The following is a 71355-nucleotide window of genomic DNA, read 5'->3' as shown; positions in this document are numbered from 1 at the left end:
CCCTGGGCCGACAGTGTTCTGCTTTCCCCTGACTTCTCTGTTAAACCACCTGTCTCTGTTGGCATCACACCCAGCCGTTAGGCTCCACTGACTGCGCTATTGGTTGCAACCATGCCTGGGGGTATAACAGTGCCTCATGGTCTGATCCAGTTACCTCTAGGCCTCTTCCCAGGAGTGGTTTTTGAAGTAGGACTTTGATGTTTGTCCTGGATGTAAGACTCCTGGAGGAGTCTTAGCTGCCTCTGTCTCTCTGTTTTCTCTGACAAATTAGCTGACCTGCAGTTTAGCTCATTGCTCTTATGGGGCTGCCCCTGTTCCCTTCACTGTTTACCACCAAAATCCCCATTGTTTTTGAGAGCGCCCTTATGCCAGAACTTCCCCCACATCTTGTTCTGAATAAAGACATCGTTCTTTGTTTCTTGCTTCCTTCCTTCTTTCCTTTCTCTCTTTGGTGTCATCGCTCTCTCGTCTTATGGCCTTCTCGCTCTATGGCACGACTGGAGTCACTGCTTCTCTGCTGGGGGCAGCAACAGTGGCTTCCTGCCTTGAGTGACACTCTGCACAGCAGGGCTTTGTGGGGGAGCAGTAGCCTCTGGTCTTCTCAGCTTGCTGCTCCCAGCATGGAGCTTCTGACCTACAAGCAAACTGAGGCAAGAGGAGCTAGGGGCTCGGTAATTTTGTCTTCCCCTGCCTGGGGTAGCGCCTCCCCCTATGAGTGGAAGACGGAAGCCACCATTCTCTCAGCTGCACTCACCAGCAATTTAGTCTGTGTGATATGGGGGCTGAGGAATGCGGGTGGCCCACCCCACCTGGGGATCCACTGTCTTCTTCGACTGGGACCTGGGGGCGGCGGGAGCCCCGTTTTCTTGGCCACATCCACCCAGAGTGGAGCATCTGTTAAGGTGAGCAGCAAAGAGGGATTGGGTCATTGTTCAAGTGCCATGGACTCTCACCTTTCTTATCAAGGACAATTTCTAGAGAGTTTAAATGCTCAAAAATACAATTAAAAAAATTTTTTTTGACCAGTTATGAGTGTTTTGCTGGGGAGGAAGTTTGCAGTTCCTCATGCCACCATTTTGAAAGTGGATCTCTTCTTTTTTCCTTCCTTTCCCCTTCCTTCCTCCCTCTTTTATTCCCTCCCTCCATCTTTCTTTGGGTTTTGTTAACTTATGGGTTAATAATAGAATGTGTCAGGTGTTAGGGATGATGTTGAGATGTGGAGTGCTATTAATGTTGAAGACACTCCTCTTAACTCAAGGAAACTATGATCAGAGGTTAAAAAAAGTTTTTTTCTTTTTTTTTTAAGTATCATAAACTGCTTCTTCAGGAATTTTGAAGGTTAAAAGTAGAGTTTCAAAGCAAATACATTTCCTGGCTCCTCTTTATAAGAAGTTATTTTCTACTGAACTGTAACCCTTTATGTTTAAGAAGATTGGATTTTCCCCTAATGCTAAAAGATTTGCTATTTTCCTTTTCTTCTTATAGACATTCATAATCCATTGTATTTTAGTAGTTTCAAAGCTTTGAAAGAATGTTCAGATGACCTCGAAAATTAAAAAACAATAGAGAGGATAAAAATGGTTGATGTTTGAAATATTGTATCAGTTGTTATAAAACCGCTTTGTCCAAATTTTATAACAAACTTATCCTAATGGTGTTAAGATGAAAGATTTAAGAGTTACCTTCTTACTGATGGAAAAATAAAAGTTATTAAGACAGGTTTCTGGAATAGTAAGGGCTTCCCAGGCGGGACAGTGGTGGTAAAGAATTTGCCTGCCAGTGCAAGAGACTCAGGAGACAAGGGTTTGATCCCTGGGTCGGGAAGATCCGCTGGAGAAGGAAATGGCAATCCACTCCAGTATTCTTGCCTGAGAAATCCCATGGACAGAGGAGTTTGGCAGGCTACAGTCTGTGGGGTTGCAAAGCGTGGGCATTACTGAGCCTGTAGGCACGCTGGAATATTAACTGCAAGGCAGTACTCTATTTGCTTAATTCACATCCCTTGGACACCAGGGAACTTCTGCCCCACTGGCGTCCTGCGGGACGGGATGGGCAAGCAGGAGCAACAGCAAAGTTGAGCAAGGTCACACGACTTGTTACCTGGGGGTCCCGACGCTTTCACGGGAGACTAGAGCAGAGACGGAGGGCTCCTCTGTGAGCCTGTGTTCTGTGAGTCCCCTAACCACAGATGGTCTCAGATTCTCCCACCAGCTGGGTGTGGTGTGGGAAGGAGAAGAGAATAATGATGACAGGTGTGCTCTGCACCACCCCCCCCCCCGATTTTGATAGATGATCAGGAAGAACAGGAATGGGCAGGGTGGGGCCATCTCCCAGGTGGGCCTGGCACTAGCTTTTTCATTCTGAGGCACAGTGGGGAGGGCAGGGAGAGCCAGCTACACCCACAGGCTGGTTATTTTTTCCCCCACGTCTTCTCAGAATGGAGTTGAAAGCTGGGGATGGTTGTGGTCCCGGAGGAAGCAGGCTTCTCCTCTAACCTTCATCCTCCATGCTTTCTTGTCCCTTGTTAACCTACAAGTTTGACGGTGAAGTCTGGTCAGCCAGGAGCCTGGCTGATCCTCTTGGAAGGCGGCCAAAGAGTGGAGCCTGTCACTGCTCAAAGCCACTTTCGCCCTCCCTGCCTGCCCCTGGTTATCCTCCCCGGACAGGGAGATGGGTGCCTGGGGTAGCAAGATTCCAGAATTAGTTCACAGCCAGACACATACAGGCAGCCCTGCTTGCTGGTCACACGTTCTCCCCTCATACTGAGCCTAGTTGGAGACAGCTCTGTGACTTCAATGACAGACAAGACTCATCTACAGAATTAAGATCACTCTCTCATTCAATAAATTGGTGCTTCTTTCCTTGAATGTGAGAGGGGTGTGGTACTTTTTGGTGGGTGCTTTTTCTGGCAAACGTGTTGCTTGCTCAGAATTGAGCCACCAGGGGACCCGAGACAACCCAGGAGGTTTGGGAACAGGAGCTGAAGGCACATTCTTAGAGGATAAAACTAGAAGAAAACAACAGACGGGGAAAGACTAGATGTCTCTTCAGGAAAATTGGAGATATCAAGGAAAGATTTTACCCAAAGATGGGCACAATAAAAGACATAAATGGTAGAGACCTAGTAGACGCTGAAGAGATCAAGAAGAGACGGAAACAATACATGGAAGAACTGTATAAAAAAGATTCAAATGAACTGGATTGGTATGATCCAGTGTGGTCAGCCACCCAGAGCCAAACATTCTGAAGAGTGAAGTCAAGTGGGCCTTAGGAAGCACTGCTATCAATAAAGCTAGCGGATGTGAAAGAATTCTAGTAGAATTATTCAAAATCCTAAAGGATGATGCCATCAAGATGTTGCATGCAATATATCAGCAAATCTGGAAGACCCAGCAGGGGCCACAGGACTCGGAAAGGTCAATCCTCATCCCAGTTCCCCGAAGGGTAGTGCTACAGAATGTGCTAACCATTGGACAATTGCACTCATCTCCCATGCTAGTAAGGTCACGCTTAAAATCTTGCTAGGCTTCAGCATTATGCGAACCAAGAACTTCCAAATGTTCAAGCTGGGTTTAGAAAAGGAAGAGGAAACAGATCAAATTCTCTGGATCACAGAGAAAGCTAGGGAATTCCAGAGAGACATCTACTCTTGTTTCATTGACTACACCAAAGCCTTTGACTGTGTGGATCATAATGAACTGTGGAAAGCTCTTAAAGAGATGGGAATACCAGACCACCTTACCTGTCTCCTGAGAAACTTGTATGTGGGTCAAGAAGAAACTGTCAGAATGCTGTAGGAACAACTGATTGGTTTAAGATTGAGAAAGGAGTATGACAGGGGTGTCTGCTGTCACCCTGTTTGTTTAATCTATATGCTGAGCACATCATGAGAAATGCCAGGCTGGATGAGTTACAAGCTGGAATCAAGATAGGTGGGAGAAACATCAACAGCCTCAGATATGCGGATGATACCACTCTAATGGCAGAAAACAAAGAGGAACTAAGGAGCCTCTTGATGAGGGTGAAGGAGGAGAGTGAAAGAGCCGGCTTAAAACTAAATATTAAAAAAAGTAAGATCATGGAATCCAGCCCCATTACTTCATGACAAATAGAGGGGGACAAGGTGGAAGTAGTGACAGATTTCCTCTTCTTGGGCTCTAAAATAACTGCGGATGGTGACTGCAGCCATGAAATCAGAAGACTTTTGCTTCTTTGCAGGAAAGCTATGACAAACCTAGACAGTGTGCTGAAAAGCAGAGACATTACTCTGCAGACAAAGGTCCATTTAGTCAAGGCTATAGTCTTCCCAGTGGTCATATAAGGTTGTGAGAGCTGGACCGTAAAGAAGGCAGAGCGCTGAATAATTGATGCCTTTGAACTGTGGTGCTGGAGAAAATTCCTGAGAGCCCCTTGGACTGCAAGGAGATCAAAGCAGTCAATCTTAAGGGAAATCAGCCCTGAATATTCGTTGGAAGGACTGATGCTGAAGTTGAAGCTCCAGTATTTTGGTCATCTGATGCAAACAACTGATTCATTGGAAAAGTCCCTGATGCTGGGAAACATTGAGCTCAGGAAAAGAGGGTGTCAGAGGATGAGATGGCTGGATGGCATCACTGATGCAATGGACATGAATTTGGGCAAACTTTGGGAGATGGTGAGGGACAGAGAGGCCTGGTGGCCGCAGTCCATGGGATGGCAGAGAATCAGACACGACTGGGCGACTGAACGACTTTCTGACAAACGTGTTGCTTGCTCCACCCATTCGGAATTGAGCCGCCAGGGGACCCGAGACAACTCAGGAAGTTTGGGAACAGGAGCTGAAGGCACATTCTTAAAGGTCCTGGAGGAGGAGAAATGGACCCCCAGGGGCGTCAGTAAGAAATCAGAGAAGTGAACAGTATGGAATAAGACGAGCGTGCTGGGCTTAGGAGAGGACACTCCCTACAGGAAGGTAGGCATCTGGCCCTCTGTCTTTAGCCTTGCATCCCTCCCAGTCCTCCCCAGGTGCACCCGTCTGGACGCTGAGTTTGGGCCCAGTGCTGCATGCAGGACGGTGGAGGCGCCCCGGTTCCGGCGGGGACCTCGGGCGCTGGGCGCGCAGAAGCGCAGCGGCGCCACCTAGCGCCCAGCCGGCGGCGGCGCCGGGCAAGCTCCTCGCTTTCTCCAAAAAGGAGCAAAGACGTGGAGCCCAGAAATAACCCATCTTCGGCGCCCGGGAAGCCTCGGCGGTGAAAAGAGGAAAGAGGGCGTGAAGATGGGACCAAAAGAAGCGCAGGAACAGCCCGAGCCCCCCTTCTATTTCAGGTTGACACATACCCTTGCTTTCGTAGGTATTCTTATAAAATACGGTTATTCGGCGCCACAGATTTCAAAATAATGATTTTTCTCTCCTTCCTCTGGCCCGGTCTTTGTTATTTTTTTAGGAAAACAGTAATTTCTGAATGACTTTGATGCAGTGTTTTGTTCTCTTGACCCAGCTCTTGAATGTAGGAGGTTTAGACTTGGTGAAATATTCCTGTTACATATTTGTTCATGCCATATCCTTTATTTTCTATTTGAAAATTTCACTCATTTTATGAGATACAATTGCCATATAACGTTGTATTAGTTTTAATGTACAACATAATGATTTGATATATGGATGTATTGCAAAATGATCACCACAACAAACCCAGTTAACATACATCACCTCATATATTTATAAACTTTTTTTTTTTTGCAATGAGCACTTTTAAGAATTCCCCTCCTAGCAACTTTCAAATAGAGTCTAGAGGTTTATACATAAGTTTGAACTTATTAAATATATTATTCAGATAATCTATATCTCTGCTTATTTTTCTTCTGCTTGATCTACCAGTTTCTGAGAGTTAGGTACTGTTTCCTTCTTGTACCTGAGACGATCTTGGAAGGTGCATATATGTTGTATCTTCTTCATCTATTGCTTCTTTTCTCAAGATGTATCATCCTCTTTCACGCATATACAGAAGTAGAGAAAAGAATAAAACCAACCCTCCTGCGTCTGTCATCTAGCTTCAACAACTCATGGTTTAATCTCATTTCATTTCTACCCCACAAAGTCTTCCACACCTCTTCTGCTGAATTATTTTGAAGTAAATGACAAACATTCATATCATTTTATCAGTAAATACGTTAGTGTCTATCTACAAAAGGTAAGGAATTCTTAACTATAAATTTTTTTTTGGTCACATCGCACGGCATGCACGATCTTCAGTTCCCTGACCAGGGATCGAGCCCGTACCCCCAGTGGAAGCAGAGTCTTAACCACGGGACCTCCAGGGAAGTCCCAGTGAAATGGAGCAGGACCATATATATGGTTCTTGCCCCCCACCCCCCACCCCCCATGTCCTTTGCCTGCCTTTTGTCTGTGGAAAACTTTAGTCAAAGAATAAGTTTAATCAGAGAAGTGAGAAATGCTGAAACAAAGGTAAACAGTCTAAGGAGACTGAATAATAATGATGTAGTCACTAAGCTTGGTCAAGGACCTTTAGTTCTTTCTCAAGGATTGTAGCTAATATTCTGAGCCATATCCTGTGAGCTGTCTTATAGATACCAAAACACCAGGTGGAGAAGTTAACTACACGATGATCAGACTATACCCAGGGCTTGAGCTGCCACAAGTCTGAGAATTGACTGCAAAGAAATGGGAACAAGTGCACCCCGGAACTGAAGATTAACTGTACCTAAAACAACCAAGATGTTGCTAATCAACTGATGACCAATTTGAAGATGACTGTTAGAGATGACTGTGCTGTTTCTACATGTACCCCCTCCCCCCGACTCTGTCTATAAAAGCTCTCACCCCCTGCTTGTTGGAGTGGGGGAGTTGGCCTTTGGATAGATGTCCACCAGCCCCCCCCCAGTTGCTGACATCTGAAATAAACCAACTTTCCTTTCCACCAACTTGGCCTGCTTATTGGTTTTTGAGTGGCGAGCAGCCGGACCCCCCCAAGCATACCTCTTGGTAACAGATTTTGGTAGCCAGCGTGGGGCTGGCTACGGCTGGCTCCTGTGCTTTCATGATGCCTGGCTCTCCTGGGTCTTCGAGGGGAGAACTGTGGCTATGATACTGTATTAGCCTGCTGCTTGAAGCTAGCTAGCCTCAGGTAGGGGATTTGGGGGATGTTCCTAGCAGCTGCTGAAATTATTTGTTTTGAGGATCCTCCCTGTTTCTCCCCTGCTCGGCACTGGCTGCCAACTTAACGCTTTTCTTGGTGGAATGGAAACTTGCATTCGGGATGAGCTGCCAATTTCCATGACCGGGTAAGTCCACAGGTGTGCACACGGGCAGCCTTCCCATTTGTGAGTGCTAGTGCTATTTGGGCATTCTTGCCAGTTGGTTCTGACCTGTGCTTGATGTTGAGGGTCATTTGTGAGCGCTGATTGCTATTTGGGCACTTTTGCCAGTGGTTCTGATGTCTGTCTGCCATTGAGGACCGTGTGTGATCATGGAGTGCTTTTGGGCATTCTTGTCAATGAGTTCTGACATCTGACTACTGTTGAGGACCATTTGTGAGCACCGGGTGTCATCTGGGTATTTTGCCAATTGGTTCTGATATTTGACTACTGCTGAGGACCATTTGTGTTGGGAAGTGTTTGGAACTCCGTACTGGTCACCTTTGGAAAGGGTTTATGATAGATCTGTCGTTTGGTATGTGAGTGTATTTCCATTTGTATAATTGGTACTCTTGTTGCCTTATGTAAAATGGGAAATTCAGGTTCAACTCATTAAGAAAAATTTTAGCTGTGAATTTATGACTAAAAAACAAATAATTTCTTAGGATAATGTGTGGCTGCAGTATTCTTCAGACTCCAGAGAAGATTGCTTAAGATGAAAGTCTTAAAATTAAAAAAACTGGTTCTTTTTGCATATGTGGTTAGGGAAATTTAACTTGGAAAAACACTTTTTTCAGACCTTGAGAAACCAAAAATATGCCTAGGAGAAAACTTGAAGTTAACACTTATCGTGTCCTTGAAATACAAACACAGTCCACATTGCCTGGAACTCTAGCCTTTGGTTAATTGTAAAACTTCAAGCTGAGGAAAAAGAAAAAAAAAAAAAAAAAAGGAAAGCCTTTTAAAATTGAGTGTGTAATTTGGCTATTCTGATTATTATCCATAAACTGATGAGCTTAATTGCAATGCCTAATTCATGAAATGTAAAAAGATGAAATGAGATCTCTGTTTGTCTGATGTTATATGTCTCAATATGTATTTTTGTATTTGGATAATATCTCTGAGGTTAATTTGTAAAGGAACTCTATTTGATTAGCCTTAAAAAAAATATAAGTACTTGTTACTGAAATGTGTGCATTGGGGGTCCAGCTACTCGCCACTCAAAAGCCAGTAAACAGGCCAAGTTGGTGGAAAGGAAAGTTTGCTTTATTTTGGATGCTGGCAACTTGGGCAGAGGGTGGCAGACATCTGTCTAAAGGCAGACACGCCCTCTCTCCAACAAGCAGGGGATCAGTCCGGTTCAGTTGCTCAGTCGTGTCCAATTCTTTTTGACCCCATGGACTGCAGCATGCCAGGCTTCCCTGTCTATCACCAACTCCTGAAGCTTGCTCAAACTCATGTCCATTGAGTCGGTGATACCATCCAATCATCTCATCCTCTGTCATACCCTTCTCCGCCTGCCTTCAGTCTTTCCCAGCATCAGGGTCTTTTCCAGTGAGTCAGTTCTTTGCTTCAGGTGGCCAAAGCATTGGAGTTTCAGCTTCAGCATCAGTCCTTCCAATGAATATTCAGGACTGATTTCCTTTAGGATGGACTGGTTTGATCTCTTTGCAGTCCAAGGGACTCTCAAGAGTCTTCTCCAACACCACAGTTCAAAAGCACCAATTCTTTGGTGGTCAGTTTTCTTTATAGTGCAACTCTCACATCCATACATGACTACTGAAAAAATCATAGCTTTGACTAGACGAACCTTTATCAACAAAGTAATGTCTCTGTTTTTAATATTCTGCTTAGGTTAGTCATAGCTTTTCTTCCAAGGAGCAAGCATCTTTTAATTTCATGGCCACAGTCACCATCTGCCATGATTTTGGAGCCCCCCAAAGTAAAGTCTCCCACTGTTTCCATTGTTCCCCCATCTATTTGCAATGAAGTGATGGGACTGGATGCCATGATCTTAGTTTTCTGAATGTTTGAGTTTTAAGCCAGCTTTTTCACTCTCCTTTTTCACTTTCATCAAAAGGCTCTTTAGTTCTTTGCCTTCTCCAATAAGGGTGGTGTCATCTGCATACTGAGGTTATTGATGTTTCTCCTGGCAATCTTGATTCCAGCTTGTGCTTTATCCAGCCTGGTGTTTCACATGATGTACTCTGCATATAAGTTAAATAAGTAGGGTGACAGTATATGGTGATGGAATTCCAGTTGAGCTATTTCAAATCCTAAAATATGATGCTATTAAAGTGCTGCACTCAATATGCCAGCACATTTGTAAAACTCAGCGGTGGCCACAGGACTGGGAAGGGTCAGTTTTCATTCCAAAGAAAGGCAGTGCCAAAGAATGTTCAAACTACCGCACAATTGCACTCATCTCACACACTAGCGAAATAATGCTCAAAATTCTCCAAGCCAGGCTTTAACAGTATGTGAACCATGAACTTCCAGATGTTCAAGCTGGATTTCAAAAAGGCAGAGGAACCAGAGATCACATTTGCCAACATCTGTTGGATCATCAAAAAGGCAAAAGCAAGAGAGTTCCAGAAAAACATCTACTTCTGCTTTATTGACTTTGCCAAAGCCTTTGATTGTGTGCATCAAAACAAACTGTGGAAAATTCTTCAAGAGATGGGAATACCACATCACCTTACCTGCCTCCTGAGAAATCTGTATGCAGGTCAAGAAGTGACAGTTAGAACTGGACAAGGAAGAGCAAACTGGTTCCAAATTGGGAATGGGGTATATCAAGGCCATATATTGTCACTCTGCTTTTTTAACTTATAAGCAGTGGGTGAGAGCATTTATAGGGAGTTGAGGGGGGCAACATCCAGAAACAGCACAGTCACGTGTAACAGTCATTTTCAGATTGGTCATCAGTGGTCTGACTAGCATCATCTTGGTTGTTTTAGGACAGTTAGTTCATCTTCAGTTCCGCAGTGCACTTGTTCCCATTTCTTTAGGATCAGTTCTTGGAATTGTGGCATCTCAATCCTGTAGTTAACTTCTCCACCTGGGGTTTTAGTATTTATAAGACAGCTCACAGGATATGGCTCAGAATATTATCTATAGCTCTTGAGAAAGAACTAAATGTCCTTGACCATACTTAGTGACTACATCATTATTATTCAGTCTCCTTTGACTGTTTTCCTTTGTTTCAGCATTTCTCACTTCTCTGATTAAACTTATTCTTTGACTAAAGTTTTCCAAGGGCAAAAGGCAGGCAGAGGACACAGTGGGGTGGGGGGGGTGCGTGGTGGGGCAAGGACCATATGGTCCTGCTCCGTTTCATACTTACAGATCGAACAAATCTAAATTTACCTACTTTTGTCTCATTGTAAGACCAAGAGGGAAACTAAAGATGTTTGGGTTTATGAAGCATATATATGTACCACTGAAGAAAAATTGTGCTATAAAAAGTGCATATTTTTTGAGGTTATGAAATACGTTCTTAAGTTTGCCAATCAGAAAATGCTGGTGTAACATTTTAATTACTTGTTTCTTGGTTTTGTTAAAACTTTCAAGGGTTAAAAACTGTGATATGTAAAAATGATAAGTGAAGCATTTTGGTATGTAAAGCAAAAGATACCAAAACCCCAGGTGGAGAAGTTAACTACATGATCATCAGACTGTACCCAGGACTTGAGCTGCCACAATTCCTAGAACTGACCACAAAGAAATGGGAACAAGTGCACCCTGGAACTGAAGATTCACTCTCTCTATCGCTCAGTCGTGTCCGACTCTTGCGACCCCATGGATTGCAGCCCACCACGCTCCTCTGTCCTTGGGATTCTCCAGGCAAGAATACTGGAGTGGGTTGCCATTTCCTTCTCCAGAAGATTAACTGTCTTAAAACAACCAAGGTGATGCTAGTCAGACCACCGATGACCAATCTGAAGATGACTGTTAGAGATGACTGTGCTGTTTTTAGATGTTGCCCGCCCCCGACTCTGCCTGTAAACTCTCTCACCCCTTGCTTTTTGGCGGGGATGGGGGGCGGGTGGGGAGTCAGCCTTTGGACAGATGTCCACCACCTTCCCCTGCAGTTGCCAGCATCTGAAATAAAGCAAACTTTCCTTTCCACCAACCTGGCCTGCTTATTGGCTTTTGAGTGGCAAGCAGCTGGACTCCCCACGAATACCTTTCAGTAACACCAAGATAGGGAATTCTTACTGAAACATAACCACACTACTGTTATCACTCCTTAAAAATTTATAATGATTTCTTTGTTGCTGTTGTTCAGTTGCTCAGCCATGTCTGACTCTTTGCGACCCCATGGACTGCAGCACGTCAGGCTTCCCTGTCCTTCACTGTTTCCCAGAGTTTGCTCAGATTCATATCCATTGAGTCGATGATGCCATCCAACCACTTTATCCTCCTTCTCCTCCTGCCCTCAATCTTTCCTAGCATCAGGCTCTTGTCCAGTGAGTTGGCTGTTTGCATCAAGTGGCCAATGATAACTTCTTAATATCATTAAATATCCAGAGGGTCCAAATTTCCTAATTGTCTCATAAACATTTTTATTTTCTTTGCTCAAATTAGGATCCTAATAAGATTCATATATTATGATTACTTGATATGCTTTCAGTGTCCTTTAAAATATTTTTAGTTCCCTGACCAGGGATTGAACCCAGGTCCTTCAGAGTGAATGAAGTGCCTCCCACCTGGAGAAGACCTGCAAATGAGGGCAGTGGCCCTGAGTATGTACATGGTGTTCGAGGAGAATTCATCTGTCAGGGTGGGGCTGGCCTTCCTGGCCCAAGGATGCTGTGCACTTGAGAATCGGGGTCATACAATGAACTGTTGACAACAGTGTTCACAAAGGTCATGCGAGGACGATACTTTAGGGGGTCATTTGCGGCTCTAGGTTCAGAGCAGACTTCCAGTCTTTATAAAACAAGAAGATGCCCTTCGGAGAGAAGCCCAGCTCTCATCACAGCACGTGACAGCACCCTGCAGGCTGCACGTCTCTCTGGCCTGTCTGCCCAGCACAGCCATGGATGGATGTCTCGAGGGTTTGCACCCCTGGCCTGTCACATCTGGAGTTTGCATCATGCTTGGAACAAGGAGGGGCAAGCAGAGACATGCTGAAACGGGATGAGAAGGGAAGGAGGTTGGAGAGTGGCTGCCTGTGGGGACCACCAGGGAGCTGGGAGCTGCAAGAATGGGAAGTGACGATGGCTCTGGGGAGGCTGGGGCTATTTTCAGGGCGTGAGACTCAGGTTTTCTTGCCGTCTCATCAGGTGGAGGAGTTGGTGCTGTTATAGCCAGGGGGATGGCCAAGATTATCATTAGGGCCAAGGGATAAAAACTTGACAGGGTTGGGGAAAGGAGGATGTGAGGAGTAGGCATCATCTGGAATGTGCATTTCTGGGCTATTGGTCACTTAGTCACTCAACAAGCACTGAAGGTCCACCGAATGCACAGCAAGATCAGACCTGCTGTGAAGACACAGAGGAGGGACGGGCTTTGGTCTTCAGGCAGCCCCCAGTGTGGGTGGGGAGACAGCAGTCCCCCCCACACAACGAAAGGCCTGTAAAGGAGCCCCCTGTCCTCTGGTTTCTAACCTGCTCTCACCTGAGCCCCTTAAACCAGTTCTGATCTTCTGTTTGGGGGGAAAGGTGGGAATCTGTGTTACTAACATCTAGTCAAAAGAAAGTAAAAAAACCAGCACTTGCTGCCAAGTGTTCCATCTTATGAGCTGTGAAACCTTGGGGTGATGAGACGGGTACAGCAAATCTCGAGGAGTGCGTCAGAAACATTCGAGCTGACGCCTTGGCCTGGGGCTCTTCTCAACCAGTTCCGGTGGGGGGTGGAACTGAAAAACTTCACACACAGTGTGTAGTTGAGGACGATAACGTTGGAACAGGTATGGTGGAGGAGCAGACCACTGCTTTTAACAACTGTGTGCCATCTGTGGATGTTCAACAAGGTCTAAAACTCACGGTGGATTGGTGACCTTGAATAAAAGCTTGCAAGACAAAGAAAAAACCTGACACACCCCTCTAGTTTTGCCCTTTCTGTCTCACCATTATCCCAAGGTTCCATGTCTGATAAGATGGAACACTTAGCAGCAAATGCTGTTTTTTTGGCTTTTTTTTTTTTTTAAACAATTCACAAAGTGGAGGCAGTGTGAGGATTACAGAAAACAAATCGTCTACAGTTCCACCACCCAAATAACTATTGTTGTTCAGTCGCTTAGTCGTGTCCGACTCTTTGCGACCCCAGGGACTGCAGCACGCTAGGCTTCCCTGTCCTTCACTATCTCCTGGAGTTTGCTCAAGTTCAAGTCCATGGAGTCAGTTCAGTTCCGTTCAGCTCAGTCGCTCAGTCGTGTCCGACTCTTTGCGACCCCATGGACTGCAGCACTTTCCCTATCCATCACCGACTCCTGGAGTTTACCCAAACTCATGCCCATGGAGTCTGTGATGCCATCCAACCATCTCATCCTCTTACTAACGTGGGATAATGAACAGAGAAAACAGCTTTTGTAGCTGAGGTAGGACGAGTCAAAGACCCAGCACTCGGTCCTGGTTCCCTGTGGGCAGATCCTGGAACTGGGCTGGCCCGAGTGACTGAACTCAGCAGAGGTCAGGGACACAAAGCTAGGGTGGGGCGCAGAGGAGGATCCACTTGTTCTGCTTCCTGCAGTCCACAGTCCCCAGATGGAACTCCACACCCATTGTATGAGTTCCTATTGCTGCTATAAATAAACCACAAGCTTAGTGACTTCAAACAACATGTTTATTCTCTTACAGTCTAGATTCTACACAGCTGTGTTGCTAATGGCGGCTCTCAGAGATAATCCATCTCCTTGCCTTTTCCACCAACATCCCCAGCTTGCTGTTCCTCCTCTGACTTTAGAGCCAGCCTCCTGTCTGACCCCTGCCTCTCTCGTTAAGGAAAAAATCCAGCCTGCAATTCAACAGCAATATAGGTTTATGTAGAGAAATCCTTGTGATTATATTGAACCCACTCGGATAACCTAAGAGAATTTGCTATCTCAGGATCCTTACCTTAATCACATCTGCCGAACGCCTTCATTTTGCTGGGTAAAGTGACCATATTTACAGGTCACCAGGAGGTTAGGATGTGGGGGCGGGGTGAATCTGGCGCCTCTGTTCATCCTGGCCAGCTGCTGTATCCCAGTAATCAGCAATAAGAGTTGCTTCCTTCCTCCTCTTTTCCTTCTAAAATTTAGCTTTTATTAAGTAGGGGCTTCCCAGGTGGCTCAGTGATAAAGAATCTGCCTGCCAGTTCAGGAGATGCAGAGGTGGGTTCGATCTCTGGGTCGGGAAGATCCCCTGGAGAAGGAAATGATAACCCACTCCAGTATTCTTGCCTGGAGAATCCCAGGGACAGAGGAGCCTGGGTGGGTTTACAGTCCGTGAGATAGCAAAGAGTGGGACATGACTGAGTGACCGAGCACCATACATTCTTATGATTAAAAAAGAGAAACAACATAGCACTGGGGTGGGAGGCCAGGGCATCTGGGAACCCTTATGATTAAAAAAGAGAAACAACATAGCACTGGGGTGGGAGGCCAGGGCATCTGGGAACCCACTGGTCTGGGTCTGCACTGTGGCCAGGACACTCAGAGGCTCCCTCAACCCCCAGAGGGAGGGAGGAGACCCTGCTGCCCCCCATCACTCTGCCCTCTCCCCCACGTCACTCCACCCTCTCCACCCTGGATCCCCTCAAGCTTTCTTCATCCGAAAAGGAAGAAGCTCTCAAAGACACCCACCCTCAATATAGACAGGTTTCCCTGAGCAATCCTGCTCCATCCCATCTCTTTCACCCCTTTTCTCCCCACCTCTTTAAGTGTTGTGGTTTGGACGTCTGTGTCCTGCCTGATGCCCAGTGTGATGGTGTTGGGAGGTGGGCCTTTGGGGGGTGCTTTAAGTCATGAGGGTGGAGCCTCATGAATGGATTAGTGTTCTTATAAAAGAGACCCCAGGGAGACCTGTTACCCCTCTGCCATGGGGGTATGCAGCGAGAAGTCAGAAGTCTTTGACCCAGAAGAGGGCTCTCACTTGACCTTGCTGACACCCTGATCTTGGACTTCCATCCTCCAGAACTGGAAGCAATAAACTTTTGTTGTTGATAAGCCACCCAGACTGTGGTACTGTACGATGTTATGGAAGAACTCGAACGAAACTTTTTGGGCAACCCAATATTTTGTTACAGCAGCTCAAATGGATGAAGACAACGGGTAATCACTTTTATTAGAATCATGTGTTATCTTTCAAGAGTATTTATGAGTATGTATATTTCTCTCTTTTCTTATACACAGATTAGCATGCCGTCTATTGTTCTATACCTGTTTTCTGAGTACATCCTGAAGCTCTTCCCAACAGGACAGTGAATATCCCTGCACATATCCCTTTCACAGTCACCTACAATCACATGGTGTGGGCATTCTAAGGTTTACTAAGATCTACAGACTCTCTCTTGTAGATCTCCATCTCCTGTAGATGGAGGTTTGGGGTTTTTTCCCAGACTTTGCCGGTACAAACAGTCCTTCAGTAAATTGCTATGTACATCTATTTTTCCTGTGTTTGTAAGTAGATCTCCACAATAACTCCAAGAAGTTGGATCAGTAAGTCAAAGGGAAGAGGAGGTGGCAGTTTCGCTAGATTTTTCCAGTGTCTTCCTGTGCTTGCACTACTTGGCATGCTCATCAGTGACCCCTAGTCTCCCAGGAGGGAGCCATCAGCCTCAGATTCCCTACACTGACCTCACAGGCCAACCTGGTATTCAGTGACTGTCATTTGCCATAGCCATGGAAGTCTTCTCTGGGGTGGAGACCAAGGCCTTGGGTTTCTCATCCGTGTGTGTCCTACATGCCCGGCCTGGGGTGTGGCTTCACCCACTGTGCCTCCCCCAGGAAGCCGCCCCAGAGGGGTTTATCATCTGTCCCTGGAGGAGGGGGGTGCTTGGGCTTCAGGTGGAACTCAGTGTGGGGCAGGGGCCTTCACACAAGCCTGTAGGTTCCATTGTAGCTGAAAGGGGGCGGCTTCAAGCAGTCCCCCTCTTCCTCAGGCATCCAGTTCTGGGTGTAGGTGGAGCCATTTTCCAGAGGTCGCACGATTATGAGGTCTCTGGATGCCAGGGACGGGTCCTCTGGGAAGAAGTTGAAGGGTCGGAGTAGGAAGCCCACGGAGTTCCCGGGCGTGGCTGTGTTGGGGATGTCCTCTGCGTGGGGGATGTGCAGGAAGCCCACCGTGACCCAGGCCACAAGGTCCTGCGGGACAGAGGGGCGGGCCGTGCTGAGGAGGCTCAGAGGGGAAGGGGTGGCCGGCACCCAAGCCCCAGGTTTAAGGAAGGGGCAAATCTGGTGAACCCGGAGCTGGCTTCTCCACCCAGTAAGCTGGTCCTTGCCCTCCTGGGACTCGGCAGGGATCCTGGGACTGGGCAGGGATCCTGGGACCGGGCAGGGGTCCTGGAACCAGACAGGGATCCTGGGACCCAACAGGGATCTTGGGACTGGACAGGGATCCTGGGACTGGACAGGGATCCTGGGACCGGGCAGGGATCCTAGGACTGGACAGGGGTCTTGGGACTGAGCAGGGATCCTGGGACCCAACAGGGATTCTGGGACCCAATAGGGATCCTGGGGCCTGGCAGGGATCCTGGGACTGGACGGGGATCTTGGGACTGGGCAGGGATCCTGGGACCCAACAGGGATCCTAGGACCCTGCAGGGATCCTGGGACCCAACAGGGATCCTAGGACCCTACAGGGATCCTGGGACAGGGCAGGGATCCTGGGACCGGACGGGGATCCTGGGACCTGGCAGGAATCCTGGAACTGGACAGGGATCCTGGGACCGGGCAGAGATCCTGGGACTGGACGGGGATCTTGGGACTGGGCAGGGATCCTGGGACCCAACAGGGATCCTGCGACCCAGTAGGGATCCTGGGACCGGACGGGGATCCTGGGACTGGACAGGGATCTGGTCTCAGGGTGGGGCTGGAAAAAGGCAGAGCTGGTACCTCGTCTTCAATGTTCTCATTGTTGTGAAGAAACTCCTCAAAGACGACAGGTGGGTCCCAGGGGTCGTTCTGGTTGTAGATGCTGCTGCTGTGCCTCTCTGACTCCCGGTATTTGGTCACTGCCAGGGGGTACCTGTCCAGGCAGAGAAGCCGCGTGACTCTGGGTGCCGGGGACCTCCCAGCCCCTCCCAGGGAACATCGTCAGGGTCAACGAAGGGGGAAAGTTACTGCCTTCCCCTAAATGTGGGATCATCCCCTGGGAGTTAGCCAGACTCACTGTCAGTGGAGGCTCCGGGGCTCTGAAAGGGCTCTGCACCCTCCATACCCAAACACAGAGCCACACACCCAGGAACATGCATGCACACACACACACACACGTGCACACCCCCAGATATAGCACTGGATAGATTCAGAATCTCATGGACAGAAACACAGACTCACACGGACACAGGGAGACACAGAGACACAGAGAGGAGCCTCCAGTCCCCACCAGCCTCCTGGGCCTCCCTCACCTGGCCCAGGTGACGGCCTGCTCCTCTTGCCAGCCTGGGGGCAGCACTTGCTCGGCCATGGAGTGGATCTGCACTCGGTAGCTGCGCTGGTGGCCCCAGGGGTTCTGCTTGGGGCTAGTAAAAAGCAGGTATTTGGGCAGAGAATGTCCGAAGCGGAAGGCCGCCTGGCGCTCCTGAGAATACCGCATCTGCTGGAGAGCCGGCTGGACCACGCGGTGTCCTGGGCTCCAGGGGTTGGTGATGTTTTCCAGCTTCATCTGCAGGGTCTGGAAGCTATTCTTGGTGCCTGCGGGTGTACAGGGAAGGAGTTGGGGTCAAGCACCTGGAACTGAAGCCTCCTCATTCCACCTTGGGCCCTCCGTCCGGGACCACTCCCAACAGCAGACCGTGGACTGAAGGGGATGTCGGGGACAGGTGCTGAGCCAGATGGCAGTGGAGGGAAGGGGCTGAGGAACTAGAAGACAGCTCAGAGGTGGCACGGCAGTGGCAATGACTCCACCGTGACCCTGGGGAGTTCCTCTTGAGAGTGGCATCCGAGCCTGTTTGCTGCAGCTGTGGTCCCAGAAAGAGGCAGCTGGCCTTTCCCCAGGGGGAGAGGGCATGTCAATGCCCTCTGGGTCAGGAGCAGACAGGGTGCAGCAGGAGAAGCTGCCCAGCTGGTCCTGGGGGCCTGTTCTAACATGGGACTTGATATCAGGCCAAATCCTGTCAATACACCCATGCTGTCTTTTAAGGCACGCATGCTCAGTCACTGCCATGTCTGACTCTTTGTGACCCCGTGGGCTGTAGCCTGCCAGGCTTCTCTATCCATGGGATTCTCCAGGCAAGAGTACTGGAGTGGGTTGCCATTCCCACTCCGTTGGAGAAAAGAGTCTCCAATCTTTTGTGGTGACACCACTAGTTCAAGAGACACAAGGACTATTCCCAGTGACGCTGCATCCACTCAAAGCTCCAGGCCGGGACGTGTCTTTCACCTAGGCAATATCCCCTCCGCTGCCCTGTGCACACCTTTGCACAGGGTCCATCCTCCACAGGGGTCAGTGCAGGGGCAGCCCCTGGCACTGTTCACGTCACCATTTTGCAGGGACACACAGGTTTCCACAGGCCCCATACCTGCAGGCTGGGCAAACCTTCCTGACATTATGTCTCCAGGGGAGACTTGGCACCATCATCTCCCAGGAGTGTGTTATTGCTGGGGTGCAGACATTTGGCCAGGTGGGCGGTCCCAAGCCCGGGTCCTACCTGCCACATCCAGGTCGACGCGGTAATGTATGAGGTGGGTGTGCATGTTGCCCATGAGGTGCGTGTGCAGCCGGGTCCCGTGGCGCAGCCCCTCGGGGGTGTAGAAGGTGGCATGGATGTAGCCGGTGGCATGCATCTTGGCCTCCATCACCCCGTTGGGGTAGAAGATGAAGTCCCAGATGTAGTCATAGTTGTAGACAGTCGACGTGGTCCTTAGCACCAGCGCCTGACCCTTGAGCCCCGCATAGAAATTGAAGCCACCGTTGAAGTTGGAGTCGAAGTGCCGCCGGATGGGCACCCCCGTGGGCATCTCGAAGAGACAGAGGGCCCGGGGGTAGAGGACGGGGCCGTCGTCGTCGTAGTAGTGGAGGGCGTCCAGGAAGGTGGCCGTCTCCGGGCAATCGATGCCAGGGGCCAGCTCATGAGTGACGCTGCCCAAGCCCCAGCCCACGTCCATGTACTTGGTTTGCATGCCGGCGGGCGTGTGTCCTCCGTACAGCGCCGCGGCCTCCTGCACGCTCACCTCGTAGGCTACGCGCTCACCGCCAAAGCGCACGTCCAGGACCTGCAGCCCGGAGGACGAGCGCAGGCGGAAGGAGAAGCTCCAGCCGGCGTAGCGCACCGTGTGGCCCTCTAGGCTGTAGCGCGCGCCCTCAGGCTGCACTGGGCGGGGGCCGTTCTTGGAGACGCCCAAGTCCCCGCGTAACTGGTAGGAGGAGAAGAGGGCTGCCTCGGGCAGGCTCGCTCCGTCCTTGCCTTTGGCGAGCGGGTCCTCCAAGACCACTGCGTCCACCTCTCCATCGTCGTACTTCTTGGCCAGTTCCTTGGGGCTCCGGTAGAACCTCCCATTGTACCAGACCCGCTCCACCGTCCAGTCCCGGGGGTTCGTGCTTCCGTGGTCCAGCAGAAGCTCCATCCCAGTGGGGTGCAGGAAGTAGCCTTCGATTTCCCGCTGCAGGATGAACCAAGAGCGGCGCTGGCCGGAGGCCACGCCTCGGGGTGCCACGTCGGTGAAAGTCAGGCACTGCTGGGAGCAGTTTCCGAACACAGCGCCCGCTGTGCGCATGAGAAGCGTGTGCAGGGGCTTAGTGGCCTCCTGCAGGAAGTGACTCAAGAGGGAGTACTCTGCCTTGGAGACGGGCCTGGAGGCCCAGGAGGCCTGGTGCCTGGGCCTGAACGGCAGGTGTCGCAGATACCGGGGCCTTGGCAGCGGCCCCACGGCAAACTCGGTGATGTTGGGCTGCTCCTGGGCTCCGAAGAAGATGACGGCACGCGCCTCCCGAACGGGAGGCCGGTGGCCTTTATCCAGAAACTTGAGCACGTGTTGCTTCTTGGGCAGCAGCATCTCAATGAGGAACACGGAGTTCTTGGCCACGGTCAGCGTGTTGGATGGCTCTAGCCTCAGCTCCTTCTGGGACCAGAGGAAGCTGTGCACGGCCTTGAGCTCTTGGGCACTCAGGTCCTCAAATACCCCGCCCTTATCTCCAGGGTGCCCCGGGGCGCCCGCTGCGGTCGCCAGCGTCTGCAACACCAGGATGGCAGCGCCCGCCCAGCCGAGGGCCAGGGTCTCTCGTCCCATGGCTCTGGAATGCAGCAGAGGAGATGAGCTTGGCAGTTTTGTGGGAGGAAGTGAGTGTCCCCCAGGTCGGGTCTTGGATTACCCTGGCCCTTGACCTCATGGTTTTTCCCACGGACTCACTTCCTGGCTTGCAGCCCTCAGATATGAATTCTGCTCTCTCCTCCCTGGTCTGTAACCTCCCTGGTCTGTAACCTCCCCAGTCTGTAAACCTCTTTTAGTCCCATGGATGCTCTTACCTGTGCAGACTCCTTCTCCCCTCCTCTGTGCCTTATCTCTGCAGGGCAGAAGTGCTATCTCTCCAGCTTTAGGTCACTCAGAGATTCCTCTCCCCCAAAATGCTACAGCGTGCTGGCTGTGCCATGGGTGTTGGCAGCAAAACTGTGTTTTTGATACAACACAATGTTTTTTTATACAGATAAAATTGGAAATGTAGTGTGGAAGTTCAAAGAGTTGACGGTTCTAGTGCTAATACACGGTACCACTAGGACCAGCTGAAAGACCTTGGGCAGCTTGCTTAAACTCTCTGGGCCTCCATTCTCACAACAGTGAAATGGAAAATAACAATGCAAGTACCTACTTATGGAATTGTTAGGAAAAATCAGTTGGACGATAAGGATAAAGTGTTTAGCACAAAGCCTACTTTCTAGGAAGCACTCGAGAAACGCAAACCACTCATCTTTTTTCCCCAGTAGTCATGAAGAATGTGAGAGTTGAACCATAGAGAGGGCTGAGCGCCAAAGAATTGATGCTTTTGCTCCGTGGTTCTGGAGAAGACTCTTGAGAGTCACTTGGATGTCAAGATCAAACCTGTCTGTCATTGGAGGAACTGCTGCTGAAGCTGAAGCTCTAATACTTTAGCCATCTGATGCAAAGAGCTGACTCATTGGAAAAGACCCTGAAGCTGGGAAAGACTGAGGGCAAGAGGAGAAGGGGACGACAGAGGATGAGATGGTTGGATGGCATCACTGACTCAATGGACATGAGTTTGAGCAAGCTCTGGGAGGTGGTGAAGGACAGGGAAGCCTGGCATGCTGCAGCCCATGGGGTGGCAAAGAGTTGGACACAACTGAACAACAGCATGCGGATACACTCTCTGGTGTCAGATCGTTTAAACTTATGAGCCATATAGGGTGAGTTGACTGGTTTGGTTGTAGACCTGTGCCACCATAGGTGAGGGGGAGAATGGGGTGGCTGGCCCTGCCAAGCTTCTTTGGCCTCTTCAGTGATGCCCCACAGCTGTGACCACTTGGTCATCCAAGGCCAAGGCCATGAGGAGGGCACCTCAGGATGTCATCATCCCAGGGGGCAATTCGAGGTGATGTCCTTTTCCCTTCCATTGTGAGGGGAGACTGTGGTCAGGGTCTCATAGCCCACCCCCCGGAGCTGACATTACAGTCTTGACCTCCCAGCCCTGGTGGGGAGTCTCAGGGACTCACGTGATCTTCTCTCCAGCCTGAAGGGGTGGGGGAGCTCTCGGGGCTGCTCAGTGAATCCAGAGCAGAAAGATAAGCAGTGAGCTCTTGTTCTACTATTAAGTTTTGGTCCAGCCTAGTTTCTTTTTTAAACTAGACTTGACTATGGAAAAGTTCTAAGTTCATAGCAAAATTGAGAGAAATGTACAGAGAAATCCCGTATGCCTCCTGTTTCCCCTCCCCCCCCCCACAACCTGACCCACTAACAACTTCCCTCACCAGAGTGGTACCTTTGGTACAATCTGTGACCCTACAGTGATACGTCATTGTCACCCAGTAGTTTACATGATGGAGAAGGCAATGGCATCCCACTCCAGTACTCTTGCCTGGGAAATCCCATGGAAGGAGGAGCCTGGTAGGCTGCAGTCCATGGGGTCGCAAAGAGTCGGACACAACTGAGAGACTTCACTTTCACTTTTCACTTTCATGCATTGGAGAAGGAAATGGCAACCCACTCCAGGGTTCTTGCCTGGAGAATCCCAGGGACTGCAGAACCTGGTGGGCTGCCATCTATGGGGTCGCACAGAGTCGGACACGACTGAAGTGACTTAGCAGCAGCAGCAGCAGCAGCAGTTTACATGAGGGTTCACTCTGGGTGCTGTACATGCTGTGGGTTTAGACACATTTGTAAAGACTTGCATCCATCTTTATGAACCATACAGAGCAGTTTCAGGGTCCTCAACATCCTCTCCACTCCAGCTCTTCATCCTTCCCTGCAAACCTGGGTGACCCCTGATCTCTTTACTAACCTGGGTGACCACTGATCTCTTTACTGTCTCCATAGTTTTGCCTTTTCCATAATGTCATGCCGTCAGGGTGATACAGCGTGCAGCCCTTTCAGACTGGCCTCTCTGGCTCAGTAATATGCATTTATGTTCCTCTATGTTTTTTGTGTGGCCAGGCCCCTTTCATCTTCACCTCTGATGAAATTAAATTTATATTTTAAGGCAGGACAAGAAAAAAATTAAACATAGAATTTCCTCTCTGTGTTTCTTTGGACCTCCTCCCTCCTCCACTCCCTAACATGCCGTGCGTGTCTGCAGGATACGTTAACTAGAGCACCGCAAAGATCGGGGTGCCCGCTGGACCCTAAGGACCCATTTTTTTCCTCCTTTTGATGCTAGCAATGTAACCTCTTAAAGGATCACTGTTCTTTCCCAGCTCCGTAGGGGCCATGGTGACTTGCTGCTTGCTTTATATGTGCTTACCTGGATTATGTATCTTTGGTGAACTTAATGTAAAATATCAATATATTATTTTGATGTATGATCCCTTTGTCTTGAAAATGTATAAGACTGTGCCTTTGACTTCTAATAAGTGGAACAGTTCTCAGAACTTTCTGAGAATCTGTTTCCAGGGTTATAATCCTCTGTTTAACTCACTTAAAATCCCCCCTTTTTCTTCTTAACTTGGTAGTTAATTGAATTTCCATCAACTGTTTTCTTGGCAGAGTTGGCAGTCTATCAGAGGCACCTGGAGACCTCCCTAAACTGAAGCTCGGTACCAGCACAGGCTCTTTGAGTCCCACCCAGTTTTTGGTATTCCTCAGGTGCTTTGGTGAGTTCTCCGATATCTGGACATCATTGCTTTCAATGACATCCTGAATTTTACTGGACCTATTTTTCATTCTCTTTCTTTAAGAAAAAAATTTTCTTGACTGTGCTATGCAGCATGCAGGGTTTTAATTCCCTGACTATAGATCAAACCTGTGCCCCTTGCATTGGAGGCACAGAGTCTTAACCACCTGACCACCAGGGAAGTCCCCTGACCTGTTTTTCTTGGGATTTTTCTGTTTTTCTTGGAGTCCTAAAGGTGGTAACTGTACATTTCCTAGGCAGCAGACCTGTGGGAAATTCTTAGGTGGGGACCTTGGGGAAATTTTGGCAGGAACCAGGTTGGCTGTCCTTCTTAAAGATTTGGCTTAAATTGGAAAGATTAGGTGTATATGGTCCAAACAAACTGCCAGTGAAATGAAGACTGAGCCTGCTCAACTGCAAAGGGAAAAGGACATCTGCTCCTTCCGGCCACAAGGTGCTTCCAGGTCATTGAGAACCTAGCGGAAGTGTTTAAGGATCTATCCTCGCAATGTGTAGTGAGCCCACAGAGAGACTCAGTATAATCATTAAAAAAACCCTGCTCGCTGGGCAGGCATAACAGAGGCTGATCATCTCTCGCCTCGAGCACCCAGGGCAGTTTTAGACTGTCAGAGGGAGGAACCAAGACACGTAAGAGAGTCAAAGCGACCTGCGATAACTCCTTGGGCAGCTAGACTCAGAAGCAGCACACATTTGGTCCATCACACTGTCCTCAGAAAGTGGTGCATTTCATATCTGAATCAGGCTACCAAAATAAGAAAGGAAACTGGGCCTTGAAGGTTGATCTGCTCCCAGTTGGGCAGCTGCTCACTGGAACTCTGCGCCTCCAATGCAAGGGGCACAGGTTTGATCTATAGTCAGGGAATTAAAATCCCACCTGCTGCATGGCACAGCCAAGAAAAGTTTTTTCTTACAGAAAGAGAATGAAAAATAGGTCCAGTAAAATTCAGGACATGAATTCATGTAATTGGAACGAAGCTGGTGCTTGCAGGTACTAATCTTCACTCTTAAATGGCCAGGATGGAGCTTTTTTGACATTCTAGAAAAAGCTACCTTGATAAAAGACGTTTTCAAAATTCTGACCCTGAGAGAATAAAAATATTCCTCAGAGGATGCTTGAAGGAAGTTATAACTCATACTATGTCCTTGAAACATAAACATAGCTCACATCACCTGAGACGACAGCCTTAGCTCAATTAGTAGATCTTAAAACTAAAAGGAGAAAAGAAGAGGGAAAGAGGCTTTTAAAAACACAAGTAGGAAAATTATGACATCTCTATCTGTGTCTGTCTGGATGTGTTTGTCTGTGTGTGCGTTTATAAATATGGTATGTCCCTACCTCTGGATAGTGTTATCAAAATTAACTTGTAAAAGAGCTCTATTTGACTTAAAGGTAAGTGCTTACAAATCAAATATTTCTAAATGTAACTTTAGCCCACTTCTTAAAGGATCATGTGATCCAGGATTAACTTTTAATGACTAAAAACCAGTTTAAATTGGTAGTTTAATTAACACAGACATGTCTTTAGAGTCTCACCATTAAGTATAATACTTTTATTGTACCTTGGTTAACTGAAAATTGATAAACTCATATTATTTCTGTTCCAAAATTTGTAATGAGATAATTAATGGTATGATGATATTTTCATAAGTAATAGAAGAGAGATAAGGGGATAAAGCCTTTTGGGTAAACTTTCTTAAGATAATATGTTTTATGGTATGTCTACCTAAGAACAATTTCTTCAGACCTCTGATGACTTGAAACTTCAGAGTTCTGCTAAATTAAATGATAGAAATTCTTTGAATGTCTAGATCATTTTAAAAAATTTACTTATTTATTTGGCTGTACTGGGTCTTAGTTATGGCATGTGGGATCTTTAGTTGCAGCTTGTGAGATCTAGTTCCCTTGATCAGGGATCAAACTTGGGCCTCCTGCATCGGGAGCATGGAGTCTGAGCCACTGGACAACTGGGGAAGAACATAGATCATTGTTAATAAGATAAAATACGGGAAACGTTAATTGCTAAAGAAGTCTGTTTTTACCTACTTTTGACCTCTTATTCCAGAGAGACTTAATATGTTTGAAACTGTTAATAAATATATTTTGTGCTTTATTGAAAGATTGTGAAATGGCATATATTTCTAGAAATTAACTTTTAAAAGGGAATCTTCAGCAAAGAGTTTTTGGCATGATTAAGACTAAGATTAGATTTAATTAAATAAATGAATTTTAATATTAAAAGTGAAATGATGTAAAACTAGACCTTTTTCCTCTGCTGTGAGGGCAAAGTTTTGTTTTGAAATATTGATCTGCTTCTGCTTTTGGTAACAGATTACAAAGTTTCTTTACTAGTAACTTCCTACACTTGCCTTTGAAATCTTTTGTTATCATTTTATTAATAGTTTTATGAATAAATATTGTTTAATAGTTACTAATGATCCTCCTTGGTCAAACGCTTAAAACCTTTGATATCTTTGACAAACTTTCTCAAATCAAACTTTAAATGAAATTCTTTTGACTGCTAGCTAACTTTGGGATGCTTCTGAGGGCTCCTGAACATCTCAAAGAGAGATATTAAAATAATTTGGCTTATTTGGTATATTAAATTGCATAGGAAGCATTGTCAAATGAGTAACAAAAAATCTTCTAAAGCTCTATTTTATAAGTAAATATTATTAATATAAAAGTTCTAGAAATTATATGAAGTTCCTAAAATTTGAAATGTCCTGGTATGCTATCAGTCATATTTCTAGTTATTGTCTTGAAATGTTGTATGTCACAACAAATTTCCTTGACAATTGCATTGTGATCAGGTCTTTAACCATGCTTCTCAAGTCTCTTGTCATTTATAGAGAGTTATTGTCTTAACCTGATGCTTTTCAAAAATGCCTGTAGGGAGATTTTCTGCTCCCAAAATGAGTTAGACTCGGTAGAGAAAGGACTTCCACCTTGTATGAGGGTTATTTTAGAAACAGCTCTCTCGTGTAAGGTTGCTGAAGACGTAGTAATAGGGTCTCCTTTAACTGCTTATGTCCCACATTCAGTTGAGTCTCTTCTAAACTCCTGCCACACTCAGCCCAATTCTGTAAGCCAGCTAACTTTTAAAGAAGTTGTTGCTTTCTCTTCCCAATATGATCTTGGTTTGATGTAATAGCATTAACCTTGCAACTTTGCTTCCAGAACCACAGGAAGAAAGCAAATATGATCACATCTTGTTAGCAGTTTATTGTCTTCCTCCCAGGAATGACTTATAAGAAGCCCCTATTGATAAGGCTGATCTAATTTAATTTACAGATGGGTCCTACTTATGGGATGAATGGGACATTATCAAGCCAGATATGCAGTAAGATCCACAATGGACATAATTGAAAACTTTTATTTACCAGAAACAAAGTCAGCACCACAAGCCAAATTAATTGCCTTAACTCTAGCTTGTCAGCTAGCTAAAGACCAGGTAACAAATATTTATACTGATGTTCGATATGCTTTTTTCCATAGCATCTTTGGAATGCTATGAAAGCAATGAGGTTTTAAACCTTAAAATAGAAAACACGTTGAAGAGTCATCAATCACAATCAGTTCAGTTCAGTTGCTCAGTTGTGTCTAACTCTTTGTGACCCCATGGACTGCATGATAATAGATTAATGGATAAAGGATTAGTGAATAAATGGATTAATCACGATACAACTGCCAAAACAGCAATTATGAAAACAACAGAGCATTCCAAATTTGGCACTGTGGAAGCTGAAGGAAATCAACTTGCTGATGTTGCAGCCAAATGGGCAGCTTTAAATATTCACCCTGTCCAGCCTCCAGAATGTCCACTGCTCTCTGTTAACCCTGCAAACTCAATGAAAGATTTATTTCTATGGGTCAAGAAATCACCACTAAAGAAGAGAGACAGATTAGGCAACAAAAAGGGGAAATTTTGACCCCACCACACAAATATGGGTTAGACCTGATAAAACAAAAAATAGTTTCGATAGACATGTGTGTGGTTAGTCACTCAGTTGTGTCCAATTCTTTGTGACCCCATGGACTATAGCCCGCCAGACTCCTCCATCCATGGGGATTCTCCAGGCAAGAATACTGAAGTGGGTTGTCATACCCCTCTCCAGAGGATCTTTTGGACCCAGGGATCAAACCCGCATCTCTTATGTCTCCTGCATTGTAAGCAAATTCTTCACCTGCTGAGCCACCTGAGACGCCTTTTAATAGACATATTGAAGCCCAATGGCTGTTATTCCAGCGGGTACGTTCTTTAACCCATTGGGCATCTGAAAAAGTAGTTTTATGGGGAAAACAATATTTTGGAACATTTCACCCACAATTGTGCAGAGAAAATATATTATTGATAGGGTCTTATTGAGATACTTAAAAAAAATTGGTAACTACTTTTACAGCAGGCCCTTAGGAAATGAAAAGTGTCGTGGATTACAACCTAGACATTTTGTTTGTTGGAAAGGACATCAGATGAAAAATTCTTTGCAGCCACAACAGATAGAAATTTGTCAAGTATTATGAACTAAGCCATACACAGCTAAACTGAAAGACAGTAACTCATGGATTCACATCTCTCATTTTAAAAATATCACTCTACCTGAACAGACTTTGATCCCTGTTTCTAGCACCTGGATTTAACTAAGACAAGCATCACCAGGCTAGGATGACAAGATGACAGAAGTAGCAGACAGCTGATCCAACAGTCCAGACGAGAGCTTTAAGACCCATCCTACCAGTTCAATTGTACTGTTTACCAAATGTCTGTTTCCTTATTAAAATGAAAAGTGATTGTTTTATTTCTAGCTATATTTTTACCCCAATGTTTAGGATGGATAGAAAACTCCTTAGCAACGTTGTCACAAAATGTAGTTACTGGGGGATTTAACTGATTGCTGGATTTGTCATCAAATTCCTAGGTCAACATAAGGTCAATATAAGCCCCTCATAACTTTTGCCACTGACTTTTCAGATGTTTCTATAATCTGTAAAAACTTTTCCCATTGCATATACCTCCACCTTGGTTTACTATGTTCAGTTAGTCTACTCAGTTCTGTGTTTCTGTGATGAGCCAGAGATGTTGCAGAATTAAACGTCTGTTAATTTCTAAAACTGCTTTGCAGGGGGAAACTCATGCTTTACCCAGACAATGTTGTGCTTTCATACCAGATGAGTCTTCTGATGTAACCATCTAATGGCACATATAAAATCAGATTTCTGCATTGAGGAATCCCCTTTCTGGTCTAAATAAAATCTTGGGTAAATGGTTCAGTTCTGGGGCTTCATAGCTTACATCTCTGCTTCTGACTCTGTGATTGCTGTTGGCTGTCCTGACTGTGTTCTGTGTCACTTAGAGAGCAGTAATCTCTCATGTCTTTCAGTATGCTGTGCTGGTGTGTTCAGCCGTGTCCGACTCTTTGGGACCCCATGGACTTCAGCCCGCCAGGCTCCTCTGTCCTTGGGATTTTCCAGGCAAGAATACTGGAGTGGGTTGCTATTTCCTTCTCCAGGGGGTCTTTCTGACCCAGGAATCGAGCCTGTGTCTCCTGCGGCCCCTGCATTTCAGGCGGATTCTTTACCTGCTGAGCCATCAGGGAAGCCTTGTGCCTCTCTGTGTGTGTTCAAAACTCCACCTAAAGTAATGATGCCTGAATGACTATTGATCGTATCTATTATTCTGTATAAAATAGTGACCAGGCACAGTGCACATACAGAGTAAAATTGGCATAAGTCCCATTGTACAACTTAGAATTGACTGTCAGTCTGTGGCAAGCATTCTACTAGCCTAACCCCCTTAAAGGTAAGAAAGAACTGGGATATTAAGATGGGGCCTTGGGGGACATGATAGATACAGGGCAGGTAAGCAACTACCATGGTACTGGGGGACCAAATACTGGCTCGCCTAATGCTTTCTATCAAAAGATTACTGATGAAAGCAAGGGTGGGGATGATGAAATAAAATTTACATTTCAAGCCAGGACAAGAAAAAGTTAAACATAGAAGTTGCTGTGGTTTTTTTTTGGCCTCTTCCCTGTCTCTCCCACTTGCTAATGTGCCGGGTGCGTCTGCATTACTCATTAACCAGAGCTCCTCAAAGATGGGAGTGCCCGCTGGATCATAAAGATCCACTTTTTCCCCTTTTCTGATGCTAGCAATGTAACCTCTTAAAAGATCATTGATCTTTCCTAGCTCTTTAGGGGTCATGGTGACTTGCAGCTTGCTTTATATGTGCTTACCTGGACTATGTATCTTTGGTGAACTTTTTGTAAAATATATTATTTTGATGGATGATCCCTTTGTCTTGAGGATGTATATGGCTGGGCGCTCGACTTCTAACAAGGAAAAGAGTTCTCAGAGCTTTCTGAGAATCTGCTTCCTGGGTTATAATCCTCGGTTTAGCTCAGATAAACTCTTCCTCTTTTTCTTAACTTGATAGTTAACTGAATTTTCATCCACAGGTCTTTTCCCCAAATTGCCTTCTGCTCTGCTAAGGAGGGAGATGTGGAAAAGACCTGCGGTCCTGTAAACTGAGCTTGGCTATTCATTTACCCTTTCCCAGTACAATCCTCGGTTGCAGTGTCCAGATGGGTGGCAGGTGAGGTGGATGATGGCAATGAAGCCATGGCAGAAGGGAGAACTCAGTGGCCAGTGAGACCTCCACGCCGGAAGATACAAAACATACCTTCTCCTGCCCATGGCTCATCTCCAGCACCTGGAGAACAGCGGCCACCTCCTGGCTGCACCTGTCCCATTTCAGCCCTGGGTGGTGTGTGCCTTGGAGTGATCCTACTGGGCTCTCACCCGTCCCTTTGGCCCCTCACCTCTTGTGTCTTTGTTCCTTCTGACCCCCCACTCCGTGTCCGCCTTCCCTCACTGCCCCCCTCCGCTCCTGTTTGCCCCTGCTTGACTCTGCCGGAATACCCTCCCCGCCCAGATCATACCTGTGTGCTTGGCCCTGGGCTCACGTCTGCTGCAGCCTTTGTCTCTGACTCCTTGAACTTTATGGCTGGACCTTGCCCCGGGGGGAGGGCTGGGGTGAGGCTTGTGCTGACCAAGGTGGTGACCTATGTCTCAGGAAGCCCCACAGTGGGCAGGGGCAGTGTACGAGGAAGTGTGTGGGTCTCTGGTGGCAGTGGCCCAGCAGCTCCTGTTACCCCAAGTTCCGAGGATGGAAACTCCCCAGTCTTTCACCACTTCAGCAGCTGCGCCCACTTCTGTTTTCCCCCAAACACCCATGCCGTCGATGCTTCCCTGTCATTCCCCCTGCTGAAGTGGCACTTTTCACTAGAGTTGCCTGTGTATTCTCTGCTATGATCTGCATTGGGTCATAGTCTGTTAGAGTAGGTGGTGAGTGCCAGAGGTCAGAGATAAAGACAAGGAGAAATTTACTAGCAAGTACTTGCCAAAGGGGGCTTCCCAGGTGGTTCAGCTGAATCCCAGGGATTCAGTAAAGAATCCCACAATGCAGGAGACTTGGGTTTGATCCCTGGGTCGGGAAGATTCCCTGGAGAAGGAAATGGCAACCCACTCCAGGATTCTTGCCTGGAGAATCCCATGGACAGAAGAGACTGGCGGGCTACTGTCTAAGGGGTTGCAAAGAGTCGGACATGACTGAGTGACTAATTTTCACTTTCATACAGTTCATGAGGTTCTCGCGGCAAGTATACTGGGGTGGTTTGCCATTCCCTCCTCCAGTGCATCATGTTTTCTCAGAACTCTTTGCTATGATCCATCCATATTCAGTGGCCCTACATGGCATGGCTCAAGGTCGCGATCCTTGAATGGGGTCAAGAACCAACAGTTAGAACCCTGCATGGAACAACTGATTGGTTCAAGATTGACAAAGGAGTATGACAGGGCTGTCTGTTGTCACCATGTCTTTTTTAACATATATACTGAGCACATCATGAGAAATGCCAGGCTGGATGAGTTACAAGCGGGAATCAAGATAGGTGGGAAAAACATCAACAACCTCAGATATGTGGATGATACCATTCTAATGGCAGAAAGCAAAGAGGAACTAAGGAGCTTCTTGATGAGGGTGAAGGAGGAGAGTGAAAAAGCTGGCTTAAAGCTAAATATTAAAAAAAGTAAGATCATGGCATCCGGCCCCATTACTTCATGACAAATAGAGGGGGACAAGGTGGAAGTAGTGTCCGATTTCCTCTTCTTGGGCTCTAAGATCACTGTGGATGGTGACTGCAGCCATGAAATCAGAAGACAAACCTAGACAGTGTGTTGAAAAGCAGATACATCACTCTGCCGACAAAGGTAATGTCAAGGCTATGCTCTTCCCGGTGAATTGGACCATAAAGAAGGCAGAGTGCCAAAGAATTGATGCCTTCGAACTGTGGTGCTGGAGAAGACTCCTGAGAGTCCCTTGGACTGCAAGGAGATCAAACCAGTCAATCTTTTTTTTTTTTTTTTTCCAAACCAGTCAATCTTAAGGGAAATCAGCCCTGAATGCTCATTGGAAGGACTGATGCTGAAGTTGAAACTCCAGAATTTTGGTCATCTGATGTGAACAGCTGACTCATTGGAAAATTCCCCGATGTTGGGAATGATTGGGAGCAGAAGGAAAAGAGGGTGTTAGAGATGAGATGGCTGGATGGCATCACTGATGCAATGGACATGAACTTGGGCAAACTTCAGGAGATAGTGAGGGACAGAGAGGCCTTGCGTGCTACAGTCCATGGGGTTGCAAAGAGTTGGATATGACTGGGCGACTGAACAACAATGAAATTAAGTATTCAGAATAGGGATATCTATAGAGACAAAAGTAAATTAGTAGTTGCTTCAGGCTGGGGAGCAGAGGTTGTGTAAGTGGTGCTACCTAATGGGTATGGGTTTTCTTTTAGAAGTGATGAAAATGTTCCAAAATTGACTCTGGTGAGGGCTGCACATATTTGTGAATATACTAAAACCCATTGGATTATTCACTTTGTGGGTGAATTGTATAGTATGTGAATGCTATCTCAAAAAGCTGTTTTTAAAAATAGTGAGAGGGACTACTATCTAGAAACACACACAAAACTCCTAAAAACCAGCCAGAAATAGGAAATCATTCCAAAGGGAACATGAGTGAAGAATCGCAAGGGCACGTGATCAGATTCCCATATGTAGTAGTTATTGGTGGTTTAGTTGCTAAGTCGTGTCTGACTCTTGCGACTGCATGGACTGTAGCCTGCCAGGTTCCTCTGTCTATGGGATTCTCCAGGCGAGACTACTGGAGTGGGTCGCCATTTCCTTCTCCAGTAGTAATAATTATTAGAGCAGTGCAGATTATTCAACAACAAGATGTAGTTTTATACCCACTGCTGGCGGGAATGAGAAAGCCACATGGCATGGAGGATGCCACATGCTGGCAGATGTAGGGAAATAGGCTGGTGGGAGGGCATGCTCATCATACAGGCCTTCTGGAGTGCCGACCCCACTACATGGGCACATCACAGAGTAGAAACAGCCTCGGGAGCAAGTACCACTGCAGGGCTCACTCCTGGAGGATGAAGAATGGTGAGGCTACCACTTACTTTTGTGTGGGCAAGGAGGGAGGGTGAATGAGCGTGCATGTCACATTTTTATTTGAAGGAGTACACAAAATGTCCATAGAAAGATAATAATCTTACAGAGTAGCACAGAACAGGGACTTCCCTGGTGGATCAACAGTAAAGAACCTGCTGTCAATGCAGGAGATACAGGTTCAATCCCTGGGTCAGGAAGATCCCCTGGAGAAGGGAATGGCAACACACTCCATACCTTTGCCTGGAGAATTCCATGGACAGAGCATTCTGATGAGCCACAGTCCATGGGGCCGCAAGGAGTCGGACATGGCTGAGAGACTAACACTTTCCCTTTGCACCACTTTTCCCCAGTTCACCGCAGTCTCTGCCTACTGGTCCTTCCTGCACGTGACCTTGACTTCTGAGGTGCAGTTCCTCCCCTCTTGGTGTTAATGATTGGTGACAGCTACAGATAACACTTGAGCAAAGATCCTGTCCTCTCAGTTCTGGGCTGCCCTCCCCCTTAAAGGGGCAGAAGCAATGGCTTTGGGGATGATGATGTTGTAGGAACAGGATGTCTGGTCTTGGGGAGGGGCAGCGTGACAGGTGAGGATGGATTCGGTGTTTGTGGTTAGTGGGTCAGAGTTCACAGCTCACAGTCTTCCCCTTGCTCACTCTTGATAGTTTATTTTCAGAGGAGTCAACACATCAGACATCATGTGAGAAAACCCGGGGTGTTTCCATAGAACCAGCAGAAAGAAATTGTTTGGCAGGTGCTGCCCCAGCTAAGTCACCAGGTTAGCTCTCCAGGCAAATGAAGCCACCGTCACAGGTTTCATCCCTGGTTAGGGAAGACTGGTTCACAAATTGAAAAGTCTACTGTTTTCATTGGGAGTCCTGGCACTACTTGGTCTCCAAAATCACTGTGGACGGTGACTGTAACCATGAAATTAAAAGACACTTGCTCCTTGGAAGGAAAGTTGTGACAAGTATTTTTGTTGTTGCTGTTGTTCAGCTAAGTCATCTCTGACTCTTTGCGACCCCATGGACACCATGCTTCCCTGTCCTTCACTATCTCCCAGAATTTGCTCAAACTCATGTCCGTTGAGTCAGTGATGCTATTCTACCATCTTATCCTCTGTTGTTCCCTTCTCTTGCCCCCTATCTCTCCCAGCATCAGGGTCTTTTCTAATGAGTTGGCTCTTTGCATCAGGTGGCCAATGTATTGGAGCTTCAACTTCAGCATCAGTCTTTCTAATGAATATTCAAGATTGATTTCCTGTAAGACTGACTGGTTTGATCTCCTTGCTATCCAGTGTTAATCACACAGTTGTGTCTGACTCTTTGTGACCCCAGGGACTGTAGCCCATCAGTCTCCTCTGTCCATGGAATTCTCCAGGCAAGAATACTGGAGTGGGTTGCCATTTCCTTCTCCAGGGGATCTTCCCAACCCAGGGACTGAAACTGGGTCTCCTGCATTGCAGGCAGACTCTTTACCGATTGAGCCACCAGGGGGAGGATTGACTGGTTTGATCTCCTTGCAGTCCAAGGGACTCTCAAGAGTGTTCTCCAGCACCACAATTTGGAAGCATCAATTCTTTGGCCCTCAGCCTTCTTCATGGTTCAATTCTCACATCCATACATAACTATTGAAAAAACCATAGCTTTGACTATGCAGGCCTTTGTCAGCAGACTGATGTCTTTGCTTTTTAATATGCTGTCTAGTTTACTCATAGCTTTTCTTCTAGGAAGCAATTGTCTTTTAATTTCATGGCTGCTGTCACCATTCGAAGTGACTTTGGAGTCCAAGAAAATAAAATCTGTCACCAGTTCCACTTTACCCCTTCTTTTTGCCATGAAGTGATGGGATTGGATGCCATGATCCTCATTTTTGAATGTTGAGTTTTTAAGCCAGCTTTTTCACTCTCCTCTTTCACCCTCATCAAGAGGGTCTTTAGTTCCTCTTTTCTTTTTGCCATTAGAGTGGTATCATCGGCATATCTGAGGTTGTTGATATTTCTCCTGGCAATCTTGGTTCCAGCTTGTGCTTCATTCAGCCTGGGATTTCACATGATGTACTCTTCATGTAAGTTAAATAGGCAGAGTGACAATATACAGCCTTGACATACTTCTATCCCAGTTTTAACCAGTCGATTATTCCGTGTTCAGTTCTAACTGTTGCTTCTTGACCTGCATACAGGTTTCTCAGGAGGCAGGCAAGGTGATCTGGAATTTCCATCTCTTAAAGAGTTTTCTACAGCTTGTTGAGATCTACACAGTCAAAGGCTTTAGCATAGTCGATGAAGCAGAAGTAGATGTTTTTCTGAAATTCCCTTGCTGTTTCTATGATCCAATGGGTGTTGGCAATTTGATCTCTGGTTCCTCTGTCTTTTCTATATCCAGCTTGTACATCTGGAAGTTCTCAGTTCCAGTACTGTTGAAGCCCAGCTTGAAAGATTTTGAGCATTACCTTGCTAGCATGTGAAATGAGCACAATTACACAGTGGTTTGAGCATTCTTTCGCATTGCCTTTCTTTGGGATTGAAATGAAAACTAAACTTTTCCAGTCCTGTGGCCATTGCTGATTTGTCCAAATTTGCTGACATATTGAGTGCAACACTTTAACAGTATCATCTTTTAGGATTTGAAATAGTTCAGCTGGAATTCCATCACCTCCACTAACTCTGTTCCTCATAATGCTTCTTAAAGCTTACTTGACTTCACACTTCAAGATGTCTGGCTCTAGGTAAGTGACCATACCATTGTGGTTATCTGGGTCATTAAGACCTTTTTTGTATAGTTCTGTGTATTCTTGCCACCTCTTCTTAATCTCTTCTGCTTCTGTTTGGTCCTTACTATTTCTGTCCTTTATCATATCCATCTGTGCATGAAATGTTCCCTTGATATCTCCAACTTTCTTGAAGAGATATCTAGTCTTTCTCTAATCATAGGTTTCAGTGGAGCTATGAGCCACACCATGCAGAGCCACCCAAGGTGGACAGGTCATAGTGGACAGTTCTGACAAAACATCACCCACTGAGAAGGGAATGGTAAACCACCCCAGTATTCTTGCCTTGAGAGCCCCATGAAGGGTATGAAAAGGTAAAAACATATGACACCAGGAGATGAGTTGCCAGGCTGGAATGTGTTCAAGATGCTACTGGGGGAGAGCAGAGGAATAGTTGTTGAATAAATGAAGAGGCTTGGCCCAAGCAAAAACAGCACTCAGATGTGGATGTGTCTGGTGGTGAAGGCAAAGTCTCATGCTGTAAAGAACAATATTGCATAGGTACCTGGAATGTTAGGTCCATGAATCAAGGTGAATTGCATGCAGGCAAGCAGGAGATGGCAAGAGTGAACATTGACATCTTAGGAGTCAGGGAACTAAAATGAGATATCTGAGTTGCCTGTAAAATGGGGAAATCCCTTTGACTCTTTAACTGCACAAGGGAAACAGCATGGTTGGTTCACTGGTGGGTCAACTGTTGGAAATAGAATCCGCTTGCTATTGGAAAGTGGTGGCATATAATCTTGTCACTGCTAAACTGCTGACAATTACTAGGGAAGGTAAAAGTAGTCAATTTGCTGAGTCATATGTAGTATATCAGGCTCTAAAACAAGAGAGTTTAACTGAATGTCATATATACACATTATTCCAATACTTTGGCCACCTGATGCGAAGGGCTGATTCATTAGGAAAGACCCTGATGCTGGGAAAGATTGAGGGCAAAAAGAGAAGAGGGCGATTGCTGGGAGCCAACACACAAGACCCTACCCATGACAAGGCCATGAGGGAGAAAACCTGACGGGCAAGGCAGATCAGGTTTTCAGGGGTTTTGAAAAGGTCAGCTCATGAGACCCTACCCCTAACAAGGCTATGAGGGAGAAAACCTGATGGGCAAGGTGGATCAGGTTTTCAGGGGTTTTGAAAAGGCCAGCTCACAAGATCCCACCCATGACAAGGTCACAGGGAGAAAGCCTGACAGACAAGGCAGATCAGGTTTTCAGGGATTTTGAAAAGCTGCCCCTGGCACCCACCTTAAAGATGATATCTGTCTTTCTGATGCCTGCCTCAATGGACTACTCTCTGATTTTTTGACACAGGCAGAAGGCCTTCCCCGATCTCTTCCCAGATAAGAATCAATTTAGAACTTTAATCAATAAGTTTCCCTGGTGGTGGTATTTTATGAGATTATCTAGGGTGAAAGGAGTGTTTTAATTTAAACTCCTTTGCTGGTAGTTTGTTAGCCAAATGCATTTATACCCTTGGTCCTAATATGCATGATTGCTTATAATATCCTAATCATAAAATAGCATAAAGAACCTGGTTATATAAAAGCCCTAATAGACATAGAGCCTTTTTAAGGGGTAAAGGAGTCCTATTAGAAAACATAGGAAAAATTATTCTATAGGAGGTTATTGGGTTGAGATTTGCTTGCTGTGTTTTGCTTGCTGTGTTTTTGCTTTTAATGTGGTAAGGTTGTGTTATAGAAACCATTGTTAGTATAGTTAAAGATCTAGAGAAACAAGGACTTAGCCCTAGTGTGGTAACAATGAGATGGTTGTTAATTGTCAGCCAGGAGTGCTAGGCAGAAGCTGCCTCGCCAAAGTCGCAGAGTCAGTATGGGGTAAACTTCTTAGATAAATGCAACTGACAACTTTTGCAGAAGGATTAATTTTTGTATTAACAAGGATATAATTCTACTCTGTACTATTTCCCTATGAGACTGTTACCTTTCAGTTAAAGTCACCATAGAAACAGAAAATAGGTTTACATTCACCTGACCTGCATAAAATGTTAATAGGCCCCAAGGGCAGAAGAAAATGTACAAGGCCCTCATAAACAAGAAGTATGCAGAAAACACCCTGGTTTTGTGAAGGACAAGGTGACGTAACGTGAAACTATCTTCCCCTTAGAAATGTACTAACTTAGGGTATATAAAGACTCTACCAGAAAATTACTAGAGCTAATCAATGAATAGAGTAAAGTTGCAGGATATAAAATTAACACACAGAAATCCCTTGCATTCCTATACACTAACAATGAGAAAACAGAAAGAGAAATTAAGGAAACAATACCCTTCACCATTGCAACAAAAAGAATAAAATACTTAGGAGTATATCTACCTAAAGAAACAAAAGACCTATACATAGAAAACTATAAAACACTGATGAAAGAAATCAAAGAGGACACAAACAGATGGAGAAACATACCGTGTTCATGGATTGGAAGAATCAATTTTGTCAAAGTGGCTATACTACCCAAAGCAATCTATAGGCTCAGTGCAATCCCTATCAAGCTACCAATGGTATTTTTCACAGAACTAGAACAAATAATTTCACAATTTGTATGGAAATACAAAAAACCTCGAATAGCCAAAGTAATCTTGAGAAAGAAGAATGGAACTGGAGGAATCAACCTGCCTGACTTCAGACTCTACTACAAAGCCACAGTCATCAAGACAGTATGGTACTGGCACAAAGACAGAAATATAGATCAATGGAACAGAATAGAAAGCCCAGAGATAAATCCACGAACCTATGGACACCTTATCTTTGACAAAGGAGGCAAGGATATACAATGGAAAAAAGACAACCTCTTTAACAAGTGGTGCTGGGAAAACTGGTCAACCACTTGTAAAAGAATGAAACTAGAACACTTTCTAACACCATACACAAAAATAAACTCAAAATGGATTAAAGATCTAAATGTAAGACCAGAAACTATAAAACTCCTAGAGGAGAACATAGGCAAAACACTCTCCGACATAAATCACAGCAGGATCCTCTATGACCCACCTCCCAGAATATTGGAAATAAAAGCAAAAATAAACAAATGGGACCTAATGAAACTTAAAAGCTTTTGCACAACAAAGGAAACTATAAGCAAGGTGAAAAGACAGCTTTCAGAATGGAAGAAAATAACAGCAAGTGAAGCAACAGACAAAGGATTAATCTCAGAAATATACAAGCAACTCAATTCCAGAAAAATAAATGACCCAATCAAAAAATGGGCCAAAGAACTAAACAGACGTTTCTCCAAAGAAGACATACAGATGGCTAACAAACACATGAAAAGATGCTCAACATCACTCATTATCAGAGAAATGCAAATCAAAACCACAATGAGGTACCATTACACGCCAGTCAGGATGGCTGCTATCCAAAAGTCTACAAGCAATAAATGCTGGAGAGGGTGTGGAGAAAAGGGAACCCTCTTACACTGTTGGTGGGAATGCAAACTAGTACAGCGACTATGGAGAACAGTGTGGAGATTTCTTAAAAACCTGGAAATAGAACTGCCATATGACCCAGCAATCCCACTTCTGGGCATACACACTGAAGAAACCAGATCTGAAAGACACACGTGCACCCCAATGTTCATCGCAGCACTGTTTATAATAGCCAAGACATGGAAGCAACCTAGATGCCCACCAGAAGATGAATGGATAAGGAAGCTGTGGTACATATACACCATGGAATATTACTCAGCCATTAAAAAGAATTCATTTGAATCAGTTCTAATGAGATGGATGAAACTGGAGCCCATTATACAGAGTGAAGTAAGCCAGAAAGATAAAGAACATTACAGGATACTAACACATATATATGGAATTTAGAAAGATGGTAATGATAACCCTATATGCAAAGCAGAAAAAGAGACACAGATGTACAGAACAGACTTTTGGACTCTGTGGGAGAAGGCGAGGGTGGGATGTTTAGAGAGAACAGCATGTATATTATCTATAGTGAAACAGATCACTGGCCCAGGTGGGATGCATGAGACAAGTGCTCAGGCCTGGTGCACTGGGAAGACCCAGGGGAATTGGGTGGAGGGCGAGGTGGGAGGGGGGATCGGGATGGGGAACACATGTAACTCCATGGCTGATTCATGTCAATGTATGACAAAACCCACTGCAATGTTGTGAAGTAAAGAGCCTCAAACTAATAAAAATAAATGAAAAAAATAATAAACTAAAAAAAAAAAGAAAGAAATGTACTAACTTAGGGTATAAAAGCTATGGTAAAAAATAAAGCATTGCCAGACTCTGCCAGGCCCTGCAAACACCCCTGTCTGGTCATTCACTCTCTCACTCTCTCTCGCTCTCTCTTTCTCTCTCTCTCCCTCGCAGACTTGGCCCTATCAAGGCTAGTCTCATGTGTCTTCTCTATCTCGCCGATGCTGTTCATCCTGAGGGTACCCCCTGGATCCTGCCGAGGCTGGACTCTGGCAAGTGGCGCCCGAACAGGGACCCAAAGGTAATCACCCCATTGTTCAATCTTCGGGACGGCTAAGACCCCACTAGGGTGCTGCAGGCCCCCCTGCATAAGATAGGTAGGGTGAGGAAAGCAGGTAGGCTTTAGGTTTCTTCTTTAAAACCCCACTAGGGCGCTACAGGCCCCCCTGCATAAGAAAGGTAGGGTAAGAAATTGGGTACGTTTCAGTTTCCTTCTTCTTTAAATTAAGCCTCTTCCTTTTTTCTCTTTTTTTCTTCTTCTAATTAGTAACAAAAATGGGTAACAGCGAGTCAAAAGAAAGACAGCTTTTTATTGGAATCATAATGCAACTCCTTAACCGCAGAGGAATTAAAGTTAAAAAGACCAGTGTTCAGTCCTTTTCTGAAGTCCAAGAGCAATGTCCTTGTTTTCCAGAAGAGAGCAGTTCTCCTGGGTTCCCTTACCCTCCTGCCCTCCACCCCGGTGCTCTTTCCAATGAGATCTCTTGCTTTGTCAGCACATGTATCTCCTCCGACAATTCATTTATAAGAGCTCAGTTATGTGCCCTAGAAGGGGTCCCCCTTCCTGCAACTGGTGGAAAGTCTTCTTCGCTGAGACTGACATCCTGACCGCTCGTGGTACTCCTCTGAGTACCAGCTTGCCTGCCAATGGACCAGACCCAGCGGTCGCAACTGGGACCCTTTTGTCCCTGGTCTCCTCCTGACGCAGACAACTGGCCAGAGTGCCCCGACCAGTAAGGAACAAGAAACTTTATTGACCTCTCTCCCCTTCCCTCTCTCTGTCCTCTCCTTAGCCCTTCCTATCCTTCCCATTTTTCTAATCCCCTGGTCCTGAACACAGGAATTTGGCCGAAGGGCCTCAGCTTGAGCTGAGGATTGGAGACTGATCACCTCCTCTTGGCAGAGAACTCGAATTCTGGTATAGCCGAGTTCCAGTCCTCCCTTCTCTGGAAGCCCAGGGAAAAGTCCCTTAATGCCTGGGTGTCTGCAGGTGGCAGGAGACGTCTGTAAGGCCACCCCTTTTGTCCCCCTTTCCCGCCTCCTCCTCCTTTTCCTCCTCTTAAAATCTTTGAAGACATCTGAAGTTCTGTGTCTCTCAAGAAGGTTTTCTGAGAGACTGTATTCTTGTATTTAAGGGAGTGTCTGATGAGGACTGCCAGGTTTATATGTGTGTGTTTCAACTCTGTGTTCTGTGTTGTGATTTTTGATGGTCATTTTGCTTTTTGTTTGAACTTGATTTTCTTTCCCTCTGCCTTTAAGACCAGCCAGGGCTCTCAGGAACACTTATCTAGACCATCTGTAACTCCTGAGACTGAGGGAAAAGGGAAAAAGCCTTTAAAAATTTTTATTTATTTCAACTTTTTTATAAACTAGTAAATTTTATATTGTAATATCTAATTCATCCCCAAACTTAGAATATGAAGCTAGATCTCACACTGTGCCTGTCTAAATATGTCTTGGTATGTCTTTGTCTCTGGGTTATATTTTTTAGGTTAATTGGTAAATGAGCTCTATTTAATTGGCTAAAAAAAAACAACGGTAAGCGCTTACAAATCAAATAATTCTAAATTAAACAATAAATTCCAGGTTCAGGTAAACTGGAAAATATTCAGTACTAAAGACCTGATATTAATGTTTGTTTGTTGACCCAACTAATATAAACATGTCTTAGAGTAATTAACATCAAGTAAAATGTTTTCATTATGCCTAGGTTTATTATAAGTTAAATATTGTTATATTGTAATATCTGTTACAAGTTTGTCAACAAGGAAAGTACCTCAAGTAAGAAACTTCAAAAAACAATGTAAATGAGATAGGAGTTTTTAGATAAGCTATTAAAAATCATCATACCTTAGAAATGTCTCTCTAAAACAGTCCCTTTAGATTTTGGTAACCTGAATTTCGAGGGTTGTGCTAAATTAAGTGACTGATTTATTGAATAGCTAGATCATTTAAAAATAATAATAATAATAAGACTCTAAAACATGCATTACTGAATACTAATTTCCTCTTACAGAGAAACTAGAGATTTTGGACTATAAATGAATAGTGTTTGATGCCATCCTAAAATGTTTTAAGAAAACAAGGGTTTTAAAAATTAGCACTGACATTTATGCTCACCAATCTATACAATGCCAATTAAAGTCAATTCTTGGTTGCTTAAGGAAAATAGGATGTGTGTGTTCAGTAAAGAAGGTATGAAGAAAGAAGTTACATTTTATGAAGGGAAAAGGAAGTAGGTCTGACTTACAGGTGGCTGTTTCAGAATGGGAGAACAACATAATGGGTACAGAAAATGCTAAGAAGGTTTGATGGAAAGTGCACTCCAAGGGAAGAGTTTTGTGCATAAATACAAGTTTTCTTGAGACGTTGAATTGCCTTTGATAATGGATTTTAAGTTTCTTTACCTCTGAAGTGATCTGTTCTATGTTTATCTTTAAAATCTTTTTTACTTTGGCTAAGTAAATATATTATTTCACAGTGATCTATATGATTCTACCTGACAGAGTACTATAAACCCTTTTGATATTTATTGACAAAACTGCCTAAATAGCTTGACTTCTGGCTGATTTTGGGATGCTTCAGAGGGCGCCTGAGACATCCCCAAGAGCTATTAAACTACCTGAGTTCATTTGACATGTTAAATTGCATGGGGATTATTGTTGGAGGAGTGCTAAATCTTCTCAGGTTATATTGTATGGTTGATGTTGCTTACATAGATATCCTAAAAATTATGAGAAATTCATAAAAATCTGATATGTCCTGGTAAAATGTTGTCAGTTATAATTTTAGTTATCAGGTTAAAGTGTTACAAGTCACAGCAATGATCAGGCTACTTTGTCAATTACAATTTAATTAGATTTTAAACATGCCTTGTATGGTTTCACTCTCATGCCTTTAAAAAAAAATACTGCTAGTTCTTCAAGATTTATATAAAAGACTTTTCTAAGATTAACTGAAAATTTTTGTTTGCTTGCTATCCGGTAAATTGGTAACAGACTGGAATTTAGTCTACTCTCTATGTTAAGAGAAAAAAGTTTTCTTAGAATGAATCTTTCAATAACAAATTATGAATTTCTTTGCCTTTAAGTGATTTATATTTGTTTTTAAAGTCTTTTGAAACTTTAGTAAAGTAAATAAGTATTATTTAAGATTATGGTACATATAAAATCTCATTCTGCTTCTACCAAAAATAACCCCTCACTGTTAGACTTGTGCATCTGAATGTCTTAAAATTGACAATGCCCCTGCTTACACTGCTTAATCTTTTCAAGCTTAAATACTGGGGAATCGTCAGCCCAGAAAGCAGAATTAACAGCCGTGATAGAGGTGTTCAAAGAGTTTTCAGACCAGGCTTTTAATTTATTTTCTGACTCGCAGTATGTAGTTAGGTTGTTTCCTCAAACTGAAACGGCTGTTTTTACCAGAAAATAAAACCACAATTTTTATATTGTTATCTACCCTTCAACAACAAATTTGGAAAAGGTCAAAGCAATTCTATGTTGGACATATAAGAGCTCATTCTAATTTACCTGGACCCGTCCATACGTTTAACCAAGAGGCAGATTTGCTAACCCGAATCATCGTGGCCAGTGCTTTTGAGCATGCTAAAGCCTCACATGCTATGCATCACCAAAATGCAACTGCCCTTCGATATCAATTCCATATTCCTAGGGAATCTGCACGTGAGATCATTAGGACATGTCAACTTTGCCCTACTTCAGTTCCCACTTTGCCTTTTGGGGTAAATCCCCATGGCTTACTACCTAATGTGCTTCGGCAGATGGATGTAACACATGTTCCTTCTTTTGGAAAACTATCCTTTGTGCATGTTACTGTAGATACCTTCTGCCATGTCATTGTGGCTACTGCCAGAACGGGAAAAGCCTATAAAGATGTAGTTCAACATCTTTTTGCCTGTTTTTCCTACTTAGAAATGCCAAAATCAATTAAGACAGACAATGCTCCAGCTTATACATCTAAGTCCTTTAAAAATTTCTGTGCCCAATTCGGTATATCCCACTCTACAGGAATTCCTTACAATCCCCAGGGACAAGCAATTGTAGAAAGGGCACATCAGACACTCAAAACACAAATCTCTAAATTACAGGAAGGGCAGTTCAAATAGTTCTCCACTCCACATTTTGCAGCATGCCCTCTTTGTGCTCAATAACCTTAATGCTGATCAAGCCGGTTTAACAGCTATGTTCCGTCCCTGGAACCCAGAACAAAAAGCTATGAAACCTTTAGTAAAGTGGAAAGACCTCCTTTCCAGACTATGGAAGGGACCTGATCCCTTGCTAACCAGTGGGCGAGGGTATGCTTATATTTTCCCACAGGGTGCTGACTAGCCACTTTAGATCCCAGACAGACTGACTCGCCATGTCACAGTCCCCAGACCTCCGGTTCCCTTGCAGCCTCAACCATAAAGGAGGAAGAGCACTCCTCTGCCCTTACCTCAGCCTAGAAGGTCCAGCAGACTCTGAAACAACTGGCAATGGAGATCCCAGAAGAACAAATGGAAACCACCAGGATGTCCTGCGCAGGCAACTCAACAAGCCTCCATACCCACATGGGGACAAATTAAGTCACTCTGCCATCAAGCACAGGGAACAGCTTCCCTGCAGGGATCTTCAGCCTCTCCCGAAAGGGTTTTTATTGCTATGCTTGCTTTACGGTCTTGTCAGAACTCTCCGGCAGAGCACTCAGAAGCTTGCGACTGAGATCCATCTGGCTGTCTTACAAAATAGGAAAAGGGAGAGATGCCGGGAGACAACACACGAGACCCCACCCATGACAAGGCCATGAGGGAGAAAACCTGGCGGGCAAGGCGGATCAGGTTTTCAGGGATTTCGAAAAGCTGCCCCTGGCACCCACCTTAAAGATGATATCTGTCTTTCTGATGCCTGCCTCAATGGACTACTCTCTGATTTTTTGACACAGGCAGAAGGCCTTCCCCGATCTCTTCCCAAATAAGAATCAATTTAGAACTTTAATCAATAAGTTTCCCTGGTGGTGGTATTTTATGAGATTATCCAGGGTGAAAGGAGTGTTTTAATTTAAACTCCTTTGCTGGTAGTTTGTTAGCCAAATGCATTTATGCCCTTGGTCCTAATATGCATGATTGCTTATAATATCCTAATCATAAAATAGCATAAAGAACCTGGTTATATAAAAGCCCTAATAGACATAGAGCCTTTTTAAGGGGTAAAGGAGTCCTATTAGAAAACTTAAGAGAAATTATTCTATAGGAGGTTATTGGGTTGAGATTTGCTTGCTGTGTTTTGCTTGCTGTGTTTTTTTGCTTTTAATGTGGTAAGGTTGTGTTATAGAAACCATTGTTAGTATAGTTAAAGATCTAGAGAAACAAGGACTTAGCCCTAGTGTGGTAACAATGAGATGGTTGTTAATTGTCAGCCAGGAGTGCTAGGCAGAAGCTGCCTCGCCAAAGTCGCAGGGTCAGTATGGGGTAAACTTCTTAGATAAATGCAACTGACAACTTTTGCAGAAGGATTAATTTTTGTATTAACAAGGATATAATTCTACTCTGTACTATTTCCCTATGAGACTGCTACCTTTCAGTTAAGGTCACCATAGAAACAGAAAATAGGTTTACATTCACCTGACCTGCATAAAATGTTAATAGGCCCCAAGGCCAGAAGATAATGTACAAGACCCTCATAAACAAAGAAGTATGCAGAAAACACCCGGGTTTTGTGAAGGACAAGCTGATGTAATGTGAAACTATCTTCCCCTTAGACATGTACTAACTTAGGGTATAAAAGCTATGGTAAAAAATAAGCATTGCCAGACTCAGCCAGACCCTGCAAACACCCCTGTCCGGTCATTCACTCTCTCTCTCTCGCTCTCTCTCTCTCTCTCTCCCTAGTAGACTTGGCCCTATCAAGGCTAGTCTCACGTGTCTTCTCTCTCTCTCTCTCGCCAACGCCGTTCATCTGAGGGTACCCTCTGGATCCTGCCGAAGCTGGACCCCGTCAAGTGGCGCCCGAACCGGGACCCGAAGGTAATCCCCCCATTGTTCAGTCTTCGGGATGGCTAGGACCCCACTAGGGCGCTGCAGGCCCCCCTGCATAAGATAGGTAGGGTGAGGAAAGCGGGTAGGCTTTAGGTTTCTTCTTTAAAACCCCACTAGGGCGCTACAGGCCCCCCTGCATAAGAAAGGTAGGGAAGAAAAGTGGGTACATTTCAGTTTCCTTCTTCTCTAAATTAAGCCTCTTCCTTTTTTCTCTTTTTTTCTTCTTCTAATTAGTAACAAAAATGGGTAACAGTGAGTCAAAGGAAATACAGCTTTTTATTGGAATCATAATGCAACTCCTTAACCGCAGAGGAATTAAATTGAAAAAGACCAGTGTTCAGTCCTTTTCTACATTTGTCGAAGAGCAATGTCCTTGTTTTCCAGAAGAGAGCAGTTCTCCTGGGTTCCCTTACCCTCCTGCCCTCCACCCCAGTGCTCTTTCCAATGAGATCTCTTGCTTTGTCAGCACATGTGTCTCCTCCGACAATTCATTTATAAGAGCTCAGTTATGTGCCCTAGAAGGGGTCCCCCTTCCTGCAACTGGTGGAAAGTCTTCTTCGCTGAGACTGACATCCTGACCACTCAGGGTACTCCGAGGCCAGCTTGCCTGCCAATGGACCAGACCTAGCGGCCGCAACTGGGACCCTTTTGTCCCTGGTCTCCTCCTGACGCAGACCACTGGCCAGAGTGCCCCGACCAGTAAGGAACAAGAAACTTTATTGACCTCTCTCCCCTTCCCTCTCTCTGTCCTCTCCTTAGCCCTTCCTATCCTTCCCATTTTTCTAATCCCCCGGTCCTGAACACAGGAATTTGGCCGAAGGGCCTCAGCTTGAGCTGAGGATTGGAGACTGATCACCTCCTCTTGGCAGAGAACTCGAATTCTGGTATGGCTGAGATCCAGTCCTCCCTTCTCTGGAAGCCCAGGGAAAAGTCCCTTAATGCCTGGGTGTCTGCAGGTGGCAGGAGACGTCTGTAAGGCCACCCCTTTTGTCCCCCTTTCCCGCCTCCTCCTCCTTTTCCTCCTCTTAAAATCTTTGAAGACATCTGAAGTTCTGTGTCTCTCAAGAAGGTTTTCTGAGAGACTGTATTCTTGTATTTAAGGGAGTGTCTGATGAGGACTGCCAGGTTTATATGTGTGTGTTTCAACTCTGTGTTCTGTGTTGTGATTTTTGATGGTCATTTTGCTTTTTGTTTGAACTTGATTTTCTTTCCCTGTGCCTTGAGACCAGGGCTCTCAGGAACACTTATCTAGACCATCTGTAACTCCTGAGACTGAGGGAAAAAGGGGAAAAGCCTTTAAAAATTTTTATTTATTTCAACTTTTTTATAAACTAGTAAATTTTATATTGTAATATCTAATTCATCACCAAACGTAGAATATGAAGCTAGATCTCGCATTGTGTCTGTCTAAATATGTCTTGGTATGTCTTTGTCTCTGGGTAATATTTTTTAGGTTAATTGGTAAATGAGCTCTATTTAATTGGCTAAAAAAAAAAGGTAAGTGCTTAGAAATCAAATAATTCTAAATTAAACAATAAATTCCAGGTTCAGGTAAACTGGAAAATATTCAGTACTAAAGACCTGATATTAATGTTTGTTTGTTGACCTATCTAATATAAACATGTCTTAGAGTAATTAACATCAAGTAAAATGTTTTCATTATGCCTAGGTTTATTATAAGTTAAATATTGTTATATTGTAATATCTGTTACAAGTTTGTCAACAAGGAAAGTACCTCAAGTAAGAAACTTCAAAAAACAATGTAAATGAGATAGGAGTTTTTAGATAAGCTATTAAAAATCATCATACCTTAGAAATGTCTCTCTAAAACAGTCCCTTTAGATTTTGGTAACCTGAATTTCGAGGGTTGTGCTAAATTAAGTGACTGATTTATTGAATAGCTAGATCATTTAAAAATAATAATAATAATAAGACTCTAAAACATGCATTACTGAATACTAATTTCCTCTTACAGAGAAACTAGAGATTTTGGACTATAAATGAATAATGTTTGATGCCATCCTAAAATGTTTTAGGAAAACAAGGGTTTTAAAAATTAGCACTGACATTTATGCTCACCAATCTATAGAATGCTAATATAAAAGTCAATTCTTGGTTGCTTAAGGAAAATAGGATGTGTGTGTTCAGTAAAGAAGGTATGAAGAATGAAGTTACATTTTATGAAGGGAAAAGGAAGTAGGTCTGACTTACAGGTGGCTGTTTCAGAATGGGAGAACAACATAATGGGTACAGAAAATGCTAAGAAGGTTTGATGGAAAGTGCACTCCAAGGGAAGAGTTTTGTGCATAAATACAAGTTTTCTTGAGACGTTGAATTGCCTTTGATAATGGATTTTAAGTTTCTTTACCTCTGAAGTGATCTGTTCTATGTTTATCTTTAAAATCTTTTTTACCTTGGCTAAGTAAATATATCATTTCACAGTGATCTATATGATTCTACCTGACAGAGTACTATAAACCCTTTTGATATTTATTGACAAAACTGCCTAAATAGCTTGACTTCTGGCTGATTTTGGGATGCTTCAGAGGGCCCCTGAGACATCCCCAAGAGCTGAGTTCATTTGACATGTTAAATTGCATGGGGATTATCGTTGGAGGAGTGCTAAATCTTCTCAGGTTATATTGTATGGTTGATGTTGCTTACATAGATATCCTAAAAATTATGAGAAATTCATAAAAATCTGATATGTCCTGGTAAAATGTTGTCAGTTATAATTTTAGTTATCATGTTAAAGTGTTACAAGTCACAGCAATGATCAGGCTACTTTGTCAATTACAATTTAATTAGATTTTAAACATGCCTTGTGTGGTTTCACTCCCATGCCTTTAAAAAAAAATACTGCTAGTTCTTCAAGATTTATATAAAAGACTTTTCTAAGATTAACTGAAAAATTTTGTTTGTTTGCTATCCGGTAAATTGGTAACAGACTGGAATTTAGTCTACTCTCTATGTTAAGAGAAAAAAGTTTTCTTAGAATGAATCTTTCAATAACAAATTATGAATTTCTTTGCCTTTAAGTGATTTATATTTGTTTTTAAAGTCTTTTGAAACTTTAGTAAAGTAAATGTTATTTAAGATTATGGTACATATAAAATCTCATTCTGCTTCTACCAAAAATAACCCCTCACTGTTAGACTTGTGCATCTGAATGTCTTAAAACTGACAACGCCCCTGCTTACACTTCTAAATCTTTTCAAGCTTAAATACTGGGGAAACATCAGCCCAGAAAGCAGAATTAACAGCTGTGATAGAGACGTTCAGAGAGTTTTCAGACCAGGCTTTTAATTTATTTTCTGACTCGCAGTATGTAGTTAGGTTGTTTCCTCAAATTGAAACGGCTGTTTTTACCAGAAAATAAAACCACAATTTTTATATTGTTATCTACCCTTCAACAACAAATTTGGAAAAGGTCAAAGCAATTCTATGTTGGACATATAAGAGCTCATTCTAATTTACCTGGACCCGTCCATACGTTTAACCAAGAGGCAGATTTGCTAACCCGAACCATAGTGGCCAGTGCTTTTGAGCATGCTAAAGCCTCACATGCTATGCATCACCAAAATGCAACTGCCCTTCGATATCAATTCCATATTCCTAGGGAATCTGCACGTGAGATCATTAGGACATGTCAACTTTGCCCTACTTCAGTTCCCACTTTGCCTTTTGGGGTAAATCCCCATGGCTTACTACCTAATGTGCTTCGGCAGATGGATGTAACACATGTTCCTTCTTTTGGAAAACTATCCTTTGTGCATGTTACTGTAGATACCTTCTGCCATGTCATTGTGGCTACTGCCAGAACGGGAAAAGCCTATAAAGATGTAGTTCAACATCTTTTTGCCTGTTTTTCCTACTTAGAAATGCCAAAATCAATTAAGACAGACAATGCTCCAGCTTATACATCTAAGTCCTTTAAAAATTTCTGTGCCCAATTCGGTATATCCCACTCTACAGGAATTCCTTACAATCCCCAGGGACAAGCAATTGTAGAAAGGGCACATCAGACACTCAAAACACAAATCTCTAAATTACAGGAAGGGCAGTTCAAATAGTTCTCCACTCCACATTTTGCAGCATGCCCTCTTTGTGCTCAATAACCTTAATGCTGATCAAGCCGGTTTAACAGCTATGTTCCGTCCCTGGAACCCAGAACAAAAAGCTATGAAACCTTTAGTAAAGTGGAAAGACCTCCTTTCCAGACTATGGAAGGGACCTGATCCCTTGCTAACCAGTGGGCGAGGGTATGCTTATATTTTCCCACAGGGTGCTGACTAGCCACTTTAGATCCCAGACAGACTGACTCGCCATGTCGCAGTCCCCAGACCTCCGGTTCCCTTGCAGCCTCAACCATAAAGGAGGAAGAGCACTCCTCTGCCCTTACCTCAGCCTAGAAGGTCCAGCAGACTCTGAAACAACTGGCAATGGAGATCCCAGAAGAACAAATGGAAACCACCAGGACATCCTGCGCAGGCAACTCAACAAGCCTCCATACCCACATGGGGACAAATTAAGTCACTCTGCCATCAAGCACAGGGAACAGCTTCCCTGCAGGGATCTTCAGCCTCTCCCGAAAGGGTTTTTATTGCCATGCTTGCTTTATGGTCTTGTCAGAACTCTCCGGCAGAGCACTCAGAAGCTTGCGACTGAGATCCATCTGGCTGTCTTACAAAATAGAAAAAGGGAGAGATGCCGGGAGACAACACACGAGACCCCACCCATGACAAGGCCATGAGGGAGAAAACCTGGCGGGCAAGGCGGATCAGGTTTTCAGGGATTTCGAAAAGCTGCCCCTGGCGCTCACCTTAAAGATGATATCTGTCTTTCTGATGCCTGCCTCAATGGACTACTCTCTGATTTTTTGACACAGGCAGAAGGCCTTCCCTGATCTCTTCCCAAATAAGAATCAATTTAGAACTTTAATCAATAAGTTTCCCTGGTGGTGGTATTTTATGAGATTATCCAGGGTGAAAGGAGTGTTTTAATTTAAACTCCTTTGCTGGTAGTTTGTTAGCCAAATGCATTTATGCCCTTGGTCCTAATATGCATGATTGCTTATAATATCCTAATCATAAAATAGCATAAAGAACCTGGTTATATAAAAGCCCTAATAGACATAGAGCCTTTTTAAGGGGTAAAGGAGTCCTATTAGAAAACATAGGAAAAATTATTCTATAGGTGGTTATTGGGTTGAGATTTGCTTGCTGTGTTTTGCTTGCTGTGTTTTTGCTTTTAATGTGGTAAGGTTGTGTTATAGAAACCATTGTTAGTATAGTTAAAGATCTAGAGAAACAAGGACTTAGCCCTAGTGTGGTAACAATGAGATGGTTGTTAATTGTCAGCCAGGAGTGCTAGGCAGAAGCTGCCTCGCCAGGGTCGCAGGGTCAGTATGGGGTAAACTTCTTAGATAAATGCAACTGACAACTTTTGCAGAAGGATTAATTTCTGTATTAACAAGGATATAATTCTACTCTGTACTATTTCCCTATGAGACTGCTACCTTTCAGTTAAGGTCACCATAGAAACAGAAAATAGGTTTACATTCACCTGACCTGCATAAAATATTAATAGGCCCCAAGGCCAGAAGGTAATGTACAAGACCCTCATAAACAAAGAAGTATGCAGAAAACACCCGGGTTTTGTGAAGGACAAGCTGATGTAATGTGAAACTATCTTCCCCTTAGAAATGTACTAACTTAGGGTATAAAAGCTATGGTAAAAAATAAAGCATTGCCAGACTCTGCCAGACCCTGCAAACACCCCCGTCTGGTCATTCACACACGCACACTCTCTCTTTCTCTTTCTCTCTCTCTCCCTTGCAGACTTGGCCCTATCAAGGCTAGTCTCACGTGTCTTCTCTCTCTCTCTGGCCGACGCGGTTCATCCTGAGGGTACCCCCTGGATCCTGCCAAGGCTGGACCCTGGCAGGCGATAGAGGATGAGATGATTGGATAGCATCACTGACTCAATGGACATGAGTTTGAGCAAACTCTAGGAGATGGTGAAGTACCGGAAAGCCTGGAGTGCTGCAGTCCATGGGGTCACAAAGAGTCGGACACGACTGAGCAACTGAACAACATATTTCTCCTGCTGAAGATCTCCCAATAGTTTTCTTCATATTTTTCTTTTAATTGTAGCATATCCTTGAAGGTTGAGGCATGGGTGACAGTCTACCTTACAGTCAGGCTTCCAAAAATAATCTATTCATGAGAATAATAATAGGTTAACAGCACATATTTCCATTTTCCTGTCCAGGGATCATGACCAATGCGGTATTATCCCTCCCCTGTGCAGTGACATCAGCAGGTACAGGTATGGGAGGATCATCAGGCAGCTTCACCCAGAATTTACCTCCAATTGCATGTATTTCATTTGTGGACCCAATCCCTCCATCACCTCTAACTGTTGTAAGTAAGGTGGAAAGTTCTCCTTTTTGTACTTTGCCAGTTACACAGGGAAGAATCAGCAGTTGGGCAGTTTGATCATGTTTGTTAATAAACAAGTTCTCCTTTCCCTCATTTTGTAAAATTGTTTGGATTTCTCCTTGGTAGTCTGGGTCTATAACTCCCCCACAGACACAGATCCCTTTTAAAGCTACACTAGAGCATTCCTCGATTAACCCAAAGTGTCTGGGAAATATTGATACCAATACCAGGTGAAATAGCCCATATCAATCTTTTAATAAGCCTGTGTTCAGATTACTAAGGCAGGTGGCATGGTGGTAAAGAATTCCACTGCAATGCAGGAGACTCAGGTTCCATCCCTGGGTCAGGAAGATCCCCTGCCGTAGGAAGGAGCAACCCACCCCTGAATATTGAATTAATATTCAGGGTTGATTTCCTTTAGGCTTAACTGGTTTGATTTCCTTGTTGTTCACGGGACTCTCAAGTGTCTTCTCCAACACCACAGTTTGAAAGCATCAATTCTTCAGTGCTCAGCCTTCTTTATGGTCCAACTCTCACATCCATACATCACCACTAGAAAAACTATAGCTTTTGCAACTCCCGTTCTATAAGTTGCCTTTTTATTTTGTTGATTGTTTCTTCTGCTGTGCAGAGACTTTTCCCTCTGATATTACCTCTCAACCAGGTTACTATTGATATGACCACACTGATGGAGTCTGGGGTGGGTTCTTTGGGGCAAGGACAGCTGGGTGTGGTGTGAATCAGCTTGGTCTTCGATGGCATGCAACCTGTGTGGTCTCCCAGGCCCCACACTCAGGAGCGCCCTGCCCTTCATTTAATGCTCTGCACCAAGAACTGTCTTGAAGTTCTTAACTTCTGAAAAGGGATTCCACATTTTCATTTTATACAGGACTCTGCAGTTTCTGTAGCTGCTCCAATCTGTATAAGGATAAGATTTAGACCTGGCTTTAGGAGTTTAGACTTCCCTGGTGGCTCAGATGGTAAAGCATCTGCCTACACGCCAGAGACCTGGGTTCAATCCCTGGGCCAGGAAGATCTCCTGGAGAAGGAAATGGCAACCCATTCCAGTATACTTGCCTGGAAAATCCCATGGACGGAGGAGCCTGGTAGGCTACAGTCCATGGGGTTGCAAAGAGTCGGATACAACTGAGCAACTTCTCTTTAGGAGGCTAAGGAGGGGTAGAACAGGGAGACAGGGTGGAGGGCAGTCAGGCTAGCCCTGTATCAATAGATGAACAGAGTTGATAAGACAAAGGCATGAGGCTGAATTGCAGAGGGATCCACATCAGGGATCAGGAGAAGCTCCAGAAAGACTGCTGACAGCAGTAAAAATGTAACAGTTAATTGAGGCCAAAGTCTCAGATGTCTGGTTGTAGGCTTAACCCTTACTGACTCCTATTTCTTACTATTGTGTGCTCAGTTGCATCTGACATTTTTTGACTCCTGCCAGGCTCCTCTGTCCATGGAATTTTCCAGGCAAAAATATTGGAGTGGGTTGCCATTTCCTACTCCAGGGACTCTTCCTGACCTAGTGATCAAATCCATGTCTCCTGCATTGCAGGCAGACTCATTACCACTAACACCATCTGGGAAGCCCTTTTCTTACACTGATCAATGCTCTTTTAGTCCCACTCTTCTTATGTCTCTTTGTCTCTCTCTTTATTTTTTTGAATTTTATTTTTTGGCCGTGCTGCACGGCATATAGGATCTTAGTGCCCTGACCAGGGAGCTAGCCCACACCCCCTGCATTGGAAGTTCAGCTTCTCAACCATTGGACCACCAAGGAAGTCTCAGTCTCATTCTTCATATACAACTCCCCATTTGCTGGAGTGCTGGACTGTCAGGGAATGTTTGACGGGAGGATTCCTACGTGCTGTCTCTCATGAGTCCTTTGTCCCTCTTCAAGCGGAACAGCACGCTGCTCCCAGGGACTGAGGTCATTGTGTGAGGCAAGCATGAGTCTCCTTTAGTAAACATTCTCCTTAGGACAAAACAGCTTAATCTCCTTCCCCTTTCTTGAGATAGGGATTGTCCCCTGACCTTGTGACTAACTTTAGCCCATGTTTCCTTGGTAACGTTTGCTGTACATTTGGTTTTCTGATCTCTATCATTCCCGAAAGAAGTTTCTTGTACTGCAGCCTATATATACTCATAGAAAAATCATTAAAGCACCTTTGCTTCATCAGAGCTTGGGTCCCCGGGTCTTTTTTGTCTCTCTCTCTCTCTCTCTCCTTTTCTGGCTGACTCTCTGGAGCGTGGAGACCCGTCGTGCTCACTTTTCTGCCCGGGCTTCTAAGACCCCCTCGAGAGGGCGCCTGGTGCCTTCATGAGCGATGCAAGTCCTGTGTCAAGGACTTTATTGGTCCTCTGCGTAAACCAAGGGACATCGGCCTCTTTCTCTCTTTCACTTTCTTATCGTCTACTCCGTACCTCCAGGTTCCGGTCCATTAAAGGACCTCAACACTGGACAAAGGCTTATTTCTCTTAAAGCAAATGCTGCTGCTTAGTTGCTAGGTCATGTCCAACTCTTTGTGACCCCATGGACTATATCCCGCTAGATTCCTCTGTCCAGGGGCTTCTCCAGGCAAGAATACTGGAGTGGGTTGCCATTTCCTTCTCCAGGGGATCTTCCTGACCCATGGATCAAACCTGCAACTCGTGCTGCGTCTCCTGAATTGCAGGTGGATTCTTGACCTCTGAGGCCCTGGGAAAGCCCACTTGCAATGTTGACAGCCCCTGGGTCTGGAGGGAGATTGGGGGCTGAAGGAGCAAGATTGGAGAGGCTGCTCTGAGCTGCTGACATTCGCGCTGGAAGTCACGGGAAGCCCCCGGGGCTATTGGAAACCCACACTCCAGTCTGCAGGCAGCACCCGAAATGCAGAAGCCCTCGACAGGCTCCTCCCCCACTGAAGCTGCTCCCTGGCTGCTGCTGCTCCTCTCCTCCGCCTTCCTGCTGGAAGCTGTAGGGTTTTATAAACAGCAAGATAAAGACACATCTATTAACATACATTATCCACATCACTGGAGGGATGAATGGGGTCCCAGCAGAGCTCAGATTAACAGACAGAAAATTAAGCTCTCAGGGCGGGGGTGGGGAGAGGACACAGCGAGAAGGTCTTCTCCAGCCCTGGCTCTGCCCGATCCACAAGCCCAGTCCCCCCGCGCCATGCTCCATCCTTGCTATCCCTTTGATTTATTCTCAGCTTGGTAGAGTTTTGTTTCACAGGTTTTGAGGGTGAGGCCGGGCATGCTCATTAAAAGATGGTGCAGACTGGGGACCCAGTGGGGTAACACTCAGGGGGGCAAACTGAGGCTGCCGGCCAGCTCCTCTTTGCAGTGAGGAAGGTCTCTTCCACGTTACTGTGAAAGCTTCTGGGTTTCACTAAGGAGTGAATATCTCCATCGGGCCCACCACTCACCCAGGCCCAGGCGCTGTTGTACCAGGGACTCTGTGCAAGGCCTCAGGTAACCCCAGAGGTGGCCCTACAAATGGGCCTCGTCCCTGGGGCCACACCGTGGGTCAGTGGCAGAACTGGGATTTGCACCGCGGTCTCTCTGGCTCCCTAGGGTTTTCCCAGGTAAAGAACCCACCCTCCAGTGCAGGAGAAGTTAAGAGACATGGGTTCCATCCCTGGGTCAGGAAGATCCCCTGGAGGAAGGCATGGCAACCCACTCCAGTATTCATGCCTGGAGAATCCCATGGACAGAGGAGCCTGGCAGGCTACAGTCTATGTTGTTGCATAGAGTTGGACTTGACTGAAGCGACTTAGCACTTTGGCTCCCAAACCTGCAGCCATCCCTGTTCCCTGGTATCCAGTCCTGCAAGGGGCAGGGCAGGTGGACACCTTCCTTACAGAGGTGTAAGCTGAGCCTCTTTATGTGTGTGGGTAGACCTTCCACGTTTGTCTCAGGAAAGGGACTTTTGTGTCTAGGCCAGGATGGGTGTGTGGGGAAAAAAAGACCCATTGCTAGGATGCAGACACTTTTGCTCACATAGACTTAAAAAAATCTTCAAACAAATACAGCCTTTCCAGGATATCTTTTACCGCCTTGATGACATTATAACTTATCCAGGAAGGTAGAGCCTAGGTTGGAGAAATTCACTTCTTTGGTAAAGACTTTTGCACATAACAGGTGCTTAAATCTGGTGTTAAGCTATTGGAATCTGTCCAGGATAAACCCAGATTCCACACCCTGGAGTCCTCCTCTGACAAATCTGGATCCTGTTCTGGATGAGGAAGGACCCTCTTCAGTGGTTCAACCATCCTTCAACCAGAAGGCTGGCCTGGTGGTCCACACGTGACAAGGCTGCTCACTCATGGAAGTCGGAGGAGTTCCCTGTCCCTCTCCCCCCTTCCCCTCCCCTAATTCCCCTCCCCCAGGAAGGCGCCGACTTCTCAGGGCAGGAGCTGAGTGGCTCTGCCCTGCGTGGGCACTCAGGTCTGTTAGCAGGCTTCCTTTGCTGTGGAGGCAGTCCAAGGCTTCTCGAGAACTGTAGGAGCTTATGAGCCAGTGTTTTTTGTAGCCTTCAAGACTTTGGAGATTTGGGAGCACCCGGGGTAGAAAGAGCTACTCAGCCATGCGGCTCTGACAACTTGCTCAAATGTTGGGGTCCTTTAATGGACCGGAACCTTGTGGTGCGGAGTCGACGATAAGAAAATGAAAGAGAGAAAGAGAGAGAGAGAAAGAGAGAGAGAGAGAGACAAAAAAGACCCGGGGACCTAAGCTCTGATGGAGCAAAGGTGCTTTAATGATTTTTCTATGAGTATATATAGGCTGCAGTACAAGAAACTTCTTTCGGGAATGATAGAGATCAGAAAACCAAACGTACAGCAACCGTTACCAAGGGACCAAGGGGTAACGTTAGTCACAAGGTCAGGACACATCCATATCTCAAGTAAGGGGAAGGAGATTAAGCTGTTTTGTCCTAAGGAGAATGTTTACTAAAGGAGACTCATGCTTGCCTCACATAATGACCTCAGTCCCTGGGAGCAGCGTGCTGTTCCACTTGAAGAGGGACAAAGGACTCATGAGAGACAGCACGTAGGAATCCTCCCATCAAACATTCCCTGACACTCAAAGAAGCAAGATCTTGGCTCTTCTACCTCAAAGAGGAGGGAAGAAGAGCTGAAAACAAGTACAGAACACTAGTTCATGATAGTTCAAGTGTGCTGAAGTGTCTAGGGCAATGGGAACGGCTTGCCTTAAAATGCATTAAAAACAAAATGCATAAAGAGAGGGAGAGATGGACAGGTATGTGATGTGATCAAGTACATATTGGCAAAATGATACCTGTAGAGTCTAAGTAGCGGATGCATGTAAATTACCCGCCTCCGCACCCCTTGCTTTTCTGTGGGTTTCCCTGGTGGCTCAGATGGTAAAGAATCTGCCTGCAATGCAGGATACGTAGGTTCGATCCCTGGGTCAGAGAGATCCCCTGGAGAAGGGAATGGCAACCCACTCCAGTATTCTTGCCTGGAGAATTGAATGGATTTTCTACATGTTATGTTTGAAAATGTTTGCAGTAAAATGTTAGGGGGAAAGGCAGAAGCTCCCTTGGTGGTGTTTAGGGGCAGACAGCTGCTTTACACAGCGATGTTGTTTGTCTTATTGAGGGAGCAGTTGGCACAGCCAGTAAAAATGCCAACGAGGTGGGTGAAGGCCAGACGTGGACTTTATCCTGGAGATGAGGAGGAGAAAATAAAATGTTTGAAATGGGAATCTTTAGACCTGGATTCTTATTTTCACCTCTCGCTTTGCAAGTCACATCTCCAGATTGAATTTTCCAAACGGCTGGTGATTTGATTTGAAATGCAAATCATCTGGAATAGAGTTAGGAGACAATTCTGCATTAGTCAAAGTGTAGCTTGCCCGGGTTTGCTTTCTCTTTGGTGGGGGGCGGGGGGGCAAAGTCCAGACTCTCCCAGGAACACACACAAATTGTTCTGGAGAGCTCAGAGTCCACAGACAAAGGGCAGTGAATTCTCATTGTATCTTTAAGAACAGGTTCTTGGGGTGTAAATAGCATGAAGAAAAAAACATAAAGCCCGAGTGTAGATTGAGCAGCTGAGGTGCTCATTCAGTGAAATGATTAACAAAAAGCCCAGGGTCAGAAGTCGGACTTTCTGGATGCTATTATCTGTTATGACATTTTTCTAGCTGTGTGCCCTTTGGCAAATTACTTACCTTCTCTGACCCTTAGTTTCCTGTTTGTAAAATGAGGATAACACTAGTCAGTGCCTCAGAGGGTTGCTGTGAAGATTATAATAAGTGAGGTAAAGGTATTCATTTCCATAACATACTTGGTATAGTGCCGGGCATGCAGCCAATGCTAAAGAAGTGTTCAGCCTTATAATTATTGATTACGGGTCTGCTTCTCTACATGCAGTTTAGCTGTAGAGAAGCCATGCCATCCCTCCTATGTCTTTAAAATGATTGTTAAGGCAATTCCCTGGCAGTCTGGTGGTTAGGACTCTGTGCTTTCATGGCTGGGGGTCTGGGTTCAATCCCTGGTTGGGAACTAAGATCCCACAAGTGGCCCATTGAGGCCAGAAAAGAAAAAAAATAGAAGATTATTAAGTGCCTATCTTTAGTTCAGACTATTTGGAGCTCCAGACCTATGGCTCCCTTCTCATGGGAATGCCCCTTCCACTCCAGCTGGGCCTCTGATGGGCTGCCAGCCCTGGGTTTCTTGACCCTCTGTACCCCCTGCCCCAGAGCCCTCCAGCCAGTTCTGTTCCCGAGCAGCTCCCCGTCCATCGACTGCTCTTCACTCTTCCTGCTGTTGCCCTTATTGTTGTTTAGTCCCTAAATTGAATCCAACTCTCTGTAACCCCATGGACTCCTGTCAACAGGAGGCTCTGTCAGCAATGCCAGGCTCTTCTGTCCTTGGGATTTGCCAGGCATGAATACTGGAGTGGGTTGCCATTTCTCTCCAGGGGAACCTTCCTGACCCAGGGATCGAACTTGAGTCTGCTGCATTGGCAGGTGGATTCTTTCCCACTGAGCCACGTACCTATCACCTAAACTGCTGCAGTAGACGTGCCTCCCTGCTCCCAAACTTGCCTCCTCCGATCTGTCTCCGCCAGACAACCTTTGCACATGGATGGGCCCTTGTCACCATTGCAGTCTTGTCCAAGTCCTCTAGAGGCCCCCGGCTGGGGCAGGTGGCCTTTGTTGGGTCTCCCATTCCCGCAGCAGTGACCACCCCCACCTCAGTCCCCGCAGCACTCAGCTCCCGTGGTCCTCTCCCTCTTTTCTGCTTGGAGCCTCTCTACTCCATCTCCCCACCTTATCCTCGCTGCCTTTAGACTCTGTGAGGTCCCCTTGACCATCTCCCTTCCCAGGCCATGGCCCTGCCTGGCGCTGATCCAGCCAGCCTGCTCCTCATGGTCCCGGACATGGGGGGACTGTCCTCTGCCTTCTGCCCCTGCTCCCTGAGTGCTTAGCTCATAACCATCACATGGCAGAGTCTACGTTTGGACAGTGGGTGAAGATGACGGCAGGTCAGAGCAGAGGAGAGCTGAAGAGAAGGAAAACTGTGTGTCTGTTAGGGTCCTGTTGGGAGACAGATGGCATTCTCACAGGGCGGTGCAGGGAAGAGAGTTTAAAGAAGGAACTGTTCAGGGGCTTCCCTGGTGCTCTAGTGGTTAAGAGTCCACTTTGCAGTGCAGGGGAAAACCAGTTTGATTCCTGGTCCAGGAAGATCCCACATACCAAGGAGCCCGTGAGCCACAACTACTGAGCCCATGTGTTGAAACTGCTGAAGCCCACGCAGCCTAGAGCCCGTACTCTGCAATGAGAAGCCACTGCAACCAATGCCCGCATGCCAGAACTAGAGAGCAGCCCTTGCTCTCCAAAACTAGAGAGAGTCCACGTAGCAATGAAGACTCGGCACAGCCAAAAAGTAAATTAAAAAAAAAAAGAAGGGACTGTGAGGCTGGGGTAGGGGTTGGGAGTTGACCCACTCCTGGGCCTGGCCCTGCAGAGTCACTGGGGCCACGAGAGACACACGACATCCAGTTTCTCCTGGATGGTCTCGGCTGATGCCAAGGCCTTTCCACAGTGAGCCACAGTTCTCTTCTGAAAACATCAGAAAGCTGGAACAAGTGTCCGTCAGTCACAGAGGTCAGAAGTGAGTATAATCTTTTGCAAACTCAAGAGTAAACTTGAAAAAAAAAAAAAAAGAGTAAACTTGAAGCACCTGTCTCTTATTTTTATCTTCAGATCTGGCCACGTGCTCTGTTAGGAAAAAGGCTCATAAATTAAGTCTCTAGGGCAGAACCTAATTGGTTTCCATATTTTCTATTCTCAGCATCCAAATTCATCCCATGTGCCTCCAGGCAGAAAACATCATGCCCAGAATCACGGGCAAGACTAATCTAAAGAGTTTGGAGTCCTAAAGGAATTCGATGTCACCTGCCATCCTGAAGTTGTCTTTCCCCGGGAATGGAGTGATGGGAAAGTCTCATCCTATTCTGCATAGGCAAAGTGAACTGGCATTGCCCTAGGAATTAGATTGAGCTGGGTCAAAAATTTTTCTCATGATGAAAACTCTTAAAATTTACTTTCTTAGTGACTTTCGAATTTGCAGTACAATGCAGGAGATGGAAGAGATCAGGCTTTGATCCCTGGATCAGGAAGATCTCCTGAAGGAGGAAATGGCAACCCCCTCCACTACTCTTACCTGGAAAATCCGATGGACAGAGGAGCCTGGTGGGCTACAGTCCATGGGGTCACAAGGAGTTGGACACACCTGAAGCAACTAAGCACGCACGCACACGTTAGATTGAATCATATGAGGGTGCTGGTATTTGACCATTTTTGACCTACCCAAAGTGACAGTTTCATATGGTTCAACATGATACATTCTGGACACTGGTCCTTTATTAATTATGCATGCCGACAAGTGTTTTATCATGTTATAAGGCTTATCTAAGTTTTCTTTATTTTTGACGGTCAGAAGTTTCTAATTTTAACACAGTCAAATGTACCAGTCTTTTCTTTTATGGCTGGTGCTTTTGGGGTCCTGTTCAAGAAATCCTTCTTGTCTTTTGTGCTGGGGGTGGCCAGAATGTGTTAGAGGCTGGAGCTGAGCTCTCGAGGTGTCCACCTTGGGGTCTGGGTCACACTGCTTCCACTCCAGCCAGGTTCCTCTGCAACCCCAGATTTGGCTGGGTGTGGGGAGGGAGAAGCCATTTCTGGGGACCCTCTACTGGGGAGCCCGTTTCTAACAAGAGACTTTCAGTGGACTGTTTCCTCACTACTCTTCTGAGCATGGAAGGTCTTACCAGTGGATGGGCAGACCCGTATCCCGCTGAGCCAGGGTTGGGGCACGTCGGGCTAATACCTCTGTGGATGCTCCAGGCTGGGTGGGCTGGAAGGCGGGCTGACTCCAGCTCAGAACTGGGATCTCTGATTCCTGAACTGTGTGTCCCTGGAGCACGTGAGGTGGGGTGGGGAGACATCTGGCTGGAGAGAGGGGAGCAGTAGGAACCCTCCCATCTGCACCGTAATTCTGGATCTGGGGGGATGTCGTTGCACGAATCTAACCAATTGACTCAAGCAGAGCGGGTGTTGGGGGCATGCCTGCTGGGGGAGGGGGAGGATGGCATGGCGTTTGGCCCTTATTCCTCAAGGTCACTTGAGTTTAGGTGAGGCAGAGTCCTACTATTTACAATTCCCTTCCCAGGACCCACAGTGTCTGCTGTGACATGGGAGGTATTAGTAGATGTTTGGTCAATAATGCATTGACAATTTTTAAAGAATTGTGTGAAAAAATTAATTTTTTCTTTCCAGTTTCTTCTGAAGAACACTGTTTGTAGCCACTAGGTGGCGGGGTCAGTTACATCAAGCAGGCTTGTCAGGGAATTCTGATAGGAAGCAGATGTTCATGCGTGCTAAGTCACTTCAGTCAAGTCTGACTTTTTGGGACCCTATGGGCTGTAGCCCACCAGGCTCCTCTCTCCTTGGGACTCTCCAGGCAAGAATACTGGAGTGGGTTGCCATGCCCCCCTCCAGGAGATCTTCCCGACCCAGGGATCAAACCTGCATCTCTTACATCTCATCTCCTGTATTGGCAGGCGGGTTCTTTACCACTAGCGCCACCTGGGAGGCCCAAGGAGGCAGGCAGGAAGCAGGCATTTGAATTTAAATTCCATCTTGTTCTAATTCTATTTTTGAACTTGTTAATCGCTAAGTTTAAAAAACACATTGTCATAAGAAATATTTGCAGAGTAAATCCAAGATAGAGCCCCTGGAGGATTTCTTTCTTCCTCAAGCTAAAGATGGTATGAATTTCTCTTCTACAGTGTTTCCAAATTCAGTCCTTTTAGGGCTCCACTGAATGTAAATTCTTCCCACTCTTCATTCAGATAAATGAAAGTCAACTCAGTTTGCCCTTCTGCTCAGAAGCAGTCTTCTACTGTCCGAATGTGACAGTCTTCTTTGTTTATTGCATCTGGCAGGCCTGAGTCTCTGGGACTGACCCCTTCCCAAGGTCCCCCCATGCCCACCCCAGGTCCTCTTCCATTTCCATCCCCCTTGGTTGCCCTCCCTTCCTTCCAAATAGCTTCAGAGAAGCTATCCTGGGTCTTTGGTTTCCTTCTCTGTAGGAAATCAGATATCTTGGCAGCCCTGACTTTCATTTAAATTTTTTTTTCAAAAGCACATTTATTTGAAACTACAGCTAAAGTCACAGGCTTGCATTAAACAGGTTCCTGTTTTGAGGGGGGGGGGGATGAATATATTCAGTTAAATTTAGTTGCTCATTCCTGTCTGACTGTTTGTGACCCCATGGACTACAGCACGCCAGGCTTCCCTATCCATCACTAACTCTCGGAGCTTGCTCAAACTCATGTCCATCGAGTCGGTGATGTCATCCAACAATTTCATCCTCTGTTGTCCCCTTCTCCTCTGGCCTTCAATCTTTCCCAGCATCAGGACCTTTTCAAATGAATCGGTTCTTCACATCAGGTAGTCAAAGTATTGGAGCTTCAGGTTCAGCATCAGTCCTTCCAATTAATATTCAGGACTGATTTCCTTTAGGATGGACTGGTTGGATCTCCTTGCAGTCCAAGGGACTCTCAAAAGTCTTCTCCAACACCACAGTTCAAAAGCATCAATTCTTTGGCACTCAGCTTTCTTTATAGCCCAACCCTCACATCCATACATGACTACTGGAAAAACCATAGCCTTGACTAGATAGACCTTTGTTGGCAGAGTGATGTTTCTGCTTTCTAATATGCTGTCTAGGTTGGTCATAGTTTTTCTTGCAAGGAGCAAACATCTTTTAATTTCATGGCTGCAGTCACCATCTGCAGTGATTTTTGAGCCCAAGAAAATAAAGTCTGTCACTGTTTCCACTGTTTCTCCATCTATTTGCCATGAAGTGATGGGACCAGATGCCATGATCTTAGTTTTTTGAATGTTGAGTTTTAAGCCAGTTTTTTCACTCTCCTCTTTCACTTTCATCAAGAGGCTCTTTAGTTCCTCTTCAATTTCTTCCATAAGGGTGGTGTCATCTGCATGTCTGAGATTATTGACATTTCTCCCAGCAATCTTGTTTCTACCTTGTGCTTCATTCCAGCCCAGCATTTCTCAAGATGTACTCTGCATAGAAGTTAAATAAGCAGGGTGACAACATACAACTTTGATGTACTATCTTCCCAATTTTGAACCTGTCTGTTGTTCCATGTCTGGTTCTAAATATTTCTTCTTGACCTGCATACAGGTTTCTCAAGAGGTAGGTAAGGTGGTCTGGTATTCCCACCTCTTGAAGAATTTTCCACAGTTTATTGTGATCCACACAGTCAAAGGCTTTGGCATAGTCAATGAGGCAGAAGTAGATGTTTTTCTGGAGCTCTCTTGCTTTTTCTATGATCCAATGGATGTTGGGAATTTGATCTCTGGTTCCTCTGCCTTTTCTAAATCCATCTTGAACATCTGGAAGTTCTCAGTTCCGGTACTGTTGAAACCTAGCTTGGAGGATTTTGAGCATTACTTTGCTAGTGTGTGAGATGAGTGCAATTGTGTGGTAGTTTTGAACATTCTTTGGCATTGCCTTTCTTTGGGATTGGAATGAAAACTGACCTTTTCCAATTCTGTGGCCACTGCTGAGTTTTCCATATTTGCTGTCATATGAGTGCAGCATCATCTTTTAGGATTTGAAATAGCTCAGCTGGAATTCCATCACCTCCACTAGATATGTTCGAAGTGATGCTTCCTAAGTCCCACTTGACTTTGCACTTGAGGATGTCTGGCTTTTGGTGAGTGAATGTATACGCATCTGGAAATGACTTGGAGATGCTGATATAGGGATGGACAAATAACCCCAAATTTGTCTCCTTATCATTATGAATTATCATGAGAATAAAACTGATCTTTGTTTTTCTGTGTGCGGGTCTTTGCATTTTAATACATTCATGTAACCGGTACCACGATCAGGACAAAGACCAAACCATCACCACCACTCCCACCCCCTGCCAAACTCCTGTGTACCGGCTTATTTTTTACTCACACTGAAATGTTGCTGCACAAAATTGTTCATATGTTAAATATAATTGTGTGTTAGTTGCTCAGTCGTGTCTGACTCTTTGTGACCCCATGGACTATAGCCCACCAGGCTTCTCTGTCCATGGAATTCTCCAGGCAAGAATATTGGAGTGGGTTGCCATTCCCTTCTCCAGGGAGTCTTTCCAACTGAGGAATCGAATCTGGGTCTCCTGCATTGCAGGCAGATTCTTTATCATCTAAGCCACCAGGAAAAGCCAACTATAAATACAAACATATATTTTAAAAATATGTGCGACTTGGCTTGCCATCATGGTTTCTGATGAGAAGGGTCATTGGGATTCTCTACTGGTAATAGGTCATTTTTGTCTGGCTTTTTTCAAGATTTTTCTTTGCCTTTAATTTTTAGCCACAAGACAGCTCCTCCAGTGCAAGGTACGGGGTCCTAATTCCAGGAGGGAACGAGTGCAATGTGAGAAGCAAGGAGAGCCTGACTGTATAATGGCCACAAGTGTCCTCTTTATCTCTAGAAATGCTCTTTGCCTGAAAGTCTGATTTTAATGGCACTGTGTCAATTTAATTGTTAGCTCTTTCCCCCATCCTCTTACTTGCTATCTTTCCATATCCTTGTTTTGGATATGCTCCTTTTAAATAGTATATGGGTGAATTTAAAAAAAACACAATCTATCTATGTGCTTTAAATGGACTATTTTGCCCATTCATATTTATCACAGTTCCTCATATAATTTAATTTATAGTCATTTTCTACTTTTTGCTTTTATTTATTGCACTTTAAAAAATATTATTATCTTCACTGATTGATTTTTTTTTCTCCATACTGAAAGTTAAAATTGTAAGATTATTTCTACTCTTTTTTTTTTTTTTTTGGTCTATTTTATTTTTATCAAACACTAGTTGATTTTCAATGTGTCAGTTTCTGGTATACAGCAAGCTGACTCATATATATACATATATAGTTTATTACAAGATATTGAATATAATTCCAGGTGCTTTATAGTAGGACTTGGCTGTTTATACATTTTATATATAGTAGTTTGTATCTGCTAATCCCAAACTCGTAATCTATCTCTCTCCACCCTCTTTCCCCTTTGATAACTGTAAGTTTGTTTTCTATGTCTGTGAATCTGTTTCTGTTTCATAAATAAGTTCATTTGGATAATTTTTTAGATTTCACATATAAGTGACATCATATGACATTATCTTTCTCGGTCTGAGTGACTTGACTTAATATGATAATCTCTAGGTCCATCCATGTTGCTGAAAATGGCATTATTTCATTCCTATTTGTGGCTGAGTTTTATATATATATATATATATATATATATATATATATATACTTATAAATAAAATATTATATATATATATACACACACACACACACACACCACATCTTCTTTACCCAGTCATCTGTCTGCTGGGAGCCAGCACACGAGATCCCACCCATGACAAGGTCGTGAGGAGAAGACCTGGTAAGCAAGGCAGATCAGGACCTCAGGGATTTCGAAAAGCTGCCCCGGCACTCACCTTAAAGATGATCTCTGTCTTTCTGATGCTTGCTATGTTAGACTACTCCCTAATTTCTGTGACACAGGTAGAAGGCCTTCCCCGATCTCTCTCCAAACAGAATCAACTTAAACTTTAATCAATATGTCCCCCAGATGGTGGTATCCTATAAGATTATCCAGGATGAAAGGAGTGTTTCAATTTAGACCCCTTTGCTGGCATTCTAGCCTGCTTGGCAAATGCCTACTAATGCACATGACTGCTCACAACACCTTAATCATGAACAGCATAAAGAACCTGATCACATAAAGGCCCCAATAGGCACAGAGCCCTTCGGGGGTGAGGAAGCCCTATTAGAGAACATAAAATATTATTCTAAAGTGGTTAGAGTTAAAGATTTAGAAAAATAAGTGTTCAGAATTGTTAATTTTAACCAGGAATGCTAAACAGGGGCTGCCTCACCAGAGCTGCAGAGTCTTTGTGTGGTAAACCTTTTAGATAAATTTAACTGATAACTTCAGCAAAAGGACTGACCTTTGTGTTCATTAAAGAATAGATAACAGAAAACAGCTTTGCATTCACACAGGTCATAAAATGTCAATAGGCCCCATGGCTAGAAGATAATGTACAAGACTCTCACAAAGAAGTATGCAGAAAACACCCTGGTTTCATGAAGGATAAGCTGATGTAATATTAAACTATCTTCCCCTTAAAAATGTACTAACTTAGAATATAAAAGCTACAGTAAAAAATAAAGATTTGCCAGACTCTGCTGCACCCCCCGTCTGGTCTCTCTCTCTCTCCAACGCTGTTCATCCTGAGGGTACCCCTGGATCCTGCCGAGGCTGGAGGCATGAACATTTAGGTTGCTTCCATGTGTTGGCTATTATAAACAGTGCTATGAATATTGGGGTGCATTTATCATTTTGCACATATGTAGCTTTTCTTTTTTATTGGCATGTATCATTTTGAATTAGAATTTTCTGCAGATATATGTCCAGTAGTGGGATTGCTGGGTCATGAGGCAGCTCTATTTTTGTTTTTTTAAGAAAACTCCAGACTGTGTCCACAGTGGCTGCACCAACTTACATACCCACCAACAGTGTCGGAAGTTTCCCTTTTCTCTTCATCCTCTAGAAAACTTATTATTTGTAGACTTTTTGATGATATCCATTCTGACTACTGTGAGGTGATATCTCATTGTAGTTTTGATTTACATTTCTCTAATAATTTGCAATGTTGAACATCATGTGTGACAAAGGTTAAATATAATCAATATCTTTAGTTCTTTTCTCAACTAGACTCCAGGATTGTTGCCTAGAGAATCCTGTGGACAGAGGAGCCTGGTTGGCTGCTGTCCATAGGGTCGCACAGAGTTGGACACGACTGAGCGACTTCATTTTCACTTTTCACTTTCATGCATTGGAGAAGGAAATGGGAACCCACTCCAGTGTTCTTGCCTGGAGAATCCCAGGGACAGAGGAGCCCGGTGGGCTGCCGTCTATGGGGTCGCACAGAGTCGGACAAGACTGAAGTGACTTAGCAGCAGCAGCAGACAAGAGGGAGTCATATAATGTTGCAATTTCTTTTTAGTTAATGCCGTTTGACGGATTTAAGACATTCTCTTTGTTTTTTAAAACATTTATTTTAATGTGTTTAGATGATAATTTCTATTTACTCTGCTTTGTATTTGCGTGCTTCCTTTCTCTGAGAATCCTTTCCCCTTGTTGACACTGCTGTGTATCCTTGTTCTAATAAAACTCAGCCGTGAGTATAACTTGAGGTGGAGTTCATTCCTTCAAGTGGAGCACTGAGCGTGTGGGTAGCTGTGGGACTCCAAATGGGCAGATGCCGGTTTCAAGACTCAGTTCTCTGAATTCATGCTCCTGCTTCTATTATGGCTTATTCAGGTTGGCCATGAATTTAAAAACACATGACTCCTATTTTATCCAGAAGTTATAGGTATCTTTTTTTGTGGGTGGTAGTGATTTAGTCATTAAGTCGTGTCTGACTCTTGCAACCCCATGGACTGTAGCCCGCCAGGCTCCTCTGTCCATGGGATTCTCCAGGCAAGAGTACTGGAGTGGATTGCCATTTCCTTCTCCAGGGGGTCTCCCTGACCCAGGAATTGAACCCTGGTCTTCTGCATTGCAGGCAGATTCTTTACTGACTGAGCTGTGAGGGAAGCCCCCCCCCCTTTTTTTTGTGGGATAAGTATCCAAGGTTTGTATTTCATCACATTGTTGGATGTTCTAGCTTTGTAAAAAAGATTTCTGAAATGATTGCTTCTCAGTGTTATCTTATCTAATTCTTAATATTTCCAAACAGTCAAAATAAAAAAAAAGTCCAACTCTCAAATGGTCAAGGATTTACCCTCTTAACTCTGAATTGTAAGGAGCCGGGCTCAGAGCCTCCATTCCTTTCATCCATCCCTGGGTATTTGGACCCAGTTCCCAGTACCAGCCTCAAAGAGACTCTGTTTTCAGGGATGGTTACTATAGCCCCAGAGAGGGGTTGGGAGTAGGGGGTATCTTCCTAGCTTTGCTGTTGGCTCATTCTCCTCTGTCTCCCTCCAGCCAAGAGAAATACCCTAGGCAAGAAGCTGGGAGCAACAGCACAGGAGTTTATTATCATCAGTGCTTAAGAGGGGCATGAGGCAGGCAGGTGGTGAAGGCGAGCCGGAAATGGCAAGAACAGCTGAGACAGTGGAGCAGGTGGCGGCTGAGCGGGAGGATCACCGGGGCAGACAGGGCCTCTCTTCCTGGCCTGGCTCTTCTCCCAGGATGCTTGGATACCCAGTCCAGGCGGAAGCTCCAGGCACGAGTCCTCTGGAGAGGCAGGGCTGGATCTCACTCACTCCTGGCAGTTTCTTCCAAGGGAAGGTCTCTTTTCTAAGGGAAAAGGAGGCAGTGAGACAGCCCACGGGGGAGAGACAGTGTAAATGCTCTCCTCCAGGGCAGCTCAGTTCTGGAGTCAATCGGATGTGACATCAGCCTCCTGCAAAGAGCCCCAGGTCCCACCATGGACCTGCGTGTTCTTGGCTCCCTAGGGTCTTCGGATTGGTTACCACTTAGTCAGGGATAGAAGCTCTCTGAGTTGGGCCACCACGGGGGTAGAAAGACAGGAATCACGCCCATTGAGACTCTCTGTAAGGACTCTTTTCTCCTCCCCAAACCACCCACTCTCCATTCCTGTTCCTGCCAGACAGCCTTGCTGCTCCCACTACGCAAGCTTTAGGGACTCACCTCCTTACGTCTGTATCTTCTCCAGCAGCACAGACACAGGGGCAGCAGAGACACCAGAAGCAGTAGAACCCAGACCCCTATCAGCATGGCATTGATGCTTATGAACAGGGCCTGGGGACAGAGGACCAAAGCCGTGAGTCCCCAGAGTGACTGTTGCCACATGGAGTCTGTGTCCCCCTTCCACACGGCACAGGGTCACTCTCCACCCCATTCGTCCCATTCCCCATGTCTGTAGCTTCCAGGGTTGGGAGGATGGGATGAAGAAGGAGCCCTGTGTTGGGGGGTCTGTGGGTGTAGCGTGGAGAGAGCAGCCAGGAGCCCCGTTGGTGTCCTCATCAGAACAGGGACAGGCTTGGGCTGTGATCCGTTTCCCTGACAACCCTGAGACCTGAACGGGCATTGAACCTCTTCACACCCCTTCCCGTATGTGCAATATTAGCTCTATCGGCTCATTTATTCTGATTTCGACGTCTGTATTTCCCACGGATCTGTAATGCCCACAAACCGCAGGGACTGCTTGTATTTTGTTCACCGCCATGTCTGTCTGTCGGGGCAGAACAGGTTACACCCTCTTTGATGGATGGCTTCCCTCCCATCCAGGGTCAGGCTCCCCCCACCCCGTCCCCTGCCAGCTGCCGTGTGTCCCCCGCCTGGCTACCTTCAGCATGTTCATGTAGGCGGTGCACTGCTGCAGCCTCCCGAGTTCTGGACCCGAGGGGCTGGGGGCCCCGGTGGGCCTCCAGGAGGAGGAGACATTACAGATGCCCTTATAGAAAATAAAGTGGTACTCATAGAATCTTCCAGCCCCGATGATGATGGCGGCAGTGGCCGTGGAGAAGGCTGCCAGGGCGAGCAGGGTCCTCAGCAGGGCCTGGTGAGGAGTGGATGCAGAGACCTTGGAGACTCAGTCTCTCTGGCACCCAGCCAGGGGTCAGAGGTGGGGCGGGGGGAAGCCCAGGGGAGGGGCGTGTGATGGAGCCAGACGGGTTGCTTGGGAAGGCCTCCAGCTTCTGGGCCTGGTGCTAACCCCTGCCCTTCCCCAACTCACCCAGTAGATGCCACCTCGTTTCTCATAAATGAAGGCGACAGCTCCAGCCAGCACAGCCTGGGGAGAGGTTGAAGCTGCTGGGTTTGTGCAGAACCCCCACTCCCCCATCCCCTGCCCCCTCCCCAGCTGCCTGCTTCCTTTTTCCTCCATGACTCCCGCAGCCATCTAGCTGGCCCTTCCCCACAACACTCCACATAGGCCCGAGGTCTGTGGTCTGTAAGATCACGGGGAGA

The 71355-nt window shown here is 45.3% G+C and overlaps 2 protein-coding genes across 3 annotated transcripts in view; both read right to left on the bottom strand.

Moving 5' to 3' along the window:
- Nucleotides 1-15382: 15382 nt before the first annotated feature.
- AOC1 (amine oxidase copper containing 1) lies at nt 15383-45164 on the bottom strand. Of its 2 annotated transcripts, none has more exons than XM_043873233.1 (5): nt 44774-45164; nt 18931-20513; nt 17689-17974; nt 17177-17309; nt 15383-16426 (listed from the first exon to the last, which is right to left on the bottom strand). In XM_043873233.1, exons 2-5 carry the CDS (start codon nt 20507-20509, stop codon nt 16157-16159), a joined length of 2268 nt encoding a protein of 755 aa, XP_043729168.1. In that variant the 5' UTR covers nt 20510-20513; nt 44774-45164; the 3' UTR covers nt 15383-16156. The 2 variants fall into 2 exon arrangements, with proteins under 2 accessions (XP_043729168.1, XP_043729167.1); XM_043873232.1 differs by lacking the exon at nt 44774-45164 and adding an exon at nt 30519-30818.
- A 24268-nt stretch (nt 45165-69432) lies between these two features.
- TMEM176A (transmembrane protein 176A) overlaps nt 69433-71355 on the bottom strand; it is a 4708-nt gene continuing 2785 nt past the window's right edge. The window contains exons 4-7 of the mRNA XM_043872917.1: nt 71123-71179; nt 70733-70945; nt 70075-70185; nt 69433-69720 (exon numbers count right to left, since the gene is read on the bottom strand). Coding sequence (XP_043728852.1) covers nt 69679-69720; nt 70075-70185; nt 70733-70945; nt 71123-71179 — 423 coding nt within the window. The 3' untranslated portion in view covers nt 69433-69678. The remainder of the gene's footprint in view (nt 69721-70074; nt 70186-70732; nt 70946-71122; nt 71180-71355) is intronic.

The sequence above is a fragment of the Cervus elaphus genome, chromosome 18, assembly GCF_910594005.1.
Source record: "Cervus elaphus chromosome 18, mCerEla1.1, whole genome shotgun sequence".
Taxonomy (NCBI): domain Eukaryota; kingdom Metazoa; phylum Chordata; class Mammalia; order Artiodactyla; family Cervidae; genus Cervus; species Cervus elaphus.
Note: the sequence above shows the minus strand (reverse complement) of the source record. Positions and strands in the feature narration are given on the sequence as shown.

Excerpts from the sequence above, each read along its gene's own strand:
- AOC1 (XM_043873233.1), bottom strand. The coding sequence starts at position 20,509 with ATGGGACGAGAGACCCTGGCCCTCGGCTGGGCGGGCGCTGCCATCCTG. Across the intron at positions 17,975-18,930 it reads CGTCGACCTGGATGTGGCAG|GCACCAAGAATAGCTTCCAG; the intron begins GTAGGACCCGGG and ends GTACACCCGCAG. Across the intron at positions 17,310-17,688 it reads CAGGCCGTCACCTGGGCCAG|GTACCCCCTGGCAGTGACCA; the intron begins GTGAGGGAGGCC and ends CTGCCTGGACAG.